Raw genomic sequence first — 55,918 nt, forward strand, 5'->3', positions numbered from 1 at the left:
CCCTCTCCCTGCTGCCCTCTCCCTGCTGCCCTCCCTGCTACTGTCACCCTGCTACTGTCACCCTGCTGCTGTCACCCTGCTACTGTCACCCTGCTGCCCTCTCCCTGCTGCCCTCTCCCTGCTGCCCTCTCCCTGCTGCCCTCCCTGCTACTGTCACCCTGCTACTGTCACCCTGCTGCTGTCACCCTGCTACTGTCACCCTGCTGCCCTCTCCCTGCTGCCCTCTCCCTGCTGCCCTCTCCCTGCTGCCCTCCCTGCTACTGTCACCCTGCTACTGTCACCCTGCTGCTGTCACCCTGCTACTGTCACCCTGCTGCCCTCTCCCTGCTGCTCCCCATGTCACTGGGTGCTTTGCTCTGTGGCCACTGGGCAACAGCACTAGGGGAAGCACTTTGTAGCCCACAATACAGCAAGAAGTGGCCAAGCCAAGTAAGGTCCTGCCTCCCAGCCCTTTGCCCACTGCCAAGTCTCCTCCTGCACATCTGAGTGCTCTCAAAATCAGAGGCTGCTGCAGCCCTGTTGGGGAGGAGGGCTGGGGGCAGCAGGGCTGGGGGCAGCAGGGCTGGCTGGGGCCTGCATCCTGGGGCAGATCAGCTGTATCACTCACGGGCCTTCCCGTGCCCACTCTGCCTACGAATGGTGCCCAGAAGAAACCCCTTATGTAACCCTCTCCTGTGTCCTGCTGCCGAGGGTGTGGAGCAGCCTAGGCCATGCTCTGGGGGCTCAACTCAGCTTGGCTCAGCTCAGTCCAGCTCAGCTCGGCTCAGCTCAGTCTAGCTCAGCTCAGCTCAGCTCAGCTCGACTCAGTCCAGCTCAGCTCAGTTCAGTCCAGCTCAGCTCAGTCTAGCTCAGCTCAGCAAAGCTCAACTCAACTCAGGTTGACTCAGTCCAGCTCAGCTTGGATCAGCTCAGCTCAGTTCAGTCCAGCTCAGCTCAGTTCAGCTCAACTTGGCTTGGCTCAGTTCAGTCCAGCTCAGCTCAGCTCAGTCCAGCTCAGCTTGGCTCAGCTCAGCTCAGCTCGACTCAGTCCAGCTCAGCTCAGTTCAGTCCAGCTCAGCTCAGTCTAGCTCAGCTCAACTCAACTCAGGTTGACTCAGTCCAGCTCAGCTTGGCTCAGCTCAGCTCAGCTCAGTCCAGCTCAGCTCAGTCCAGCTCAGCTCAGTTCAGCTCAACTTGGCTTGGCTCAGTTCAGTCCAGCTCAGCTCAGTTCAGCTCAGCTCAACTCAACTCAGGTTGACTCAGTCCAGCTCAGATTGGCTCAGCTCAGCTCAGTTCAGTCCAGCTCAGCTCAGTTCAGCTCAACTTGGCTTGGCTCAGTTCAGTCCAGCTCAGCTCAGCTCAGTCCAGCTCAGCTTGGCTCAGCTCAGCTCAGCTCGACTCAGTCCAGCTCAGCTCAGCTCAGCTCAGCTCAGTCCAGCTCAACTTGGCTTGACTCAGTTCAGTCCAGCTCAGCTCAGCTCAGCTCAGCTCGACTCAGCTCCCCACGCTGACACTGTTGCTCCATCCTGGTTTTCGGCAGCGTACGAACCGTTTCCTTCCCCTTTCTCCTTTCAGTGCCAGGCTGAGGCATCGTCTGTCACGCTGTGCCCAGCTGGCACGGGACACGAAGTAGAATTATTATCACACTTTATATCAAGAGTATGTTTATAAAGGATTAATAAATTATTACTGTTTTCATGAGGAGGCTGGTGCAGAGTCCTGGCGTCCTGCAGGAGCTCGTGACACAGCGCCCGTGGGCTCCAGTCCCACCCCCTCCCTGCTCTCTGCCCCTTTCTCCTGTGTGACTGTCTGCTGTCCCCCCTGAGCCCCCCGTGAAGCCCCCAGCCCCGGGTGATGCTTTGTGCAGACTGCAGAGCCCTGACTGCCCAGAGCCCAACGTGCTGCTGGGGCCAGACCCCCCGGCTGTGAGGCCATGGCTGCTTAGGCCACAGAACACAGGAAAGGTGCTGAAACACTGAGAACTGAAGCCCTCACAGCACGGTGCAGGGACTTGTTTTGGGGAGTGGGGTTTAGTGTTTGAGGGGTTTGTTGGGGTCTTCTCTTGGCACCCATCTGTTTTCCATCCATGCCGGGGGCTGGCTGCAGCCTGTGCTGTCCTGAGCCAGAGCCTGGGATGGGGCTTCGTTTTCTTCCTCTGCCTGAGGGGAAGCTGCAGCACGGGCTCGGGGCCTGGCAAACGTGCTGGGGATGTAAGAATGTGGTGGTTTTCCCCCGTTTGGATGTGGGGTTTGTGCCTGCCTGTGAGGCCTTTGCTGTGCAGTGGTGGGTGGCCATGGGCAGTGTCCGTGGGGCTGGACACACCGACATCCTTCCCAAGAGGTGCTGGGGCCACTTGTGGTGGAACCAGCCCTGAGGAGCAGCCCAGCTCCTGAAGATTCACCTGACAGCAGCTGGAATGTGGCTACTCCCTCCCTGGGCTTCCTTGGGAACAGCCAGGTCGGGGTTTTAAGCAATGAGCCACGGAGGATTTCAGAGGTGAAGCAGAGCTGAGCAGCCCATGCCAGTGCTGGGCTCGGGGAGGCTGTCAGAGCAGCCACCAGGAGAGGTGCTGGTGCAGGGGACAGGCAGATGTGTGGGAGGAAAGTTTTGTGTTTCTTGCAATGAAAGTATAGAAAAAAACCCAAAGGGCAAATGCCCCTGTGAGAGGCTGAGGCAGAGCTGTGCTCAGTGACTGTGCTCAGTGACTGTGCCGGGCAGCGTGGCCTGGGCAGTGGGTCACAGCAGCTTCCCAGCCCAGCACAGCCCTGCAGCAAGGAGTGGGCACCGAGGGCGGCATTGCCTGGGGGAGCAGACCTGCTGTGGAAGCCTTGCCAGCACTCAGAGGCACCGTGGTGCCAGGCAAGGCGGGAGCTGCATCTCAGCTGCCTCCTTCAGGCACTGGCAGGGATGCCACGGGTGAGCCCCCTGAGGCGAGTGCCCAATCCCCCGGCACCAGCACAAGGCCTCTGGGTGAAGGGCCACCTCCTGAGGTGAAAACCACATCCCAGCTGTGCACATAAAGCTGTGCAGTCCCCCCCAGGGCAGCTTCCCCTGCTCTGCTCCCCACATGGAGGGGGGCAAAAGTCCTGAAACTCGTGCTCCCAAACAGCTCTGCTGCAAAAGCTCCATCTGGAAGGAAAAGGCTTCTTCCCATGGGAATCAGCCTTTGTCACCACGGGCACCATCAGTATCCAGCCCAAAGACACCACTGAGGCACCTCTTCCTTTAGGCACTTTTCTAAAACAACAGATAATTTCACATGTACATCTGACTGGTACCTTTTCCTTTGCCATCCAGCCCCACTGGGGACAAACAACCCCACTAGATACCTCGTTATACCAGTCAGAACAGAAAAAGAGGTGAAACAAATCCCCCAGTGAGGGTCAGGACTGGAATCACTCGGCTTTGCCATCCTGCTGTGGAGGACAAATATCAGTCCCATGCCCTGTGTGAAGTGGAATTGGTTGGAATTTCAGGTGAATTGGTTGAAAACGAGCCTGAGCCCAGAGATTAAACCACATGATCATTAGAAAATAGACAGCAAGGAGTGACAGAACACATAATGAAGAGTGGTCCCCAGCATCTGCCTGTTGCTGGCTGTGGAGAGCAGCGCTGGGGCTGGGGCGATGGCACAAGGTGATGGCAGCGCCCACAGCTCCGTGAACGGCCACATTCAGAGCAAGAGGCTCCTCGTGTGCAGCTGCTGCCAACAGCCACCGCTGTTTGCACTCAGAAGCATCTGCTGGTGGCAGGAGGGATGTCCCAGTCCTCAGAGCTTCTCCCAAGTCCTTCCCCACCATGGGACTGGGCCTGGTGACCCCTCAGCATGGCACCCGTGGACAGACAGACAGACACCACGCCAGCAGCCTTCCTATCCTGGGCATTGCCCAGGGGGTTGATTGCCCCAGGGCTCCTCTGCTTCAAGGTGGAGTTCTGCACCTCCCACATCTGTTCAGTGCAGTGGCAGAGTCCTGAACAATCCCTCCAGGGTTCAGTCCTGTTCTGGGAGCCAGCGTCTGCCTCGGGCCGTGCTGTGGCTGTGGCTTGGGAGCAGGGGAAGGACCCACCTCCTCCTGACAGCCCCAGCTTGGGCTGGAGCCTCCCCACAACCTCCCCTTCCACCATTCCCATCGCCACCAAACAGCTTCTTTTCACCTCTGAAGAGAGAGCTGGGTTATTAACCAAGCCCCAGCTCTTTCCTGGGTGAGGGTGACAAAGATGAGCAGCTCCATCTACGAAGGCTCTTGCATGAGGGCTTGTTTTACACCTTTCTGACAGCGCTGACACACAGGTGCCTCCTCCCCTGCACTCCTGCTGAGCTGAGCTGGCGGGAGTGGGCTCCTCCTGCCCCATCCCCAGAGCTTTGTCAGAAAGACACTGCCCTGTGGCCACAGCACAAAAACACCCCCAGAGCTTTGGCTCCGCTACAGCTGCTGATGAAAATCCCTCTGCCCTTCACTCTGATGGTATCTCATCACCTGTGCAGGGGGAAGGTTTTTACTCCTTGCAAATGGAGGGGGAACCAACACAGTGAATTGTCAGTGAGGCTTATTTTTAAGCTCATGGAGAGGCCAAAAGCTGCATCCTCACGTGTCCAGGCCAGGGGAGCTGGGAGCAGAATCCTCCTCAGCTTTGTATCTCCAGCATTATGCTTTGGGAAACCCAGGGATGAGGGACCAGCACATGGTGCCACGGGAATGTTTTCTCTGCTGTCATTGTACTGTGCAGGGCACTGCAAGGGTTTATTCATGTATCAGCCCCAGGCATCCTGCTTGGAACACTCATCCATCTCCCTGCTGGACTCACTCACGTGCCTTTCACCTTGTCTCACGGTGTGTCATCTTTCTGGGGGTTTCTTTTTAAGACAACTGCAGAACTTGAACCATTGTGTGACCCAACAGCCAACAGCCCTATGCAAGAGACGAGCAGGGAGGTGTTTGGGGTATTTCTGTGTTGCTTTGGAAGCCGACCCTGGGGTTCTCAGAGGAGCCTCACAGAGTGAACGCCCCAGAGAGCATTCAGCTTTTCTCTTTCAGCTAAAGAGTATTCAGCATTTCGGATGCCGGATCAGGCAGCTGTGCAAAGCTCAGCCCGAGCCCCAGCTCCTTGAGGGACGGCCGGTGCGGGCAGCGGCTGCTGCTGCTGCCGAGAGAGAGGTGAAGGAAATGCTGTTTGGGTTGGTTTGGGTTGGTTGCCTTAAGCCTCTCCTGCAACACTCCAGAGAACATGCCCAGCCCCGCCAGCTCTGCCCTGCTCCCCAGCACTTGCACACCGGCACCTGGAGGACAGGGGGAAAGGCCCCAGGGGTTTGCCCGTCACCTATCCTGTAGGACTGAAGCCTCACCCGCAGCTCAGCGCCAGCAAACCCCGTCCTGCGTGTGTTGTGTGCTCAGTGGGGCTGAGGAAGGGGGCAGAGGGAGGCTGCTCCCCGCAGGACGCTGACTGGACGCTTGGTGCCTCAGCAGCCCGAAGCACTGGCTGCCTGGGATCCGTGGCAGTGCCTGTGTGACCTGGTTGTGGTTGGTAGGTTGCAATGCTGCCTGTTGACTGAAAAAATAATCTAATAGAAATAAACAAAACCCCACAAGAAATAATAATAAACCCCCTGTTTAAAACTCAGTTTTCTGTGTGTTCCTGCAAGTGAAGCTCCTGGCAAAAGCGCTGGCGTCGAGGGAAGCTCTTCCTTTACTACGAGACACAAGCTGACAGGAAAAAGTGCCCTTTGAAGCCAAGAATGCAGAGGGGATGGGGCTGAGCTGTTGATTTCTCTTCCCTTTCTGTTACCAAGCCCAGAGTCTCAGCTGATGATTGCAGGGACTGAGGCAGATGCCGATGGCCCCAGACAGACCGGCCCTGTGCCAGATGAGCCCTATGGCATCAGCTCCTTCTCTGAGCACACAGATGGGCTCCCACCACCCTGGTGACTGAGGTGGAGAGAAGCCTCAGCTGGTGACAGAGCCTGACAGGAGGAGAGGCTGAGCTGGGAGCACCCAGCCCAGGGGAGAAGGCTCAGGGGATCCCATCCCCGTGTGAGCATGGCACAGAGCTGGACTCAGCCCAGGGGGAGGATGAGAGGCACAAAGTGAAGTAAAAAAGAAGAGAAACTCCCCTTAAATGTGAGAAAACACTTTTTTCCCTGCAGGAGTAGCTGAGCACAGGAGCAGGTTGCCCAGTGAGGTTCAGGAGTCTCCATGCTTGGAGACACTCCAAATGAGAGTGGACACGGCCATAAGCAACCCTCTGTCTCCCCTCCTGGGCCAGGTGTTCTCAGCCCTTGGCCAGCTTGGTTATCAACATCCTTTTTGGTTGGGGGGGTGGTGGGTAGAGACCAAGTAATAATATCCCAGATGTGGCCTCGTGAGTGCCAGGGGAACAATCCCTTCCCTCACCCACCACCTGGCACAGAGGCCCTTTGGGGCACCCACAGGGATCGTCTCAAGGGCTCCAACCCCAGAGCTGCTCCCCAGCCAGTCACTCCAAGCACACCAGTGGCCCCAGGGCGAGGGGCCCAGGCTCTGTAGGACACAGCAGTTCCAGCTCTGTGTCCCTGCAGACACTGACCCTGCCCTCAAGCCTCTCAGGATGGGTTGAGGCCCCCTCAGGAACTCCACGAGCCCTCTCCATGGCCCTTCCCTGCAGAGGTGGATTTGGAAGAGGTTGCACCCGGGAGCTCCCGCTGTGCCCCCCGTGCCCAGGGGCTGTTTTGCCTCCCAGGAACAGCTGCATCAGTTAATTTGCTTGTGGTTAAACAAATTCCTCTCTAAAGCTCCATATAAGGAGCCTGCAGGCCTGGAGCTCTAAATAATCCATCTTCCTGTTTGGGATGCTGCTGCTGCTAATAATAATACAACCCAAACTCTAGGACAATAACATTTATTCAGAGCAGGAGGGATTCCACATTGTACAAACCCTTCTGTGTATTTCGTTTCACTGGTCCATTTCTACAACAAATACATCAGATCTACTATATAATAAAACTATTTACATTTCCCAACAAGACCCTCTCACTGCTATTCACATACAGTACTTCAACAACAGCACAAGACCTCATTTAATACCTAAAAATGACAACCCTGTACTCTAGTTGGTTTGTGAAAAGTGGAAACAGACATTTACAATGGTCTCCCCCTCCCGTGTCATACAAACAAACAAACACACACATCAACCTCCTGTGTTCACCCTGGAAAGCCAGAGAGTTTTACAAGAAACCCAGTTTTTTTACACCCACTTCTCTGGTTCTCAGCCCCCCCATGTCCTGGGGACAGCAGGAGATTCAGCGACTTACTGTACAGAGCTTTGTTTAAAAAAGAGGAAAAGGTCACAGCTCAAACTGGCTACAGGGGAATTCACACTCATTTACAAGTTTCATGTTTCCATGCAGTAATTTACTTGGACTTTCTTCGTTTTGACTGCATTGCACTGGCACTGGTCTCTGAAATCAAGAGAAGAAAAGAAGCGTGGATAGGAGGTCGGTCAGGCGCTCCCCAGAGGCACCGAGGGCCCCTGCACCGAGCCCGGCTCCCCCGAGCAGGGGCTGGGGGAGGCACACGGCCCCTGCCCAGCGCGGCGTGCCCCGAGAGCTGCGGGTGCAGCAGTGCCAGGGGCTGCCCCAGGCTCGCTCGGAGCCGCGTGGGGCTGCGCTGCCCTGCCCGGCCGTGCCACGGGAAGGAGCCGGAGCCAGAGCAGCCTGCGCCGCGGGGCCGGCAGGAAAACCACGGGGGAAGGTGTTTTGGGACCCGACCAGGGGTCCTTGGCAAGGGGCGGCGTTAGGAAACCAGCGGCTGCAGGGGACGTGGTGGGTGAGCGGCTGCAGCCGGGGCAGGGGCACCTCCAGCCTCTGCCCAAGGCACTGCCATTCCAAGGCAAAGGAAGGAAGGACTAAGGACCAGGGGCATTTGCATCTTTAGAGCTTTTAGAAGTGGGATTTTGAACGTTGGTGCTGTATCTTTGGCTCTTCACAGTACATTCCACAGGCCTGAGCAGCTGGGGGTGCTTCAAGAGTCTGAGACACTGGCAAAGCAGCAGCACCAAGCCCACGGCTCTGAAACGCATCAACCCAGCAGCCCTGCAAACAACCCAGCAGCCCCTCAACCCAGCAGCACTGCAAACAACCCAGCAGCACTGCAAACAACCCAGCAGCCCCTCAACCCAGCAGCACTGCAGCCACCCCAGCAGCCCTGCAAACAACCCAGCAGCCCCTCAACCCAGCAGCACTGCAAACAACCCAGCAGCACTGCAAACAACCCAGCAGCCCCTCAACCCAGCAGCACTGCAGCCACCCCAGCAGCCCTGCAAACAACCCAGCAGCCCCTCAACCCAGCAGCACTGCAGCCACCCCAGTAGCACTGCAACCCAGCAGCCCTGCAAACAACCCAGCAGCCCCTCAACCCAGCAGCACTGCAGCCACCCCAGCAGCACTGCAACCCAGCAGCCCTGCAAACAACCCAGCAGCCCCTCAACCCAGCAGCACTGCAGCCACCCCAGCAGCACCACAGCCACCCCAGCAGCACAACCCAGCAGCACTGCAAACAACTCAGCAGCCCCTCAACCCAGTAGCACTGCAGCCACCCCAGCAGCACAACCCAGCAGCCCCTCAACCCAGCAGCCCCGCAAAGAACCCAGCAGCCCCGCAAAGAACCCAGCAGCCCCTCAACCCAGCAGCACCGCAGCCAACCCAGCAGCACTGCAAACAACCCAGCAGCGCCGCAGTCAACCCAACACAACCCAGCAGCACTGCAACCACCCAGCAGCATCGCAGCCACCCAGCAGCGCTGCAGCCAACCCAGCAGCACCGCAACCCAGCAGCACCGCAGCCACCCCAGCAGCACCGCAACCCAGCAGCACCGCAGCCACCCCAGCAGCACCGCAACCCAGCAGCACTGCAGCCACCCCAGCAGCAACTCAAAGCTACAGCAAATGCTGCAACAGCCCTTGTGTGACACCAACACAGCACGGGCTTTTAGAAGCGAACCAAAGGGTGAAGGGCGGCTGCTGAAGCCCCTCAGAGCAGCCATCCCTGGGCTGTCCCTTCCCCTCTGCCGCCTCCTTCCCATTCCTCAGCACAGGAACCTCGGCACCAACCCAGAAGTTCCATTTCTCTCTCGCTCCTGTGTCTGTGCTTGGCCCGAGGCCTCAGCCAGGCTGTGTCCCAGGGGTAACCCCTCTGGGGGCCGAGGGCCCGGGAGCACATGGGGAGCACCACGGTAGCTTTCCTAGGCTAGGAATCACTAACGAAAAAGCAGAGCAAGAGCAGGCACAAGTGGCAAACCTCAGCACACCTCTGCAGCCGCCTCAGCACCCCTCCAGCCTGTCCTCTTCCCCACCAGCCCCGTTTCCCTGAGCTCCCTGTACCCCAGGAGCAGGCGGCTGGGGAAGGCAGCCAGAACCCAGACAGCCCTGCACGACCCCCACAGACACTGTGGCACTTCCAGGTGTGTGTTTTATAAACACTGATGTCACTTACAGAGGTAACAGCGAGTACAAAACCCCCAGGGAGCTGTGGGGTGCTTCCCACTCACATCCCCATGATTTCAGGTTTGAGATGCCCCCCGTTGTCATCTTTAAGGTTCAGTGGTTACACCATGTGGCAAAGGGCACATGTCCCACATGCCCCAGCCTCAGGCAGGGAGCAGTAGCACCATTTCACAGCGGCTTCACACGTTTCAAACCCTTTTTCACAATCAGGAGAGACAGTTTGTTTTTACAGCACAGACTTCTGCACAATCCTGCCACAGGCAGGAAAGGGAATTAAGCTCAGCAGCCACACAAGTGCAGAACACACAGGTCCCTCCATGGAGCCCTGCAGGGTGGTCTGTGCAGCTGGAAGCCTTCTCTGAAACTCTTAAAATGCAAAGATTCTGGCCAGCAAACTTGAGTAGCTTCAGCAGAGGAAAGGGTTGCTGAATTCAGCTTGACTTTCACAGTCACTGTCCGTTAACATCTCTTTGCTCTGTACATGATCTTTGAAATCTTGGTCAAATGTTGCTTTTTGTCAGTCTCTCTCTACCCTCTGGCACAACTTTTGCCATCAGGTTTCTGACCCTTAGACATGAGGAACTGGTGAGTTACCTCTGGGAATGCAGAGCAGCCGTGTGCCAGCCCCGTGTGCCGCGCTGGCACTGCCTGCTCTGTCACAGGGCACAGCCTGTGTGGGGATGTGGCACGTCAGCCACTGCTACAGCCACGGGCCAAGGGCTGGGACTGTGGGTTTGAGGAGGAGCTGAGGCTCTGTGTGGTGCCACCCGGGGCTCTCCTGCCGCAGGTGCCCCGAGTACCCCTCAGCATCTGCCTCTGTGCACCTGGGGAGGCTCAGGCACCCGCCTCGGCTCTTTCAGGCTCAGCAAAAGACCAGAAAGTATTGTTTTGGTACTTGAGAGCAGTCCTCTGAACAGCCCCAGCTTTCTGCCCCGAGAATCCGGCTCCAGCCGGGCAGGTTCGCCGCACGCGGCCCCGACGAGCGCTGCAGGACGCGCGGTGCCGGGTGACCGCGGGCGGGCGACTGCCGAGGCCAGGCTGGCGACGCTCCCGGCGGGAGCCCGGCTCGTGGCGGCTGCAGAGCAGCGCGTGGAGCCGGCTGCCGGCAGGGGCAGAGGGGGCAGCGGGCACAGCCCGGCCCCGCCGCCCGGGCACTTTACCTTTTGCGGTGCTGGAGGCGGACGCTGGCCGCGACGATCTCTTGCGCTGTCCGTTCTCTACAGTTTCCTGTGGAGTGGCACAATCCTCTGTTCTTGAATTTCTTCTATTTGGAGTTTTAGACTTTTCACAACTCTCTTTTGTCTCATTACTAATAAAGTGGGACAAAACATTTCTGATGAAGTGTAAGAAGGATTACGCTTTTCTATGCAAGTCAGATAAGCTGGAGGATGGCCCCACACAGGTCCCGGTTCCGGGCTATTAGCACTGGAGACATGACATGCTAGAGATACCAGGAGCTTTATCGGATGAAGAATGACCTGAGCAAGGCAGAGGATAGTCCGTTTCTATCAAGTATTACCAGAGGATACAGAATCGAGAAGTCCTCAAAGAGAACACTTGCAACATGAGAAGACCAAGAAATGAGATGCATTAGAAATTGTCTGCTCTGTTTTCCACAGGTGTCATTACTGAAGTCTAGGAAAAGCAAAAGGTTCCATTAGAGAGCGCCAGGGTGGGGGAGCCCAGCTGGAACTGCAGGTGAACACACACAGGAGCGGCGGCCTCTTCAGCTCGGGTCACTCCTGCACACACTCACCCCACTCATCCCAGGGATTCGTCACGTATTGAGAAGCTTAAGGGTTACTTAAAACTTTCTCCAAGCTTTATAAAGCTTGAAGGTGGAATCCTTTGATTTTTACTTTCTTTGTTCTCTTCTCACCAGGAGGGTTTTGTGCACAGACCTGTCCTTTCAGCCATGACGCTTGTCACTGAGACAGCAAACGGAGTGTACACCTTGTAAGTAAACTCCTCCTTTGATTGTGTCACCCCTGTAAGCTCATGCTGAGGTCTGGGTGCTTTCTCCTCAGTGCATCAACGCCAGACAATTGCTGATGGCTTAGTGGTTTCTGAAGATTAAGCTAAACTTATCTCCTGGGAATTATTCAAAGGTGAGCAATTAGCCAAAGAAAATACTCAGCTGACAATGGAAAAGGAGAAAAAACCCTCACTTTGCACCCTTCCAGTGATACTGGCAAGATGTCAAGAAAAGCTGCCTGAAGCAGAGCCCTGACTGGAAGGACACAGAGCAGACCTGTGTGTGGCAGAGGTTCCACTACAGTGACACCGTGCCAGAGGAGCCCTGCCCTGAGAGGAGAAGCAGCTACAGACACGTGGAGGTTTAAGTAGCAGGTCTCTGAATTAAAACACAGTCTGTCAATGAAAGGAGAGACAAACATTCTCAAGCAAGGGAGGACACAGTAGAGGCAAACAGGAAGCACGTGGGTTGTCTCAGATACACAGTGGATGTTGAAATGCCCCGAAGTCCATGTTATGGGTGATCTATAAACCAGACCCCCCAGCAGGCCACAAACTGGTCCCAGACAGCTGAACCAACAGCCCCCTGCTTCAGGTGAGCACACAGGCAGCGCCAGCTGCAGTTCAGTTAGCACTGCTCACTCCTACAGGTTCTGCTGACTGACCCATAGCTTGGATTGTCTCACAGGAACCAACACATCTCTTCTCTCCTTTTATAGAAGGCAATCAAAGTGGTCCAAGTCAGAACATTTCTAGTGTTCTGGAGGCTGCAGTGTCCCTCTCTGGCTTGTACCACACGGCTGCAGGAGCTGTGGGCGTCAGCCAGCACCACACTCGATCTGCCTGGAAGCTTTCCTTCTTTTCTGGTCTTGCTCTGAAAAGCATCAGCCCAGAAAAACCCAAACAGAACTGTCCTTGTGGGGATCTGATGTGCTGAGTGAGTCTGGAAAGGGCCACACAGGGCAGCTCCCCTGGAGAAACTGCCAAGTGCTGCATCTCCAGCTCTTTTACAAACACTCTACCCTAAAGAAAGCTCATTGTGAAGTCTCTGTTACAACTAGAACAATGCCAGTCCATGTGCAGGTAAATCTAGTCAAGTATCCCACTCAGAGTCATTCCTGCTGTGAGAAAGGGCCTGGCCTCCTCTCCCTTACAAAGGAAGGTGCTGCCTGATGACCCAAGGGACTGAACTGCACCCCTTGTCCCAGGGCAGCCTCCAACACCCGCCAGTCAGCCAAAACCCTTACCACGGGTTGCCATCACAGCTGCCTAGACTGAGCTGAAGAGCCAAGCGGGTTTAGAGTCTAACAGAAATGGGTCTTGGACGCCACATTTTGTTCTGACAGAACACAACCATCTGAAATTTCACCTTTTAATTACAGAATGTCTCAACTGGGGCAGGATGAAGCTGCTCCCTGGCCTTCCTGCCAGCACAGTGTCAGCAAACACATACAGAGGAGATCTGGAGAACACAGTCATGGAGCAGAAGAGGAACAAATTTGAGAAAGGTTTACTCTCAGAAGACAGGACTCCACCTGACAGCTAAGCTGCAGGCTTTGGGGGTGCCAGTCTGCATTTGTTTGCAGACAACACCGAATCCTTCCAGGATGTGAAACGCTCAGGTCTGAAGGGGTAAGAGGAAACACGGCCCAAAGCACAAAGACGGGCTTGGGAAGAGGTTACCTCACGTTCTGCACCTCATCAATGTTTGGAAACATTCACCTACACCCACTTCTCAGCAGGACAGAAAGGGTATGGAGAGGCAAATGAAAAGCAGTAGCAAAGGTTGTGCGATTGAAGCAAAGAGAGAGGGACTTGCTCCCAGGAATGAAAGCTAGATCTGCTCTGAATCCACACAAACGAGCTCCTTACCTTTGACCAGCAACTACCGGAGCATTTGTTTCAAGTTCTACAAGAGAAAAAGATACTTTTTCAGTCTGCTGTAGAAGCTCACACCAGCTCACACTGCACAACTGCCTCACGACTTCCTCACTGGGCACCAGGGCTGAGGAGGCAACTTCTCTCATCTATCGCTCCTCTCAAAGCGAAGCCAGCCACTGTATCAAGCTGCATCTGCCAGGTGCTACTGCTCACTGTGCTCTGCACCAGCCAAGGCAGGGACATCAAAAGGAACCCTACAACAGGAGAAACCTGTAGGGAAATTTCCTGACAAGGGCTGTAGTCCCTTCCTTTTTCTATTTTAGACAGATTCTCACTTGTAACACTTTTCGGGGTTATTGGTTTTAAGCCTTAAAAATACAAGATTATGCATGTAAAATTTGGCCTAAACCCAACCACTTCTCACAGCAATATTTTCTAATGCAAAGGAGGACAATCCTCTGAAGCCCAATTACACACTTGAATTAGTAAAACCTCTCAGGGGACAATGTAAAGAGAAGCCTGCCCTGCCTTCCTTCCCCCTCTCACAGAGATTTTACACATACGGATCAGGTTTCCTTTGAGTCTTCACCACATGGCAGCTCTCCTTTCCATCACAGAAGCTTTCTAATCTTTTCACTGTCCATCTGTAATTCTTCCCACAGCCACCAGATCCTTAGTTTGAGAGGGAGTGTCTCTAGCTAAGCACAGCACCTCTCCTGAGCAGCTGCCACTGGTGCAGAGATCACCAGGAGCAGGCAGCGTGTCACCTCCCTTCTCGCTCCCCACGCTGCCCTCACCACACTCCACACCACGTCATCTTCGGGCCCCACAACTGTGGCTTTGACTTTGAGACTGGTTTAGTGCACAGAGGTTGCTAGAGTGTGCACAAGGAACAAAGGTGTAACAAAAGCAGTGAAGCATCATAAATATCCCTCGTGATCAGTATTGCTGGAGCAGCAGAGGCTCTAGTGTGAGTGTGCAGAGCATCATCTTGGTGTCTTGGCGGCAGGAGAAATACATTAAGCAATGTAAGGGAAGAGTTACTCTTCCTCCTACTCAAAATTTGAACGGGGAAAATATCCCAGAGTAAAAGTGACCCCAGCCATGAGCTGGGTCTCTGCACTGCAGCATCTTTGCCACGTGGAGTTTCAAACCAACCCATTTAGTACAATTTTGACTTTCTGAACCACATCAGAGCTGGGAGACTGATGGAGAGTGGCATTTCCCCTGTGCAGCTCCACGTCTGTCCCTTTCCCTATTGGAAATTCCTTTTTTAAACCAGCACAGAAGCGCCAGTGAAACAACCCCGGGGACGGACCGAGCAGCAGAGCCGTCTGCCCGGCCCGTGCAGCAGCCCGCAGCACACTGCAGCAGGAGGCGCTGCTGAGGCTGCAGAAACTGTGCAGAAAGGGGATTACAACCCTAAGGTTTGTATTCTCAGCGTGGTTTAGGAAGATGTTTTTAGAACTACATAAAACCCTCCTGTTTGCTTTTGAGATCCAAACACAAGCTGCTGTTGCAAATGCAGTCCCTCCAGTTTGTGACTGAGTATCTAAACATGCCTTGGTGACGTTCTCGCTTCTTGATGCCGTATTGAATCTCCAACGAGCCTTTGGAGGCTTCTAAAGCACAATGTATCTAACAAAGAGATCCCCCACATCATAAATAATAAAAGCCCCAACCCCCAAAGTGCCAAGCACAAAGTGCCATCAAACAAGCATTAAAACAGGTGCATTTTGTGTCTCAGACAAAGAGCTTCGTTCACCTATATTCTGCTTTTCCAAAACGAGATTTACCTGTTCTTTGAACAGTACTTTCTGATGCTGCAACTGAGCTTTTTTTCTGTGTTAAATGTTGAGAGGATGCTAGAATAAAAACGGAGGGACAAAGCATTACTTTCCAATCATGAGACTTTACTGCTGTGCCATTGAGCTGGTTTCACAAAACGCTGACCCTTCCAGCTGACTGCCTTGGTTGTTTCACAGATGCCATTTTTGTAGCCTACCCTCTACATCCCCTCCCTCCCCCCTGGCCAGTTTTAACCCCCCCCACCCAGTTTGGCAAAACCACTTCAAGCTTTCTCAAATTAGAACAAGTGATGAAATTATCATAAACCACATTTATAAAGGTATCAGTTTCCCATCAGGCTGAGAAATTAAAGACAGTGCTAGAAATGGAGCCGTTTAGGCTCCCTCAATTTAATGCTCATTTCAGCAGTCCTGGGGGGAAAAAAAAAACCATAGCATCTTTGTTAATGAATCAATGTCCTCCTTCAGTCAAATTGCAAGAGTGCAAAATATGCTCCAGAGGCTCCCTTGGAGTCTGCTGGCAATCAGATGATGTGAATTAACATTTCTTGGGTTGCCAAGCCAAAAGAGAAGGTGAAAACACAAATCCTGTAGGGCTAACGCTTTCTAGTCTTCTCTTCCAGGTAATAATGAACTTTAGAAGAACATGGAGACAGAAAGTTAAACATTCCCTTCAAATGCAGACTATCCACTTCCATTTTTCTCCTAACAAACCCCCTGTGAAGCTGAAGGGAAACATTTCCACTTTATGGTGGCCTGCAGCCATCTTGTATGTCTGACACTCGCAGGGAAAGACACCTTCAAGCTCAAGTTCTCGGTTCCACTGACTCCTGCGAATTCTGTGTGCCATGGCTTTACCTTCTGTGTGCAATTTCATGAAGTAAAGCACAAAGGATACTCGGGCAGCTGACCTCAGGGCTGATGGTTTATTTATTTCCACACCATTTTCAACAGATTAAAAAGTGGCATCAAGAGATAGCAGCAAGGTCATTAAAAAGTGTGTCTGATGCATGAATGCAGTGATGGAGAAAACAGGTATTTGACGAGTTGGAACTGCAGTTCACCTGTAATCACCTTTTCAGGTGTTCCTCTGAAATGAGCATTTGAGTTTTGGGTTTTGCCTTCTGGATGTTACTGCCCCAGAGGGTTCAGGATATTCAAAGAGACAAGGAGTGTTATCAGGATTAACTCAAAATACCATCCTTGAGCTAGTAAATGGAAATAAGTTACAAAAATAAAAGCCTCTGTCGAGTCTGAAGCAGAATACCAGAGTATGCACCAGTACCAAAGCTGTCTGAAGTGTTACTTTTGACTTCTCCTTCCCACTGCCAACCCTGGGGTTACTGTTCCTCTGTTACTGTACCACATCGGTGACCTCCGGGCCCAACATCCAGATGTGAGACACAACAAAGAAGCTGTCGGCCTGGGCCACAACCCCCGGATTGGATCACGCTCACGGGAAAACACCCCTCGGGACTTTGCAGGAGCCCCCTGACGCCCTCCCCCCAGACACAGCAGCGCTGCACTCACCTGCGCTCTGGAGGGGCTCCTGTTGTGGCGCCGCATCCTCGCCGGCAGCCGCCGTGGGCTCGGGGGGCTGGCTGCTGCCGTTAGTGCTGGGCGCCGGGGGCTCGGGGGCCGGCGCCGCGCTGGCTGCTGGGGACGCAGGGGCAGGAGTGGCCGTGCTGCTGGAGCTGCCAGGCCCACAAGTGCTCTGTTTTGTCAGACTGGGTGCTGCAGGTGTCACAGCTTTACTGTCGAGCTCTGCTGGTGATTGCTCTGTTCCCAAACTATTTGAGACCAGCGTTTCCAGTCCCTGGCCTTCCGCTTCTCCATCCAAAGGGTACTGCTCCTCCCCTTTCTCGAGGGAGCCGGTGACTTTCTTGCATGCTTTAGTCAGCAAGAGTTGGCCAATCTTGTCTACTTTTCCCTTTCCCTTACTTGACGAAACAGGACTGCGCCTGTTCCCAGACCCTGGACTACTCGTGAGAAGGGGCGACACCACAGGTCCAGACTGCGCTGCCGTCACGGAGCACTGGTCGCTCGACCCACCGCTGTGAGAAGTCTCCTCTGGGCTGAAGTCTTTGACTGGCTGAGCAGGAAGATGGGAAGGGACACTGGAAGAAGTTGTAGCGGGAGAAGGCAGCTGAGCAGGAGGCGCCAAGGGGTTAAGAACCAGCGGCCTGCTGGTGGGAACGCTGGAGGAGGAACTGCCGGATGATGTGCTGGGAGGAGCGGGCCCGGAGGAGAACTTGATGTTCTGGGGTAAATGCAAAGGACCAACAACTGCCACAGACTGAGGCATGAGGCTGGAGCTGGACGTCATGGGGGCTGCTGGAATGGTACTGGACTGAGAGCCCTTCATGACCTGAATGATGGACGAGGAGTTTATGAAGACGGGGGTGATGAACTGCGGGCGGGTGCCGGACTGCGCCGCGGGCTGCCCCTCAGACACCATCACTTTGCTGCCCACGTTGGGCATCGTGACCACGGTGGACACCAGGGTGGGCTGTAAGCTGGACGGCAGCGGCGCCGACGTGCTGGCAGAGGATGTGATGGGGTTCGAGGTGACAAAAACTGTTATCTGGTTGGGGGGTAAAGAACCTGACATGGAAGAGCTGATGGGCCTCTGCATCACTGGAGGAACGCTCTGTGCAACACTTGAGTTTGTTTCTCCCAGTTCCTGGTGCCCTGCACTTGAACAGGGCTCGTTACTCTGGGGCAAGCTAAGGGAGCTGGAAGGCTCTTTGCTCGAAGACGGATCTTGGAGCGGGGGAATGACAGCTATCTTCTTTAGCTCCTCACCACTGGTGACCATCGGTGCCATTTCAAGACCAGTCAGCCCAGGGGGCTTAATGGTTACGTTAGGAGCTCCAGAGTTGTCAAGAAGCTGACTTAAAGAAGTTGGTGCCTCCCTCATAGCTGGAGACACCGTGGGTTTACTCTCCTCCAAGACTGGAAGCTTAGCGGTGTCTAGGGCTTGCCCGTCCTTTTTTGACTGTTCTTCTGGAACCAACATTTTCATTTCTGGAGCAGGGATACTTTTTAGCTCAATACTGGGCTGGTCTTTGTTACCCTGGACGCCTTGTGCACTTGGACACTCGGTATCTTGAGGCACACTAAGGCTCTCCTTGTTGTCCTCGGGAATGCCAGTCACAGCAGGGGCAGGAACTGCAGGGCCCTGACCACTGAGCAGGTTGCTGTTTTGAAAACTCGTACTCACAGGTGTTGGCAAAGAAGAGGGACTAGCCAGCATATTCCTTTGTAACTCCATGTTCTGCAAGAGAGGTGGATTCTGCTGAGCTGTCAGTGATAATTTAGCTGCCTTTGAATTCTGCCTGCCAGGGCTGGGAGTCGTTTTCCTGCTGGACCCGGGACTGGACCTTCGGCTGTTGCTTGGACTCGCTCTCTTTGTCCCTCCAGTGCTGGTTTGTTTTCCTGAATTAATGACCACACCTTCCAATTTGTGTGACTGGGGAGCAGCAAAATTAGACTGGTTGTTAATTGTGAGATTTGAGGGAGCTTGTCCAATGGCCTTCAAAGTAGTGGGATTAAGACCCTGCTGATCAAATCCTCTGTTGAGATTAGGCCTGGGAGGTAAAGGAATATTGATCTGGGGAGGGAACAGGCCGGCTATAGAAGCATTGAGCCTCTCTGGAGACAGGCTAATCTCGGAGGGTTCTGTGCTAGGTGGACGGTTGTTGGGAGTCTGAGGGTAGTAGGGCCTCGGGCTCGCTCTGTTGGGCGTTTTGGGCCTCGATGTTTGTGACGGGGTGGCCACATTTGGAAAGTGGTGTGTCAGAGCACTAGGCAGAGAATTAGACTGCTGCTGGGGACTGGCACCTGGGGCAGCTGACAGTGGGGATGGTCCAGGTTTGGGTCCTGTCATCATTAACTGGTTCTGTGAAACTACTAAGTGAGATGTCAGACTATTCTGAGCTCCTGCTGCTGGGGGGCCTTCGGCTCCACCTCCTTCTGCAAGGGAGGACACTGCCGAAACCTCTCCGAGGGGTGAGCTGGAAGGATTCTGTACATTGTCTGGATAAACCATTTTTCTTGCATTATTTCCCAGAGGAGGATTGCCTGGCAAGGAAATTCTTTGCTTGTCAGGAGATGGAGGCACCGACCCAGGACCTTGGAGGTTGACCATTACTGGCATGTTCCCACCCTGCTGCAGCGGCATTCGTTGGGCATCTGGATTCAGAGGCCCTCTCGGCGCATGAACTCCTTGTGGGACAGGCAGCCTGACTGATTTGGGATCCTGCTGCATCATAAGCATCATCATCATCTGCTGCTGCTGCTGCGGGGTCTGTGGTGGGGCCTGGGCTTGCTGTGGTGGTGGCTGCAGCTGCTGCTGCGGCTGCTGCGTGTGTGGCATAAGCTGAGGTGGCATCTGCTGGAGTGGCCTTTGTTCCACCGGCTGAGATGGATAACCTGAGACGACAAAGTGATACCTTCATTAAAACCAAAGATCAGAGAGAGCAGACCTTCAAGCCAGGATCAGAGAGCATAGCCATGAGCCCATTTATCCTACATGAGAGCCACAATGATGAAATAGGCTTTGCAAATACGGGCAAAGGCTTCACTTCAGGCTTTGACATAGCTTTACTTGATGTATGAATGACTTGCATGACATTTAATTGGAGACCCCTTAGTGTATCCTATCAGCTATCACTCACATCACCTGAGGAGTCTGCAACTGTCCATGGGGTTTTGCTTTCACTGACAAAGGCATTAGACTAATGAATACCCCTCAAAACGAGAGTTGGACAGGCGCTGTGGGACATGGACCAGCCAGCCTCCTACAGACCCGGCATTTCCCAGGGTACAAGTACAATCTGCCATGTATTATTTGGACAGACACAGTGTGAAGAACCACTCATGTGTCTTGTGATACAAATTTCTTTGTTGACTTTGGATTTAAGGATAATTCCAGCTGCAATCCCTAATCTGAAAAATCAGCCATTGGTTAACAGCAAATTTTTAAGGCATCAGTCTGGGCTACAGCTAGAAACACAGCTCTGTTATTGCAGAGTAACTATAGCATTGAATGTGATACCTGCAGGATGTGGTCACCTCTTCATTTTGAGCTGATTCAAAGAAAACAGACATTGGTACCAACTAGTTACCAGAAGTAAAAAAGCATTGGACTTGACAGTGTGGTTACAAATATAACTGTCACAGATATCAGTTAAAAGCTTTCCTACAGTTATTTCGTTCAGATAATCCACAGAAGAACTCTCCTACCTGGTGGCCTGCTTGCAAAATCCGAAAGTTTAGGGCCTGAGTTATCTAAACTCATTCCTTGTTCTCCAGACATCGATGACTGATCACTCTCCTCCAGGCCAGCTGGACGTGGTTCAGAAGAACTGAAAGACAGATGATTGCAATTAAGATCCAGCCCTCACCTCACTGTCTGACTTCTACTTCCACAATGAAGCACTCGGGTCATTAACTCCTGCACTCTTCAGACCTGGAGGCACATGGAGCCTCTCTCCTGCTGTGACATCTGTACAGGTAAGTGAGTATCAAGGGTAGATGCACAGAAATTTATCTGAATGACAGCACCATTTCTTCCAGTATCATCCCCAGAAGTGACCAGTTCAGGGTATCAGAATGTGTATGTGTTAGCATCACAGCAAGAACATGCTGATGTGCAACACGTTACGTCACCCCCTAGAACACACGTCTTTTTGGGACACTAAGTGAATACAGACTCATTGAATGGGTTGGGTTGGAAGAGCCCTTAAAGTTCATCTTGTTCTAGTCCCTTTGCCATGGGCAGGGTCACCTCCCACCAGCCCAGGCTGCTCAGAGCCTCGTCCAACCTGGCCTGGAACACTCCCAGGGATGGGGCAGCCACGGCCTCTCTGGGCAGCCTGTGCCAGGGCCTCACCACTCACAGGGAAGAACTTGCTTATATCTAATCTAAATCTCCCCTCCTTCAGTTCAAAGCTGCTTTTCCTTGTCTTGCCACTCCAGGCTCTTGTACAAAGTCCCTCCCCAGCTTTCTCGGTGGCCCCTTTAGGGACTGGAGGCTGCTCTAAGGCCTCCCTGGAGCCTTCTCCAGGCTGAGCATCCCCGACTCTCAGCCTGTCTCCGTGGCAGAGGGGCTCCAGCCCTTGGGTCATCTCTGTGGCCTCCTCTGGACTGTCTCCAACAGCTCTGTGTCCTTCTGCTGTTGGTGCCCAGAGCTGGAGGCAGCATTGCAGGGGGATCTCACCAGAGCAGAGCAGAGGGGCAGAGCCGCCCCCCTCGCCCTGCTGCCCACGCTGCCTGTGGTGCAGCCCAGGGTGCTGTTGGCTTTGTGTCACACATTGCTGGCTCACAGGCAGCGTTTCATCCACCAGCACCCCAGGAGATGCTCCCCAGGAGACTCTCTAGGACAATTTAAACTTGTTCAGATCCAATGCCCAATACTTCCACTGAACCAAGACAGCTTTTGCAGGCTTTGAAAACACCAATTTCTATAGCTATCAAAATACATGGTCAGAGGATGTAAGATAAAGGGGGAAGAAGTGCAGGAGACCTGCTTATTGGCTTCATGAATGTATTAAGGCTGTAAGGAGATCTATGTAACTAAAGAGTCAAAATCAATGACATGAAAATAAGCCCCCTGCCCACACAGAGGCAGAAGCATGTAGAAATGCCCAGGACAAGAGGCATTTTCAGCAAAATAAGAGTTTGAAGTATCTAAAGGTAGAGAGACCTATCTCATTTAGTTTTGCTTAACAGATTCTGGCATGTGTACAGCTCACATGGAGAGAACCAGGCCTGTCCTAGGAGCTAACCAACGTTCAAAAACCAGAGGGTGACCTGAAAGTCCCTGAACTTGCACGGGTCCAAACTGGGGAGAATATACACCAAGAGAGAAGAGCAAGAAACGGGGCAAACACAGAACTGTTCCAGGCATTGTTGCTGAGTTTTGCCAAGGAAAGCATCTGGAGCGAAAGTTTTTGTATAACCCAGCACATGACTGATTTCTGTGATGCAGCTGTTGCAGGTTTACACATCTCCTGCAGGAAATCTGATGGAAACAGCCAAACGCACACAGAATGCACCTGATGCCCCTGAAGCATTTTATGGGCAAAGTCACCCAGAGGAGCTGCACCCTTTGCTGTAGGTGCCAGCAACACCAACTGGAACCACTGCCCAAAATTCTGAATCCACTCTCACACTTGTGGTTGTGAGTTCTTTGCAATGGTGGGAGATTAACAACGCTACAGGTAAAGATTAGACAAAAGCCAAGGCAGAGCCTCACTGCACAAACACATTTAACCCAGAAAACAGCTGTAGTGAAAAATCCATCCTCTGAACACGTCTACTGCCAGATGGGCCCAGGCAGGTGAGCTGCACAGACCTCACAAGGACACATGGGCTGTGTCTGCCAGCAGAGGAGCAGCTATTGTAGGAGAAACTGCTGCTGTGACTGCTGAAAAATTCAAATGTAACTCGACTTCTGAATGCAGCTGGAACTCACTGGGGGATATTTAACAATCACCACTCAAACCCCTCCAAAATTCTGAACAGAAATAATGAGCAGGGTGAGAAGTGTTTGTGAGGGGGCCAAAAATATTCCTTATTTGTTATTCTTTCCTATTGCTTTGGACGTAAAAGAATCCATCTGCAGGAGGTGCAACGGCAGGGACAGCTGTACATGAATCCTCTGCTCCACCAGCTGCATTCTCAAGCACAACCTCCAGATGCAAAATCCCCCTCAGCACGGAGAGACAACTCCAGAAGAAAAAAAGAACACACAGAAGCCCCACAAGGGCTGCAGATGCTGAAATAAGCTGTGCAAAATAAAGCAACAGTACAGACACAAGCGCAGCCAGTCCTGCTGACACAGCACTGCAACAGGGTTTGCTTCTGCAGAAAGGCACCTGTCCTCTGATGCTAAAGGAGTCTCCTTTCCCATGTGTCCAGGGGGACCAGCATCTCCAGACCTATGGTTAAAAGCTCTCTGGATCTGACTGAAAAGCCTCTTTGTCCTGCAGCACATCTGCACACCACACTGGACACTGCAACGCTGCAACTTACACAGCTGCTTGTGCGTGTGTTTAACCGAGTTAACTGACGTGGTTAATCTCCAATCACATCTCATCTATCACCTTCTTCCTCAGTTTACAGGTTCAGAAAACAGACACAACCACTTTTAAACGACCTGCTTTTCCAAGATGGCTCCAGTGCTGAGTTGCTCAGCTAAGCTAACCCTTTAAATCAGTTGAGGCTCGGCTGACTAAGCTCTTCCAACAGCTCACTCATCCTCTTTACATTCCAGCTCGGCTCAGCCTACAAGCTGTATTACTAATGGCTCTTTTGTTACTACATTAATACATCTCAGAGGACTTTTAAGTGTGTTTATCAAATTAGCTGCATTTCCACAACAGGTTTGCTGCTCTGAGAGCTAAAAGTTCTGAGGAAGAATGACAGGGAAGAAGCTGAGACAACAAGCATCTTATTTGCTTCTGATGCAACAGAAAGTGATCCAAACCACAGCAATTCTAAGAAAAGGAAATGTTGAGCTTTCCTAGCAATGCTGGGGGAGCTGAGAGAGGAGGGTATTGCAGTCAGCTTGCATTGTAGCCACCATCCTGTTCCTGGAGAATCACCTAAAAACATTTATAAGGACAGCTCCCTCCTTAATGGTCCTGCAAGGATAAAGTGATTAATATACAGCCCATTAAGAAACAAACTGCTAATCTGTATCAGATACCAAGGCAGCATTCTGCAGATAGCAACAGAATGTCCACTAAAATTTTAAGTGACAGAGTAAGTAGGAAGTGGCATTTCTTTGTTAAGTACACCAAAACCTGATGAAACGCCTTCTTTGACAGACAGGAATTCTATTGCGCTATGAGAGCGCCAAAGAAGACCCGTAAATGAGGCTTCTCTTGTTGTGAGGCTTTGCACATCTGTTAGTTGATATTCCTGGGCCACAGGGAAGCTGGGTGATCATCAGTAGGACCAATGAGAACAAAATCCTAAAGGGCTTTTCTTTAATGATTAATGGATTTTCTCTTCATCACAGGGTGCCAGATCACCTCCTCCCTCGGAATCCTTTGTCACTTCCAGGCTAAGGCAGCTCCCACAGCAGTGGTTACTGCTGTCTTATTGGAATAGATGTAGAATCCTCCCCCCCACACACACACCCCACCAGATCTTTCCCACCTGGAAATATAAGGCCATCTTTATCTTTGATTCAGGTGAAAATACCCCCCCCCCACCTTTCCATGAAAGCAGCAGGTGACTAACAGTGAGGAAAGCTTTGCCTGTCTACTGCTTGCCATCAGCAGTGCCCCCCAGCACTACACCACTCACTGCTGGGCAGTGCCTGTGCAACACAAATGCTTCTGATACAAAGACAAGGGTCTGTATACAAAGCCCACTGCTGGAAAGGCACCTGCACAGCTTTGAATGTCACATAACCAACGACCAGGATAGTGTCTGCTGGCTATTTATTTGCGTGTGTCTGCAGGATCTAACGGACGATGCATGTTCTACCCTTACACTGCTGCTGGGCTTGTGCAACAAGGCACTTGTGGCACAACTCCTCTAGCCAAATCTGCACTTAAAACTCCTGCAACAGCAAAATGAAGACACCTGCATGCCCTCAGATATCTTCCTTCCATGTAGCCAAAGCCTACTGAAGCCAGCAGGCTGGTCACGTTGTCACTTACAATGCCCTGCTCCAGGACACACCACGGCTGGCACCTGGGCACAAAGGAGCCCTGTTCCCTTGCTCTCCTGTCACACACTGACGGGGAGTAACGACTGAGGCACTGCAAGAGGCAAGCCAGTTTCTCAGTTACAGTTTCCAAGTCACCTGGAAGTTGCAGCCTGTCCACTCTGTGGTAGCTGAGTTACTTTAACCAGGTTTTCACAACTGGCCACAGGCTGTGGGCTCCTCCTGAGTTCACCTGAAGTCACGTGCCCCGTTTTGCAGCAGTGTGGAGCAGACAGGCCACACCTTGACCATAGAGAAATATCTATCAGGTACTTGGAAGACTTTTCAGGGCCTATTAAATTAGCATGCTTTGCTTTGCCTTTGCTACACAGCATTTCTATGCCTGTAAAATGCAGGTAACAGCTCCTGCATTCGAGCTTAGTACTGGTTAAGCCAATTTATGGTTGTCCCCAAAGATCACTTGCTACTTGCAAGTCATCTCAGTCCCAAACTAAAATGTTCGTAAGAAAATTAATTCCATACTCAGGACAGACTCTTGACATTGTGTAGAAAATGGGAAAACACAGAAGTATTGAGCAGTCAGTACTGGAATGTCACCCACTCTTTGCACCCACCTGGGCATCTGTCTCTGGAAAACGTGGCACAAACCTCAGGTAAAAGGCTTGTAATAACTCTTGAAAGGAGTGGGACTGGTGGAACCTGAGTCACATCAGTGGCTTAACATGCCCTTCCTATCTTTTGGTTGAAGAGTTTAACTTTGAATTTTGGATATTCCTCCTACAATCTTCTGTGCAGTTTCCTCATTTTTTCTCTGAAGCCAACTGGAGACAATCTCCAGAAGCTCCATCAGGTGCATCCCTGTCAGTGCCCCCACGCCTCATCTGCAGCATTAGAATGATCAGATAGAGCACATCTGCCTTTACCATTTTAGCTGAACAATGGCACAGCAGCAGCAGTGTCCCATCCTGTGCTGCTGTCAGTCGACTGTCAGCAGCAAAAGGTAACAGGACAATGAAGAACATGCTGGCCAAGGAGGAATGAAGAGATTCAGTAATCCTCCTGTTTCTGTTGAACAGGTGCCTTCATTCACTTTCTCTCCATACTACCTATCTGCCTCTTCCCTCTCAAGAGCTGTGGGGTTTTTTTCCCTTCCTAACCTCTCCTAGGCCAGGATGACCAGCACTGCTTGGTTTTGTCATCCTCATATCCAGAAAGTATCACATCACCCCCTCTAAACTCTAGCTAAGAGAGCAGCCCAGCTCAGCTCCAGGCAGAAACATGTCAGGACAATACACATAATCCAGTAAAAAAGGCCCCAAAATTCTCTACTGTACGTGTTATACAGAGACTTCTAATTCTTCTGAAAGTACTTCCCAGCCTCTGATGAGAGGTGTCAGACTGCTTAGAAAAGGCAGCCTCCTCTTCCAAGGGCTGCAGCACCATCTGCCACCTTCTACACTTCCTTTACCCAGTAAATGTAAGGAACTGTGCTGCTGTAATTGGGATTATAACTGAGCTGGGATGTTTGCACGGGGCTTTTTAATCTTGAACCAACTTTCCAGTGGCAGGCTTGCCAGGGGGTTCATTTAACTCTTGAGGTAAATTGCCAGAATTAAACAACACAGGTCCTTTGTCACCCGTGCGTGCAGAAAAAGCACTGACAAGTTGCCAGTGGAGCTTCCCACGCTCCTCACAAAAACACTGCAACATTAAACCTACGTTGTTTGTTCTAGTTGCTGATTATTTTTCTTCTTCCTTGGAGGTTTCTTCTTCTTCGGCTTGTTGGCATTCTGGTTATTTTGTTTGTTGTTCACACCAAAGTGTCCTGCTGATATATCACTTTGTAGAAGGTTGACCAAGAGTGGACTTGTGAGTGTGACATCTTTATTGACAGGAAAAACAGGATTCTGCCCACAGGAAATCTGATTCCCATTCGGTGTTCCACTAAACCCTGTATTGAAAGGCAGCCCATGGCCAGAGAAATGACTCCCTGAAGCACTGCTGTTTCCTTGCATTGCTTGCATATGAGAAGGCACCATGTTTGGCTGCTGCACAGGAACATCAGGTAACATCTGTGTCAAGTTCACGTCATTATTTGCTGTAGTAGTAGTATCCCCAACTTGCTGAGACATGTGAGGACCAGGTGCAGTGGGTCTTAAAACTTGCCCTTGAATTCCCATAACCTGAGGAGGATTACCATTCCCAGGGCCTTGCTGTGGCATCATCTGCCCAGAGAACTGCACCATGTTTCCTTGCATGTTTGGGGTTGGTCCTCTCATCAGTTGAGCTGGCCCCGTCATAACATTGGACTGGTTTTGAGTACTAAAAGGCTGTTTATTTCCTTGCATCTGAGTGGTCATCATCTGTTCCATCATAGAGTTCTGCTGTAACAAGACCTGGCCCTGAGGTCCCATCATCTGATTGTGTGTAGACATCATCTGTTGTCCCTGCTGGGGAATCATCTGTTTGGGTGGGGTCATCCTTTGGGGAGAAGGACCGAGGTTTTGGTTTTGTGGCGTCACCATCATTTGGCCTTGCGGCATGAGCTGAGTCCGAGAAAGTATCATCTGGTTTTGAGGGTTCAGCGATCCCTGAGCCTGAATGTTTACCACCTGTCCTTGAGAAGACACAATTTGCTGATGCATTCCCATGAGCTGAGACTGTGGTCCTTGCTGAGGCTGTCCCTGTATGCTGCCGATGTTAACCTGTGGCACCCCACTAGCACCCGCCTGCTGGTTGTTCATATTTCCATGAAGTCCCATTAGATTGGTCTGCATCATATTTGGTGGGCCATGTGGTGTTTGCATCTGATTTTGAGGAGGTCCAGATCCTTGGGCACCTAAAAAACAAAAATTCCCAGTAAGAAACTGACTGGAGGAGGGGGAAGAGTTTTCACAGCTTCTGACGTTGGGTAAGTAACTCCAAAATGTTTTTTTCTCCCTTTTCCAACGAGAAAATTCCAATGAACTGGAATATTTGATGTATTTGTAGTCCTGTGACACAATGTTTGAGGCTATTTGTCAAAAAAGAACACCATGCTTCTCAAAACAAACACTGTGACTGGTTCTGCTGCTGTACACCACCGCAGAAGACACAACAGGAAGTTAATTTCAGTTGCTATTTGTCTGTAAGGCTGAACATCACCTAACTCCAGGGAGTAATTCCTCACCAAAATAAGCTTCAAACCTTGAGGTTCTTTTCTAATGAGTTAAACAAAATATAGATGGAGTACTGATGAAATGTCACTGTCAGGGTATCCATAAATCAGACAGAAGACTGAGAATAAAACCGTTAAATGGAGACATTAGTGAACTAAAGATTTGCTTTTTACAACACTGACTGCAAGGAGGCTTCTAAACCTTGCCAAGGGATTTAATAAATCATCCTTCAAAGTAGAACAAGATGAGTTTGTTGTTCTTCTAAGATAATAACACTTTTTTTTCTTTCCTGGACAACAAGTTCCTTTTGTGTTGCATGTTTATTACTCGTAGCCAAATTCCAGTGCTATTCCCACTCAGTTTCTTAACAGATACTTCTGGACCACAGTCCTAATCAGCAACCACAGAAGCACGGAGTGGTAGGGTTGGAAGGGACCTTTAGAGATCATCAAGTCCAACCCAACCTGTTAAAGCAGGTCCCACCTATATCTATAATAGTTGCGTTGTCTGAAGAACATCAGCAGCCTCCTGCTTCTCCTTCTCCTCATTTAGCAACACACAGAGAATGCCCCTGCAGCCCCAGCTGACTAACTCCCTCTAATGACAAGAGTTTAATGTTTTGGTATCTGTGTTACACAGCTAAAGGTGTGTTTTTCCAAAACTGGCTGGAAAAGGGCAGGCTGAGGAAGCCACCCCTGCCCACAGACCTGTGTGCTGCACGCTCTGGCTGCCGGGCAGCTGCGGCGCTCCGCTGGTCCCCGCTGGCGCTGGGGCTGTGGAAGGCACCTGCCCCTGCAGGAAGCTCTGGCTGGCCTGGCCTGCAGGGAAGCCCGGTGGGAGACGCTTGGCCATTCCTGAACACAACAATATTCTGATTAGTACGTGTGGATAACAGAAGGGGGAAGAAAAGAGAATGTCTCCAAGCGCAGCATGTCAGGGAGAACACCTTGGAGCCTGTACTGTCACATCACAGCTTCAGGCAGAAAGTGGTTTTGCCAATATACAGAACCCACTGGAAATGTTTATAGCTCTTATCTGTGCAATAACTCTGCCTAACAACTTCCTATGACTCAGTTCAAACTGTAATTTGAGTACAAAACTTACCCCACAGAGAAGACATAAAGTCCACGTTTGACTTTCTAGAAACTAGAGGTTCAAGTAACACAACTTGCTGTTTCTTCCCTGCCGCAGCTCGGCTCTGATGGGCCTTTGCCTTACTCCGTGCACACCAACACAAGTTACTTGCTTTTGTTTTTAGTGACGTGCTCCTCTCAACAGTTTTTACCACAACACACCAGGCACATGCTCCTTTGCATGGCTGCCTCGTATATACACACTCAAAGTAACCTCTCAACCCAGTACAGGCTGAATAACCTCAGGAGACAGCACATGCAACGTCCATAGTGGTTGCTCCTTCAAGTAAGCCTGTTGCTCCTACTGCAACGGCAAGTAATTCAATCTGGCACAGTGCCTGTGCTTTGACACATCCAAACATCTCACTGTTCTGGGACAGAGAGTAAAACCTTCCCCCTACCTACTAACCCGAGCGGCACATTTAACACCGATCACCCCACCTCTTTAACTCCTCGTCAAACAGACGGTGCCCCAGACCTAGAAGCAACCTTGTCCTTATTTTTCTGACCCATGAAACGTAGACAGAACCCAGCTTTGGTTCCTTCCACAGTTACAGCTTTCTTGCACACTTAATTGCATTGCCTGTGTTAATTAATCTGGTCTTCGGTTCATTAATTAATATTTCAGGATAATCAAGCTTGCAGGTCAAACAATAAGACACATCTGCAATGTGGAGCACACACTTCTTGAAACACCAAGCCACCTCCCTCTAGTTTTATTTCTGCTAATGTTCAAGGAAAGTTTTGCATGTAGCAATGCTTGACCTTAGCAATAAGAGGTGTTAACTTGGCCTCTTCAAACTCCAATACCAATTCTGGTTTGCTGAATTCAAGGTGAACTGGAAAGCACTTGAGTTTACACCATGCCTTTGAATGCAAGATGGCTTAAAAGTGGAAAAGCCCATAAATATAACTTAGTTAACACAATGCAAGATGGCTTAAAGACTGCAATATCTGTAACACAAACCTAAACACAGAATGCAGAAAGGACTGAGCATGCAAACAGGAGTCATGCAGTCAAAAATCTCAGCAAGTGGAAGCAACAGAGCTTTGCTGAAACCAACAGAGCCCTGTCTTTTTACATCAGCTGAGGACACAGCTCATAGCAGGACTCCCGATTTCAGCAGTAAGGTCTACAGCAAGTCCCAATCAATGGGTTATTTGGAGTGTCATTTTCACTCAAAAAAGTAAGGTTTTATGTGTAGTAGGTTGACTGAGAAAGGATGGAGAACACAGAAGTTCTAGGTCATGGCTATACTACTGAGAGGAAACGATTTGTGATGGGGACATGTGGCTGATGAGGCCAAACTGCATCGAAATGGGACTGTAGGAAATGAGAAATGATCACTCACAGATGGAGACAAAGATAAGACATATCAAGTATAAGGTAATGGAGATCCTAAGGACAGTCTGGAAGAGGAGAACTTTGAAACTGAGATAAATCATCTGCATTCAAATGAGATCCATGGTACAAACAGCGAAAACAAGAAACTTGCCCAGATCAGCAGACCAAGAAACAGGCATTCCCTACAGCCTTTCGGACAGACTTCAGACATATAATGTGAGAACTGAAGAAGCGAGGACATATACACATATATGTGTGTGTAGGTGGACAAAGAATATGGTTCATTTCTTTATCAGTACAGAAAAGCAAGAACTTGTGTATGGGTACCTGAGAGCAGCCATTCAAGAGAAACATGAACAAATGAGGGAGCAGAGGCAGGTTCTACAAGTTTGGCACAGAACTACGAAAAAGCTCAAAGGGAAAAAACCACCAAGGACACAGAAGAGATCTTGGGACTGACAAATGAAATTCCTTCACTGCTGGAGAAGATGTGAGTGAGGAGGTTTGGGAAGAAAACTGAAGACAACACACACAAAGGGAAAGTGAAAACATTCCTTGACCTCTTAATTTTAGAAGAGGGAGTGGAACAGCACGGCAGTAACAGCTCTTCCTTTCTATGGGAAGAAACTGATGACAAAGGCAGGGTCAAGAAGAGACATCCACAGCTCAGTAAAAAGATGCAAAATAATGTCTCACTTCTGAAGCAGAAAACAGAAATGGTGACAGAGGAAGCTGGAGAAAGAAGATGGTCATTTGTTCTTATTACACTCTCTTTCTTAAAGAAATTCACCCCCCCCACACACACCCCACAAAAAGAAAAGAACAAGCTCAAAGCACACCAAACAAGCCACACCATCTCTGAATATCTGGAACTTGCTCAAAGGCGAGAGAACCACCGTGAAGAGGATGACTGGCAGTCATAACCAGCAACTGCTCGCAGCAATTTCTTTCTGCAGTGGCCCAGAATCTACCCTGAGGTTGTCACTGTGACACAGCAAAGTAGTAGAAATGAAGTGATGCTGATGCCAGTTCAGCGTACCCACTCCACACTCCATCTGAGCCTTTATTCTGGCATTTAAAGGATCTTTTCAAAATTAACAGCAACACTACTACCAGCCATTCTATGCTTCTTTTCTTTTTAAAATAAAAGAAGGTCTCAGCACTTCTTACCTCCTAAACCAGGGTGTAAACCTTGTGGACCTTGGTTCTGCTGTTGCATCACCATGAAGTTGGGGGGTACATTCCCCTGTTGCACCATAGGATTACGACTAGGAGAACTGACAGGCTGCTGAAATCCCTGGGGAAGCGTGCTACTCTGGGGAGGCCTTGGTCCCATCTGCTGCTGTGGCTGGTTAACTGTTGGAGATGATGCAGGAGAGCCCTGCTGGAAGGAGGAGGGAGAGGAAGCGGGAGACTTGTTGGTCAGGTGGGGTTGTTGCAGTGGAGTAGGAACCCGCGAGGGCCCTCCCTGAAGGCTTTTTATTTGAGGAGCAGTAAACTGGCCAGGATTGCTCATCTGGGGAAAGTTTGAGTGAGCCTGGGAAGCTTGCTGGCTTCCAAAAGGATATGGAGGTGGAGGATGAGGAGGAGTTTGCACTGTTGCTAGAGATGGTCTTGCTTGAAGTTGCTGCTGCATTTGTCCAGGCAACGGAGCCTTTTTCCAACCCTGGTTTACTGTCAATGTACTCAACGCTCCCTGGGTTGGAGGAGGCTGAAGTGCTCCAGAAGGAAGCTGGTTCCAGCCAGGGGGAACTGGAACCTGTGCTGGTGAAGTAAACGAAGGTCGAATACCCTGCTGTGGCTGCTGATGTGGCTGAGGAGGACGAGTCTGCAACTGCGTCTGCTGCTGTAGCTGCTGAAAGTTGGCTGAGTTCATCTGCCTGTTTACAGGAACTGTCTGCATTGAGTGGAGCTGAGGAGCTAAAGGTCCAGATGGATGATTTTGCTGCTGGATATTTAGCCCAGATAAGAGTGGGTCCATTGCATCTATTAAAATAGCAAAGAAAAGTAAAAAAAAAAATAGCCTACTGTAGCCAAACCCCACCCCAAGACAAGAAAGGGTCGTTTGCCTGCTTGCATTTGCTTACTCTGCATAAAAATTCACACTCCAGTGTTGCAATTTCTCCAACAGACACAACAGGTGATGCTCTGAAAGTTTTCAAACCGTTTGGGAACCCTAAGAAGCCAAGTCTGATGGATTTATAACCTCTACAAAAAAAGCACAACAGCCCCATGGTGCTCATTGCTACAGACTAATGTAAACCTCCTACTTAATTAAGATCTTCAAACCACAGAGGATCTCAAGTTGGAAAGGATCTGTGAGGGTCATTGAGTCCAACCCCTGCTCCTCGCAGCGCTGCCTAAAACTAACTCCTGTGAGTGAGAGCAGTGCAGACACTCCTCGAGCTCTGTCAGGTTCGGTGCCGTGGGCAGCTCCCTGGGGAGCCTGTTCCAGGGACTGGCCACCCTCGCAGTGAAGAACCTTTTCCTAACATCCAACCTGAACTTCCCCTGGTGCAGCTTCATTCCATTTCCTCATCCCCTCCTACAGGAGATCAGCACCTCCCCCTTGCTGTCCCCAGGAGGAAGGTGCAGAGCACAGGCTGTAAGGGCACGCTGCTGACTCCTGGTTGACTTTGCCATCAACACAAACTCCCAGCTCTTTCCATGGGGCTGTTCTCCAGCCTCTTGTCCTCTGGATGGTGTATATAACCCTCTTGTTGGGGCTATTATCGCCATCAGTTAAAAACCAGTGGCATACAGAGTAATTAAGATACTTCATAAACTGAGATTCCCAGAACATTTCAAACATTTGTGATGTCTGTGATATCCTTACAGACATTTGTCAAATGTTTGCAAGGATAAGCACTGCAGAGAGCCTCACAAGCTGGTAAGTCCTGTCACCATTCTATGGAGGGACAACTAATAATCCCTTCTCCTTTTCTGTAGTCCCAAAATGCACGTAACTTGTACTAGCAAAATGGTGAAGAATGAACTCTAAACATTCACACCCTCCAGATCCCCACATCCTTAAACTTCCAGTCTACCTGCCCCAAAACCACTTATGCTCAGTCTGGTGCATTTGCCTCCTACCAGAGACATCTACCTCATTCAACACATCCTTCTTACCTTTATTGAAACATAAAGCTCAGTTCTACAGCAACAGTATCACTGCTGCTGCTCAGTGCATTCAAACAAAGTACCAGGCAAGCTGGTCACTTCTTATCTGAAAAGATCAATGGGGGCAGGGAGGGTTGCACAGAAAGAGCAGGAGCAATACTCCAGGACAATTCTGCAGTACTCTGACGAGTACTCACGCCTGTGTGCTGAAGAACAAAAATTCAAGAACATTTTCAGGTCAGTACTGTGACTAAATGTTACCACCTGGCTGGGAGGAGGGCCGAGGTGTTCTTGGCTGCAGCTCCGCACTAGCACCACTCGTCACCATAGAGGAGGGCACATTTCCACTCTGGGACATCATGACAGGTGCAGCATTGCTCACTCTTATCAAACCTTAAAAAGTAAAAATAACAGATATCCAGTTGTGCAGGTTTTAGATAGAGGAGAATTGTGTAATGTTTTTTACAAGAAAAAGTGGTATTTGTTAACAAAAGACTTCTTTAGGCTTAGAACCTGAGGAGATGTACCTCCCTCTGAAAGATGAGATTCACTGGTACAAAATGAACAAGCAAGGGTCACACTGAAGCTTGTCTTTTAGCATCAAGCCTTTAAAAAGGTGATGGAAGCAAACAGCACTGACACTTTAACTACTTGAGCCTGTCTTGCCTCTAAAGGTACTGGCAAGATGGTATCAAAGTTCTACATACATGAAGGCTTTGGCCAAATCTCATGCAAGAAGGTAAGAGAGGAAAGTGTCAATGGTTCCCTTCCACAGGCTGCTGTTTTATAAAATGGTTTATTGTTGTTGTATTGACACTGTTTACACTTCTACTGCTGACCTGTAGGCAGGAAATGAAGCTCACATTCACACACTGAAGGCTGCAGGCAGCTGCTTTCAAAGTCAGGGTTTTCTTTAAAGGCTTTCTGTTCCTCACTAAGCATGACAATTTAGATCCTGCTTCTGCACATTCCATTCCTCCTCATCAACAGCCACACAAGCACCTTCCTCTGACAGAAAACGCTCCCACCTTTAATTGTTTTAAATCGTCTTTACTAAGATACTAATTACTTTCTTTTGCCTTATGATTTAACTACTAAAACACATTACATAGTAGCTTTCTTTCAACGCTTGGTAAAATCTGCCTTTGCAGTTACAGATCACTAATCCTGTCTGTACAATGCTCTGAGTTTAATACAACTATAACGAATCAAATTCATTCTCTGTGATCAGATCTCCAAAGTTGACCAGCAAATGAACAGACGATGACAGCAACCTGTCCTTCCCATAGTTATAACGGATTTAATCTGCAGTAGTTTATTATTCTACACTGAATAAAGGCTTGTGCTCACTTTCATAAAGGTAGCCAGAGTGTAAACCGGGGCAATCTGTGCACATTTCCAAGGGAATTCACTCGACTACACTCATCTGCTTTAACAGTCTTCACGGTAAAAACAACAACAAACCCAAACTACCACAAATAAAAAACCCAACCAACCAACCCCTCAAAACACCCTCAAACCAACCCATCTGCCCCATCCAATGCCCTCCAAAGTCTGTGGGACAGAATGCAGCCAGCTCTTCAGCTCACATCATGCAAGATGCTTCCGTAGAATAGAAACGAGAGCACGTGTTAATTAAAGCAGTGATTACAACTCTGCAGACAACAGTTACTATCAAGTTTTAGGATTAGCTTGGTAACAAATTTCAAAAGTGTGCAAAACTAAACAAACCCCAAAGGAATTTACCTTGTCCCCCTTGCATGGGAAAACCTGGCTCCATTCGTACTGCGTTGCCTGGTGCCAGGGGCCCGTTGATTCGGACATCCTGGCCTCTGTTTTGGGCTAAAGCTAAATTGATAGCACCTTCCCCTGAAAGTAAGGCACAATTTGCATGAACTGAATGATACACAGACACTTTCAAAAGGACATTTAAAAGACATCAAGGAAGGAAGAACAAACTTTACCTACGATGTACACTTTAGAAGGACAGTTACATCACACTACCCTTCCCTTCTGGATCTGAGTTCTAAGGAGAGCAAGCACCACGAACAAGCATCACATGCCCTTAGTTTCACCCTGAGTGTACTCTTGGACAAATGCATATCTTCACTGTGAAATCTCCTGAACAGCAGCTTTTAAGAAAGCCTCATTTGAAACAATCAGGGGGCCAAAACAAACCTGGGCACGTTCTCACTAACACTCAAAAACATTGCTCAGGAGGTTTCCTGATGCACAGAGGATTTTCAGCTGTCATTTTTACCATTCCACCTATTCTTGAAAGAAGAGAAAACTTCAGCTACTGTTTCACTAAAGTCACTCTCCAAACTACTAAATTAGGAGTTTTGCAACACTAACCAAGTATGGAAAATCTGAGTATACCTGAATGAGGTGTACTGAATGAGGTGTGAAATACCTTCAATCTGCACGGAGAGGATTCCCAGGTCACGAAGCTGTTGGTTATTGTTCTGAGCCAGGATCCGCAGGCGCTCGGCAGCTTCCCGCGGGATGTTGAAGGTAACGCGGACGCTGTTCCAGGGCTCGATCTTCTGCAGCTTTAACTTGTTGGATTCTTCAGAAGAAAAACAGTGCAAAGGCAGTTTTCAAACACAGATGATGAAATAAACTGGTACAAAAAGCACAGCTGATAAAGAAATGACGACTTGGCTTTGGAAAGGATCAGCGGGTGGTCTCAGGTAGAGGAGATTTCTGCAGCAGCACGACTGCCGCTGCCAAACCATGGCAGCTATTTTCCCCAAACTGACAGAAGAACCACCCAATCGATAACCAGCCCAATGGGCAACACAATCACTTCACAATATTACTGAAAATGTGAAGAATTATGTGGATAAACGAGCTCAGAAAGTTATGAAGACACATAGTAAAACTGTTCCAGTCAGTCTTTCAGCGAACAAGATGGATGTGTGAAAAAACAACTACAAGAATGAAACCTTCACTCTGAAGGTGTTTGTTCTACAAATGCCTGTGAAAATGTCTTCATAAGGAGGCGAGTGTCAGGGTGCTAGCAGTATTTCATTCATTTTTACCATATTATTTAGTTGCTGTGAATAGGGACAATCCATCCACTGCAAAAAAGGCGCAGCCAAGCTGTGCAAGGTGCAGGTGTTTCTATGTAGACCAGTTGTTTTAGAAGTGAATCTCTTAGCAAGGAGCAGCTTCTGCTTGGTAACAGGGGAAGCAGCTTGCAGTGAAGACCCCATAAAGAGTTTGTAGACTCTCCCTCAGCTCCTGGGTTCAGACCCACCCCTGGCTGGGCCAATCTGGCACCTCTGCCAGCACTATTTAGGGACGGGAATTGGAAGTGCTGGCAGGAGGTGTGAGAGTGATACAAGATGGAGGCGACCACACAAACCCCACAGCCAGAGAAGGAGGAAGGAAGGAGGGGCACCAGGCCAGAGACCCCTCTGCAAGCCGTGGTGAGAAGGCAGCTGTGCCCCTGCAAGCCCTGCAGGGCCATGGCAGGGCTGAGAGCCACCAGCAGCTCCCTGTGAGGGTGTCCGGCCGGGCAGAGACTGTGTGAGGAGGGGCCATGGCACAGGCCGTGCTGGAGCCTGCGGGCCCAGAGCAGCCCCACAGAGAGGCAGAGAGGAGCTGCAGCCTGTGGGATCAATGTGTGTAGCAGCCTGGGCAGGGCTGTGTGTGTGTGAGGGACCCCACGGCCCTCACCCGGCAGGGAGGACTGGTGTGGAGCCACCTGCCCTGAGGAGGGACAAAGGGCAGAAGCCATGGGGAACAGACTGACTGAAACCCCCACTCCTGGCCCCCTGGGCCGTTCAGGGGGGAAGGAGGTAAAAACCCCGGGGTCAGGGCTCTGAGCCTGGGCAGAGGGGAGCGGTGGGGAGAAGGTGACATAAAAGGGCTGGTCGGACTCTTCATTGCTGTACCACTCTGTGTTGTTTGTGTTGGTTATGCTTTGGGCTTTAAGGTTATGTTTTACTTGGTATCGCATTAAATTATTTTCCCCAAGCCCAGTCCCCTGCTCTGTTTTATCCTGGACCTTAAGCAGCAATTAAGCTCTTCCCGCCCTTCGGCAATTCTCAGCCTCTTCAGTACTTGAGGCTAATTGTGGTCTTTTGTTCCCTCATGGGCCTAAACCATGACAGTTACAGGTGGGAATTAGAATAAACATATGACAGTGAAGTTGGATACATGTATCCTAAGAGGAACTTAACTAAATTATTGCTACAGAATGCATTTAAGGACATATATTCCTAGTAAGGTAAATACATTCCTAGTAAAGTTTATAAACTTCCAGCTCCTGGCTTTCCAAAGAGGAAGTTCCTTTGAAAACAGTAAATATTGGCCCAAATTTTAATCAATCAGTTCTGCCACTGTAACATCAGATGTACAAGTCTGCTAACTTTATGATTCAGATGAACTTGCCATTTAAGAAAGCCAGCGACTCGCTCCTGTTTAGGCATCTCTTGTCGTTAACTAACTCACCAAGTTCCTTCTGCTTTACAGCAATGGCATTAAATTCATCGTCTTTCTACCTACAAATGTGTTCTTAGCTGGAAACTTGACAGGACTAGTTTTAAAACTTCCTTTTGTGTCTGTTTGAACAGTCCTATATTTACTGTTAATAATGTTCCAGTATGTTACACACAAAACCAGTTTCGGTGTTTCTAGGTATCAGCATCTGAGTCTCCCACTTTCCCAGTCTTGCACCTGCTCAGTCCAAAGCACTGTTACTTGCTAACTCAACATTCTGAGTAGTCTATTTTGCTCTGAATCCATTTAAATAACTTGTCACGTGGCTCATTTTCAAATTAACTTGGCACTGATGTTAAAAATTAGCTTTCTGCTCCCTCAGCTGAGGTCAGATTCGTGTTTATTAACGCTGCCATTAACATTTATGACAAACCCAGCACACAGATGCCTCCGTGTAACAAAGGCAACTCTGTACAGCTACAGATTGAATCTGTTCCCATTCAAAAATGGGATAATTCATCCCTGCTCTTATCACATACTCTTTTACATCAGTTTAATTTTGTGTCTTCTTCCAACTGGTTTATGTCTAATACCAATTGTTTATAGGATACTGCTCAAACCTGTTGTATTTCTTCATAGTAGTTTTGTCTTGTCCCAGCTTTTTCATCTCCCTGAGAGATAACAGCAAAGACCTCAACAACTAACACCAGACCCAACTGATTACAGCTGGACAAAATGGAACGAAAAGCAGCGAGTGCCAAAGCGCCTCAGCTGCTCACTCAAGAGTCAGGGGTTATTTTTCTGAAAAGGTGGTTTACATTGCTGAAAAAAAAGAGATGCAATGAATGTTTTAAAACTCAACCTAGAACGTTAGTTTTGTTGAAACACAAACACTGCCTGACTGTATTCTTTACTGCAGGGTGTGATTCCAAAAGACCATGCAAAAGGAGGCAGGATGATGACCTACAGCTATCAGGAAAAAGCTTGGTTCACAAACAGCAGAAAGGAGGAGAATGTCAGCAATCACCCTGCAGCTATACAGCATCAGGCCAAGTCAGACCAGCACTGCTGTGATGATCCCTGTCTCCAAAGCAATTCTGGTGAGCACACAGGAGTATGTGAGAGGACTCCATGCCCCCATCAGAAAAAAAAGCTCAGATCAGGTAGTGGAGGTCAATGTAGCAGCAAAGGGGCAGGAATGTCTTGAACTGACACAGACACTCATGTCAGAGGAACTGCAATGGTTTAAGTAGTAAAAAACCAGCTCCTGTGTGGACAAGCCTGGTTTCACCTTCATCTAACACAGCAACGTGTAATGGAGGGAAAGGGAAGAGAATAAGAACACCAGTAAAACAATTAGGAATAAATGATCTCACCAACTACAGCAGTTCTAAACAATAAAACAACTGCAGAAACTTGCACTCTGTCTCTGAGAAGAACAGCTCCTGAATTTACCAATAACCCAAACGACTCTTACTACAAACTAACTCCAACTCGTTCTAACCTATTTCTCTGTACAAGCACTCTATGTAAATAAAACCTTTAATGACAGTTGAAAAATCACAAGAAGGTACATTACCCATGTGTAAAAGGCCAGGCACATTCTCCAATATGGTATCTAGCTTCTGCTCAAAGTCTCTGTCACCTATATTTCCTTTAAAAGCTACAAAGATCGTGGAATCCTCAGGAGCAGACTCCTGTTTCAGTTCATCTTCCTCCAGTCCTGAATCAAAATCCACCTCTAAGTCTTCCATAGTTGAGGCACATGTATCTTGTAAGTTAGGCAGACCATCCAAAACCATTTTTTCCAACAACAGGAGCCTGTCAGACATTAAGATGATGCTTGTAAGGGGAAAAAAAGATACAGTAAGTATAACAAGGAACGTGTAAAGACATGAAGAATTGTTTTCAATGGCACGGGAGATCATGGACAGAAAAACCTACCAGGTGACCCAATGCAAAGCTCTGCAAGACAAACTGTGCGACTCGGGAAATGGAGGCCATTGCAGTACCCAAGCTGTTTGTCCACTGGAACAAACAGAAGTGGTTTCCTGACAGAATCCTGCTGCACGTGTCTTGAGAAGTATTCCAGTTGACCTAGATAGCTAGGTGGAGGGGAAGAAAAGAAAATCAATGATGTTCCATATTGTACAGAGGCCAAGCAAACACCCAGCACCAACTCTGCAGTGCTGGCTGCCAGGAAACTTTGAGACTCAGAGTGATACTTTAATTACAGAAAGTCAGGAAAACCCACCAAATTTCCTTCTGGGGACTGAAGATGCCATAGGCATTCCTTTGTCCAGGACAACAGCAGGAAAGCCACAGCACGCATTTACCAGGATAAATCCTGCATTTGACAAATACCTTACTCCCATCTGGGGAAATCTCAGGTATATTATCCCTTCTTTCTGAAAGTTTGTAAAGATTTAGGTGTTTCCAGCTGCTTATGCACATTACAACCCGAAATGTGCTCCCTTTGTGGTGCCCACAACTCGCCCATGCCTCTACTGAGCTTGAAGAGGAATTAATTCAGTAAATGAACTCACACTCCCAATGTTTTCTACTTCATAAAACGTTTAGACTTTGTAAGGTGTTTTACTTGATATTATGACAGTAACCTACATTGCTACATGCACAAAAGTATGAGCTACAGTAACAGTTATCCCGGCATCTGTGGTAAATAATGCCAAGGTTCAGCTGAGATACACATTCCTCTACTCCAACACAAGTCATTACAAGGGCTACAGTAACAATTCCTCCAGGCAAGACCTCTATTCTCACACCAAACGCTTTGCAAGCACTGCTAAAAGATTGAAACCTTCTACACCAACAGCCAAAGTTGATGTCAAAATCAAAAGAAAGACCTGTTTCTGACCACTGCTGTCAAAAACAAATCAATTCAACAGCCAGGACTGTCAAGAGCTCATAACTCCAGAGCTGTCGGTATTCAGCACAAGCCACCCAGAACGTTCAGCTCGTGATGACATACCCTTGAATGGGATACAGATTGGGTTTCTGGCAGAGGTTCAAGTTCCCAACACAAATTAAAACCACAGCTCTGAGATTAAAGGTGAGCTGCAGATACTGGTCAGAAAATAGCTTTTTTTGATTAAAAAAATGTAACTATATGGGACAAACTTCGATTGATTCAGCTCTCATTGTTTGCACACTCACGTAACACTGCTGCAGGAACAATATTACAACTGAAAAAACATGAAATGCTCTCAAGCATTTGGTCAGGGACATTTGTTTTTCTCCCTTGCAACCCTAAGGACACCAGGCAGGCTAAATGGCACTAGTGACTGTTTTACACACAGTCACTCTCTTCACTGCAGCACCAGGCCTTCATTCTCACACATGACTCAAATCTTGAGTTAAAAACCAAGTTAATTTTGTCTCACAAGCTCCTCTGCAGTCCTGCAACAGACAGCAAGTGATGTTTTGCAGCCACAGATACGTTTCCACAGTGCTTCTCTAAGTCATATATTATTACAATGGCAGTTTTGAAGATGAGGAATAGAGACAAAATACTTTGAAATTCTACCAGGTGACCAAGGACACAATTAATTCTTCTATTTAGTAACCTAGACTCCTTGCTGCTCAGCTCTGTATCTAAATTCTGGTGTGTGTTTGGCACCTCCATTAATTCAAACTGCCGAGTTTCACGTCAAGTGCACAGAAAACAGAAACAACAATTAATGAGCACCTGTGGAAAAAATGGTTTAACGGATTTTTACACATAATTTCTTGGATAGTGACCATCATTACCAGCGAGGGAATTCCTTCTGCTTCTACACTCCTCCATCATTCATTCCAGATACACTGACTGCAGGGAGGAAGGAGCTGGGAGTCCTACACAAGTAATCTTTCTAACTCTTGAGCACAGTCATTCTGTGCACAGAAGAGGTAAGCATCTGGGGACATACAAGCACTACAGTTTGAAGAAAATTACAGAGAAAATTATTTATCTAAACTCTTCAGTATTTTTTTCAAGGAGAGAAATCTCAGCTCAATGCACGGGCTCTTCTGTGTTGAACAAGCAGATTACCTGCAGGGGATGAGGTGCTACACCTGCAGCAAGAAACGTGTTTCTGACAATCCCCAACACCAAAGAAACAGGAAATCTCCATAAAAACACACACATTTCAAATCCCTTTTTTTTTTTGTTTTTGAAGGTAAATGTCTGAATCACCCATCTTGTCTGTGAAAGAGCAGCAGACCCACAGACTGCTGGGGTGACTTTCAAGCCTTCATGAAAATGCCGCAGCTCAGACCAGGCTCCACCAACCTCACGTCGAAGTGTCAAAGCCTGACAGCACTTGTTGAACTTATGGCCCTTCCTGAACACTATTAAGATATAGTTTGCTAAATCACAAAGCACCACAGGTCTTGTTTCCCTTGACTCAGAAAATCATAAGGCTGCAGGGAAAGCTTAATAAAAAGCCCACAAGACTGAACTTTAAACTTTACTTTCTCCATAAGAACACGAAGATACAGCTCGCTTTGCTTTCTCTTTTTCCACATTACACTCTTCAAAGACCTCTGCTGCATCCATCTTCCCTCTCAAACACACAGTTGAGTTTGTTCCCATATTCAGGTATAATTTATCCAGTATGACAGGAGGAAGTAATGATGTGGGAAATCTTCCTCTTCAGGCAGAGCACAGCACGCTGTCCATCTCAAACCAAATAAATCCCAGCTGCATCCCTCAGCCTAACAAATGCTGTAATCTCCTGGCTATAGGGATGATCTCCATAAATTACAAGCTGCACGTGACCATAATTAGCATGTACCTTTGCTCAACACTCTTCCACACCAACACAAAAAGCCTTCAGCATAAACACACTGGTAAAACTCTGGTCATTCAACAATTCCTGTAAACTAGATCAGGATTACAGAGTATTTCCAATGAGTAAGAACTGTATCTGAATTGATCTGCATAACCACAGCACATTCTCTTTGGCACCTCTTCTGTTCCAGCTTGTCCCCGTTGCCCCTTGTTCTGTCACTGAGCACAGCCTGGCTCCAGCCTCCTGACATCCACCCTTTATGGATTTGTGAACATGAATGAGATCACCCCTCAGTCTCCTCCAAGCTGAAGTGCCCCAGCTCCCTCAGCCTTTCATCAGGAAGGATATCTTTGTGGCCCTGTGTTGAACTCTCTCCAGCAGCTCCCTGTGCTACCTGAATTCACGCTCACGTGGCAGCACAGAGAGGTCGCTGAATAGCATCCTCCATGCAAAGAACATGCATGGGCTCCTTTCTCCCCCTGCAACCTGTTGGTTTAGAATTTCCTATTTAATATTTCCCCTCACACAATTGTTTCTGGAAATTCAGAGCAAATCCAGGTGCAGTCATCTACCTGTGATCCCGGCATGGGACAGTCTGGAGCATCACGAGACGAGTTATGCCTGTCAGTTACTGAGATGGTCTGATTCAGTGTAGTCTAATTATTAAAAAGATGTAACTGAAGAGACAGGGAAAAGTAGCCAGATAACAGACTAATAACCAAAATGCACCTACAGTATCATATGGGAGTAAAGGGTGGCAACAGACAGCCCACAAAGGCTGGAGTGTCCAAACCAAAGGACACAGGGTGCACCCTGGGCCACTGGAGCCTTGGAGCTCTCAGGTACACTTGGTGTGTGGACAAAACATCTGAGCAACCAAAATGTGCAAGACAGAGACCCCAGAGGAAGAATTGAGGTAGGATACAGCAATGCCACAGTCCAGCTCTGGGCTGAAGGACAGCTGGGTCCCACCACACACATCCAGAAGGCAGCTTGTTGTGCCATGTGTTGTCTCCCACCATCAGACCTGATGGTGAAAGAAAGGCTGCATGACAAACCCAGTGCCACATGCCCGGGCAGTGCCTGGGAGAGATGGGATTACAGTAAAATCTGGAACAGCCAGTTGTTGCTAACTGGGGAGAGGCAGAGGTGGAAGTGCTGGTCCTTGAGGTCAAAAAACACCCCAAACCAAAGAAAGTAGCAAAAAAAATGGTATTTTGGTATCCTCATCTCAAGATCCACTCAGCCAATTCAAACCTACCTAAAGTTATGTCAACTTGTTTCTCAAACAGAACTTGAAACCTCTTGTGTTGCTTTCTTCAAATCACTGCCCTACACAAAGCAAGGAAACCAAAACAAGGCTTTGTCCAGCAACTCGCCCCAGGTTTTCTGCAACACAGCCTATGGATTTACAAGCTGGTTACACATTTAGGGCAACTCAGAATAAACACTTTCACAACTGATGTCACACCAGAACATGCATCCTCTCAAAACAAATATGCAGGGAACCCAACTAAATAAAAAGTACTAAAATCCTGCTCTACATCTGAAAAAGTACTCTTCCAAACGGTATAAAAGATTGGAAAAGGTGAGAGCTGCAGCAAGGATGATGAACTGATGGCCTTCACTAACTGATGGCTGAGCTGAGCAGCTCATCCTCACCATAAGTTAAAGCTGTAACAGGGAAGTGGAAGAAGAATCAGTCCAGAAACAAGATTACAATCAGGTCCCTTGAGGAATCCAGAACTGAGAGTAAGGAGAAAGAGTGTCTGACAGCAGTAGCAACATAATTTCCAAAGGATACAGAATGCTCCTTGCTTCTGCTTTCATGGGAAAATGGTTTTCAAGCAACTTAACAGGAGAAAAACAAAAAATGAAAACAAGAAAAAACCCTCCATGTCTTGTCTAACACACTGGAAAGTTTTCTTCTTTCCTTTGCTCTAGGTGCAGGTGTTTATTCATTTTTTCAGGACAGGGATGGATGTGGTTCAGTTTCACCAGAGCACAGGTGAGAATCTGTCTTCCAGCACACCACATGCACTGACATGTGCTGAGACAGCCATACTTTTAAAGCATTCCCCCTATAAAACCCCCAAACACTCTGATTCTAACACTGTTTCCATTACAAGGTTCTCACCAGCGTATCATCCTCCTACAACAGTTTGAAGCCTTTTGTTGTCAGCATAGTGACCTTGGAGCTCGCTAATACAAATCTACATTGACAGAACCATCCTATGATACAAAGACTAAAATAACATCATTGGTTTTGGCAAAAACACACAAAAAAAGACTTTGAAACAAATTCTAGACAAGTGTCATACTGTTCCACAAGCAGATTAAATAAGGTTAAGAATCACTGTTAAAAATCTAAAGAATACCTAAAACTAAACTTCACCCAGGGCAACATGCAGTAAAATTTCCCCTGCAACAACTTAGCTAGGGGTGGTTCCAGTAATTTGGAACTACAAGCTTTTGCATTGAAGAAGAGTAACACCACAAAAGCCTCTCAACTGTCCACTTGGGGAGGAAAGTCTGAGAACAACTACAAACCTGATGGCAAATGCCCATAACCCTGAAAAGTCAGCCCTGGAGCCAGCCCAGCCATTCAAACACGTGTGCACAAACACCAGAAGCATCGATTCATGGGACAGTTAGGAGGAGGATATAAAATAAGAACAAGGGATATCCCAGTGCATCACATGCTTGCTTTACCTACCAAAACAAATTGCACAACTTCAGTACTTTGTAGCATGCAACAGGTCTTCAGGTGATTCCAGCCTGGCAAACATGGTTAAACAGCAACTTCCACAAAGGGAATCCTGAAAGAAAACCACCACGTTTCATCAGACAAAGGTGCAAATCCCAAACGCACTGAAAGGAAGTGAGTGACTCTGGATAGGCAGTTCTGCCCCAAATTCAACTCCCTCCTTAGCAATGTAAAAAGCAAGAGTTGCTATGTTGAAACAGTCACAGCAGAAGCTGAGCACCTGCAGAAATTGGCTTTTTATTATAGGCAAAACAATGGAATGCTCCTGTTGGCTGGAAATAACATTTCAGTCCTGCAAACAGGGCAAGTTTTATCTAGAATAATGTGTTTATATAAGACTTTAGGTCAATTCTTCTAGGTTAAATTCATCCTCAGAAAGGCGAAACCAGCACAGTGAGGATGCACCTCAGCTCACCCTAAGCAGACACCTAAACCGGCTCAGGTTAAGCTCATTCCAGAAACACGTCACAAACCCACACGACAACCTCGGACAGACATTTTTACTGCAGGTGGCCAACGAAGCAAGGTGAAGCCATCCCCAGAACCCACTCGCTCAGAGTCTCATCAAGCTGCACTCAGACCTCTCAGGGTAATGAAAACACAGCAGTAAAGATAATGGCTTCAGCAAAAACAAAACACCGCTTCTCAAATCAAGACCATTTATATTAACGTCCAAGTGCTGGTTTTCAAGCAAATTTTCTCCTTCCAGGCCAGACTGCTCATCAGTGGGGAAGGTGAGGCAGAAGAGGGAAGAAAATTCAGAAAGACAAGGCAGAAATTTGCTGTCTTCCAGCCATATGACAAAGTAAAACTTCTTTAAAAGCCTTGGTGTTGTGCCATCCCCTTTGCACCGGTGCCAGCCCAGCAGCTCTGAGGGAAGGAAAGAGTACTCATGTTAAATCACAACATACATGCTTTGTAGCATTCTCAGTAGCCACTCAACGCTTTTCTGTCCCTGGTGTCTTGTTTTTAAATAAGAACTGCAATTCAAGCAGCAGTGCAGTACCAAGGGAACACCTTAGTGGCCAAACCATAGGCAGCAACTTGTCTGTTTCCAGCTGTATGCAAACCTGCCTGAACACCGTGACCAGACACTGAGCTGACAGGCAAAGCCAAAATCTGAGACAGGAAATGTTAATATTCTTTATTTTAATAGCGTACCCAAAACTAACAAAGCTTTCCCCACTCTACAGCAGATACTGCATTAGTTCTGTGTTTTCACCTTTTTTATAAAATGATGTGCCACAGCCTATTTTCAACAGCCTAAAGCTGAGTCGTGTAACCAACTGTCTGGTTATCTAAGAGTCCCTGTGAAAGGACAGTCCTGACCTGCCCAGCAAAAGCTGTTTCTGCGTAGGCTTCAGAGCTGACAGAAGCCAGCCCCCATTCTAACCATCCATGCCTGAGCAAGGCAGGGGCAAGAGCTGACATTTGGCTGAAGGGTGGTGAACTGGAGGGAAAAATCATCAGAACTCTCTGGTACAAGGAACCCAGGGGCTTTTTGTCCCTCTAATTCTCCCTCCCAGGGGGAAGGGTGAGTGTCCCCATGAGTGGAAGGTATTGAGATGGTCTGCAGACACCCAACTGCTCCAGAAAAGAAAGGACTGGGAAGGACAAGCTGCCCAAGCAAGCTCCAGTAAGAAACTGAGCATAGTAAGCTCAAGCTATGGGAAGAAGAACAATTAACTGCTGCTGCCTCCTGTTCCTGGTTAGGGAAAATAACACCAACATTGGTTCATTAACTCCAACTTTTATTACAACAAGGTATCTGATAGAGACCTTGGACACACAGCTTAGCAGACACCACGGAACACACAAAACCAGCCCTGTAGAGCAGTCTCATCTCCTGTTTTGTATGGAGCTTATACTTTCCCAAATGCCAAGAAAACAAACCAAGTAAGGCTACAGGAAGACAGGTTCCACGCACTCATTGTGACACAGAACTACCCACCACTCTTCATTCTGTTCTCCTGCACTCCCACAGCCCTGGAGCACAAAACACCTAAACCCAAGGGCTTCCAACACAGAGGAAACAGCAGCTCGTTGTGACATATACGCCCTTTTGCAGGGGTATCTTGATGTGTTTCCACAGCAGGTTTAGTCAAATGTTGGCTTGTTAAAGTTTCATCAGGTTTGTTGAAAGTCCCCAACTCATGCCAAGCTGCAATGGACACGTCTCAACTGAGTCGTTAATTTTTATCTCAACGCAATCTGACTGGTGACACCATCAGAGCTGCTTGAAAAAGCCAGATGGTAACTCCAGAACCAGTTACAACTGACCTTAAGTTATCCACCTAGAAAGTCCCACTTTTGCAGCTGAGCCACCAACACAAGAACATTGCCAGTCCCAAGGGCACCTGGAGCTAACAATGCTCTTGGAAGCTGTTGCACCGTGCAGTATTTGATCAATTGATCCCCACTAGCTGAGCTGTATTCATTTCAGACCTTCAGGGTATTTCCATTTTGATGAAATACACCACAGCTTGTAACAAATTAATACTGTGACTGAGCTTTGCATTATGTAACTCCTCACAAAGATCCGCCCATGTAATCAGCAAACACAGAAAATGAGAGGCTACTTAAAATCAGATACATCTAGACAAACTGTATCTCATCTTGCCTTCCAAAGGCCCTGAGAACCTGTCCAAGTAGCAATCTGTTCCTTGCTTGTGGTGTGGTTGCCGGTCCTGAACTAAGGTTTGACTGCAAACCAGTTTGAAAGTAATTCCTTTCCTGTGCAGTACTTGGTAATGAGACTCTTTCTCCTGATCAAAAAACCAAATCTTCATGTAACAGAAGTAGGTGCAGCTTTTGCTAAAATCCAACAGTGTCCTGAGAGCTTCCCCACTGCACAAGACCTTGCTCCTTGTTTTGTGTTGTTCTTGGGTTTGGAAACCCAATTTCCAAAGTGTAATTTATTGTCGTTATTGCTGTTAAGACCCACTTAATCACTGATCAACTTTGCACCTTCTGGTATAACTAGGATGCACCAGAAGTACACAGCAACGTGTTCTCGCAGCACCCCCACAAGACCCTTCAAAGGACCTTCCCATGCTGTAACCAAAAGACAAGGCACTGCTTCTTGTTCATTATTCATAACAGAGCCTCACTAAAAAAACAAAAAAGGTCAATGTTTTTGCCGTGGGAGGTTCAGCTCCTGTGGCCATAGTCCCAGCACCACAACTGACAACTGTTCAGCTTCTCTGGGGAAGAGACTCATCAGAACTGCCAACAAGAGCCTTGTACCTCATCTCTCAGGCTTTCCAGTCACTGCTGAGAAAAACAGTGTTACTCCAGACACCAAAACATCCAATTTATCAGGAAACAATTCCTCACGTTTCCCTTGTACCACTCAGCACAGGGGAGGCTCGTGAGTGCCTGTGCTGAGGTTCACATCCAGTTCAGCCTGTGCAAGCACTGTCCAGAAACCACGATGAGAAACACCGTCTCACCCCAGCTGCAGCCCTGGTAGCTCATGTGGCTTTTAAGATAATAAAAGTGAGACAATTAAAATGACACACACAAGACTTGGAGAACGTAACAGTCTGTGTCTTTTGCTGGGAATAACTAGACCATTCCCTTTCACACAGCAGACAATGCTCAGGCTCCCACGTCTGCAACTCAGCAGAAGCGACTTCCTGTCCCAAATTACTGCTTTACATGAAGACAAATGGCATCATTCATCTCCTGCACTCTTCCATTTCCACACCAGTCCGATCCAAACTCCTGCACACTACTCACTCAAGCTGGAAAAGCAGCCACCATCTTCTCAGTTCCAAAGAGACGCTGGCTCTGAGGAGCCAGGGGGTGCCCCGTGCCATCGCCCCAGCCCCAAAGCAGCCCCCAGCCAGCTCCACAGTGACACATGCTGCTTCCCTTTCTTTTTCCCCAATACATGAAGGAGGGTTTTTTACTGTGTTACAACCTCAAGGCTGCAACACATATGTGACAGAATCCACTTCTTGTTTCTGTTTTTGATTGCAACAATAGCCATTTTTATGCACTCTTCGAAATGAAGGCAGGATGCTGCTAACAGCATCAGCTAATGATGGAGGATGCACTGGATGGAAAACGACCCCTGATGCCCAATGGACTGAGAAAAATCCCAGGCTCCCAGAACTTTGGAAATCTTCCTCTATTATCCTGTGTCAAAGCTTCGATGGATTTTCAACTCCAGCCTTTTTCTCCTTCCTGCTAATTAGCCAGGACACCAGACAATTTGAGTCTCAAACATCATCTTGAGCCAAACCTTCAGCTATGACCGTGTACAAACTAAGGATTGCAGGTGCCTGAGTGACTGAAATGCTCAGTTAACTGCAGCAGGAAGCTCCTGTTGAGGAAAGCCAGTGATGCACTCTGGGGGAACAGTCGGGTTCAGAGCAGGCAAACCACAGAACATCTACAGCTTCAGAGAAGCGAAGGTGAGTTGGTCATCTAGTGACCTGGCTACCAGATAGAAAAGATCTTGCCTGGGGTGACATGCATCTTCCCTGACTCGGGTCTGTGTCCTCTAGGATTATTTCTTCTTCCAGTTCTGCCTCTGAACTCCTCCCAGCTCTACACACTCTCTCCCATTGCTTCTGCTCCAGCTCAGCGTTACAGAACAAGCTGATCACAGAACCACAGCATGGGGGGGGCGGGGGTTGGAAGGGACCTTTAGAGATCAATCCCCCTGCAGAAACAGCTCCCACCTAGATCAGGTCACACAGGAACATGTCCACGTGGGCCTTGAAGCCCTCCAAGGAAGAAGCCTCCACACCCTCCCTGGGCAGCCTGGGCCAGGGCTCTATCCCCCTCACAGACACAGTTTTGTCTGAATGCAGTCTCTGCAATGCACAGGGCTGAGTCCTGTCGTTGGACAGGCCACACGTTGCCAGGCCTCCTCCTCAGCCCTGCTCCCTCCACGCCACAGCATCTGCATTTCCCAACAGAGACCACCTGATTTACAAACGGGCCCCACCATCATGCCTCCTGCCCTTCGGAGCTGCGCTAGTGACCTACAAAACCTCATATTGCCAGCACAACCAAACTCCTGCAGCCATGTTAGCTCTTTGGTACCTTCAGCAGCAAACCCTTCCCCACTGAAAACACATTAGACTCAGTATGTCTGTGCAGCTCAGCTGTAACTCCAGCTTCCATAAAGCAAGCAATATGGCTTTAGAAAACAAAAATGTACTGCAAAACTGTTTGAGAGTTTAGTTATCAGTTTGAAGTATTTAACATGTAGCACAAAGGCACAGAGTCTTTGGCAGGATCACACTCAGGCAGGATGAGCAGCAGTGTTATGATTTTTCAGCAGGGTTTACCGCTGCACCCCTGTATTTTCAGGTATTTAAGGCACCTTTAAATGAAACCACCAATAGTTCACAGCAGGGCCTGGGCTGCTCAGCTTTCCCCACATGCTGGTTTTTGTTTTCAGGAAGCATTGTTTTCTTAAAATAGTGTAAAGTCAGCACATCAGTTGGAAAATGGAAACATGTCCTCCCTCCACGTCCTACAGAACAACAGGCTTTTGGAGAGAGCAGCTGAAGAGCAGCGCTGGAGCTTTTCCAGCCAAAACTCTAATAGAGGTCTTTCTGTGGGTTTAAAATATGAAGAACTGTCACACCTCTCAGTAGAAGATCATGCCTGTATGCAGCCTCTTGCTTTGAGTTCATTTTTCCCTCACAAGAGAGTCAGGATATCGTACCAAGTGTTAAAAACTCCCCCATGAAGTTGCACGTACCTTGCACGGGTGGCCGAGCAGCTCAGGGAGCGTCTGACGAGCGCATGAGCGGCCAGCAAACCCCACGAGGCCCGGCTGCAAGGCAGTGCCTTTGGTCCAGAGCCCCATGGGCCAGACCCTTTGGGACACATGCCTCAAGACCTTTATTTCTCGCTCCACAAGATGCACAGAAAAGCTGGGAACTCTTGCTGCAACTGGAAAAGGGCTGCTAGGTCCCAGGACATATGTCCTGGCTATGTCCCACAGCCGTCCCTCCCTCACTCGGTGACTCTCACTGGAAATGTTAGATTTGTTCCCTGTGTTTGTTTTTTCATGTGAGAAACACTGAAAGTTGCTTTGGCTAAAGAGAGACTACCATGCATTGTAATGATAACACTAACAAAAAGAGGCACTACCTTTCCTCTAATAAAACTCAGGTGAGAAGAGTTTGACTGTAAGAGCCAGGACAATGAGCACAAAGGTGTGTGTCCAGCAGCTGAGGGGTTGTGAAGAGGCAAAGCTCCCAAAGCTGCAGTTGGCTGTCAGCTTTCAGAACCACGGCAGAGCTCTCTGCCTCCCACTCCCCACAGACTCCTGTGGGAACCAGAACCCCGAGTTTTCTGAGATGTTCTAAAAGTAGCTCAAATTCAGAGAAAGGCAGAAATCAAGTTAAGGATTTCTGGGGAACAAGCTTCCAGGGAACAAGTTAAGAAGCTTTTCTCTGACTATCTTAAACGGTTACTGGGGAATTCAAACAAAAGCCTGGGCTCACAGAAACGTCAATGCGCCCTCGCTGACATCTCACAAAGACATCAACGCCCGCATGAGGTCAGGGCTGAGAAATCAAAACGAGAAACGCGGTCCTGAGTAGAAGAGCAGCTCCCGGGGCTGACAGCACCCTGGCCGCTTCCACGCCGAGCTCAGAAACACTCCTCCCCGGGACGAGACGGGCCGCCCTCAGCACGGCACTGCAGAGCCCCGCGACCACCCCTTGGCCTCGGGCCGCGACCGGGGCCGCAGGGCTGACCTCAGGGTTTAACAGGTTGCTGCGAAAGGCTGAGATTTGAGCGTCAGGAGAAGCGCGGCCGCTTCAGCAGCCACCGCGGCCGGGAACAGCTCCAGCCCGCCGGGACAAGGGCAGGGTGCAGGCCGCGACCAAGCGGGCTCGCCCGGCGCCGGAGCCCCCCCCAGGCCGCGGCTCCCCCCACGCATCACGCTGACAGGCCCGGCGACCCCCGGCACCCCGCGGCCCGAGCGGCCCGGCGCGGCCCCCGCCGGCGGCGGCCCGGGCCCACGCCCCGCTCCGCCAGGCCCCGCCGCGCCGCGGGCCCGGCCTGCTCCCCCGCCCGGGCCGCCGCCGCCGCGCCGCTTCCGCCCCGCCGCCTCTGTCACGCCGCCGCCGGCTCCCCGCGTCCCCCTCAGCGCTTCGGCCTCGCCGAGGGCCCGCCCCGCACTCACCTGGCGCCGGCGCTGCCGCCGCTCCCGGAGCCGCCGCCGCCGCCACCCCGCGAGCGCGCGCAGAGGGGGGCGCGGGGCCGCCTGGGCGGGCGGGGGGGCGGGGGGAAGGGCGAGGGGAGGGGACGGGGGTCGCCCTCGGCCCGGGGCCGCCCGGGACTCGCCGCGCAGGCCGGCGCCGCTCCGCCGCCGCCGCCTCCCTCCGCCGCCGCGGCACGTGACCCGGCCCGCCCCGTGCGCCTGCGTCCGAGCGCACGGAGCCGGGCGGGGGGGCGGCGGGGCCGGTGCGGGGGCGCGCGGGAGCAGCGGCGCGTGGCAGCCGCCGAGGCGGGGGCGCCGGGCCTGGGCACCGCGGACGATCGAGGGGACCGTGTGTCCCCCGGGGCTGGGCTCGCGGGAGCCTGGCTGGGGGTGCGCGGGGGGTCCATGCGGTCGGGACCCCCGCTCTGTTGCGCCCGCCGCCCGGCTGCGCGGCCGCGGCGCCGCGTTTCACAGCAGCCGCAGCCTACGCGGCTAAAGCCAAGCCCACAGCCGCGGGGCCCCGCGCCCCTCCCCGCACACACCCTCAGCGCGCAGGGGGCCGAGCGGCAGAGAGCAGCCCCACAGAGCAGCCGGCGGCACACGGAGCCCCCCGGGCTGTCTGTCCCTACTAACGTTAACACGAGATACGATGAAGTCAGTGGCAGCCCCCGAAAGGTCCGTTTTGGTTCCCCCCAGTCGCCGCTTTGAGCAGAAAACTGTTACCTGGCAGTGGTGAAGACACAAAACACGTGGCAACTGCTGCTTCAGCCCAGTGAAATGAGCAAAAGCCCTTCATGGGAAAAACAACGACTTTGGTCGTGCAGAAGGACATTTGGTTAATGTTAGAAGGGGGTCGGGTTCTGCCGGCTTCGGGGGGCAGCCCCGCAGCGCCCCGGCATCGGCCTCCTTCACCTTACTGCAGGGTGAGTGAGTGGCAAACAGAGAGAAACAGCTTTTATTTACTTTGCAAAACCTTTCCAATACGATAACCCCACGTCTCAGTGGTCAGCACAGCACCAACACAGCAAAAAATACCTTGTTTCTCAAATGGACACAGAAATGCAGCCCATTAACTGTTTATAATAACAGATCTACATGCACTGTCGTATGACTGGTGTCAACGGGAAGGTGTCAAACACAAACAGTGGGGAGCCTCAGGACCAGCTTTGGATATTCCCAAGCTTAAATGTTACACAATGACTTGAACAAAACAATTTCTCCTCTCAGAGCAGCTCTCAGAGCTGCTGCACTGCCGCCACCATCAGAGCAGCACAGTGCTCACAGAGCTGCTGCACTGCAGCCACCATCAGAGCAGCACAGTGCTCACAGAGCTGCTGCACTGCAGCCACCATCAGAGCAGCACAGTGCTCACAGAGCTGCTGCACTGCCGCCACCATCAGAGCAGCACAGTGCTCACAGAGCTGCTGCACTGCAGCCACCATCAGAGCAGCACAGTGCTGACGGAGCTGCTGCACTGCAGCCACCATCAGAGCAGCACAGTGCTGACGGAGCTGCTGCACTGCAGCCACCATCAGAGCAGCACAGTGCTGATGGAGCTGCTGCACTGCAGCCACCATCAGAGCAGCACAGTGCTCACAGAGCTGCTGCACTGCAGCCACCATCAGAGCAGCACAGTGCTGACGGAGCTGCTGCACTGCAGCCACCATCAGAGCAGCACAGTGCTCACAGAGCTGTTGCACTGCAGCCACCATCAGAGCAGCACAGTGCTCACAGAGCTGCTGCACTGCAGCCACCATCAGAGCAGCACAGTGCTCACAGAGCTGTTGCACTGCAGCCACCATCAGAGCAGCACAGTGCTCACAGAGCTGTTGCACTGCAGCCACCATCAGAGCAGCACAGTGCTGACGGAGCTGTTGCACTGCAGCCACCATCAGAGCAGCACAGTGCTCACAGAGCTGCTGCACTGCAGCCACCATCAGAGCAGCACAGTGCTCACAGAGCTGCTGCACTGCAGCCACCATCAGAGCAGCACAGTGATGATGGAGCTGTTGCACTGCAGCCACCATCAGAGCAGCACAGTGCTCACAGAGCTGCTGCACTGCAGCCACCATCAGAGCAGCACAGTGCTCACAGAGCTGCTGCACTGCAGCCACCATCAGAGCAGCACAGTGATGATGGAGCTGTTGCACTGCAGCCACCATCAGAGCAGCACAGTGCTCACAGAGCTGCTGCACTGCAGCCACCATCAGAGCAGCACAGTGCTGACGGAGCTGCTGCACTGCAGCCACCATCAGAGCAGCACAGTGCTCACAGAGCTGTTGCACTGCAGCCACCATCAGAGCAGCACAGTGCTGATGGAGCTGTTGCACTGCAGCCACCATCAGAGCAGCACAGTGCTCACAGAGCTGCTGCACTGCAGCCACCATCAGAGCAGCACAGTGATGATGGAGCTGTTGCACTGCAGCCACCATCAGAGCAGCACAGTGCTCACAGAGCTGCTGCACTGCAGCCACCATCAGAGCAGCACAGTGCTCACAGAGCTGCTGCACTGCAGCCACCATCAGAGCAGCACAGTGCTCACAGAGCTGCTGCACTGCAGCCACCATCAGAGCAGCACAGTGATGATGGAGCTGTTGCACTGCAGCCACCATCAGAGCAGCACAGTGCTCACAGAGCTGCTGCACTGCAGCCACCATCAGAGCAGCACAGTGCTCACAGAGCTGCTGCACTGCAGCCACCATCAGAGCAGCACAGTGCTCACAGAGCTGCTGCACTGCAGCCACCATCAGAGCAGCACAGTGATGATGGAGCTGTTGCACTGCAGCCACCATCAGAGCAGCACAGTGTTGATGGAGCTGTTGCACTGCAGCCACCATCACTTCTGATGGGGGATTTCATCCAACTGTGAGTGTGGTGAGAAAAGAGAGAGAGGTGGAGATCCACAGCAGCCGTCCTGTCCTTCTGGGACCCAAGTGGATGGAGGGTGAGAGCCCCTCACTGCCCTATCAGGACAGTGCTGCTCCCCGGAGGGCTGCGAGTGCTGAGGAGCTGCTGCCCGAGGGATTGTTCCGTGGCAGCGGGTCAGCTTTGCCAGTACAGCCAGCCTGCAGCCCAGGGTGCCGTGGCACAGCCATCTGCAGCTCAGGGAGCCGTGGCACAGCCATCTGCAGCTCAGGGAGCCGTGGCACAGCCATCTGCAGCCCAGGGGGCC

General features: G+C 50.0%; 1 protein-coding gene across 9 annotated transcripts; it reads right to left on the minus strand.

Moving 5' to 3' along the window:
- Positions 1-6,836: 6,836 nt before the first annotated feature.
- On the minus strand, positions 6,837-52,916 carry NCOA6 (nuclear receptor coactivator 6). Of its 9 annotated transcripts, none has more exons than XM_062009468.1 (16): positions 52,729-52,916; positions 45,516-45,618; positions 39,954-40,114; positions 39,589-39,830; positions 35,974-36,129; positions 35,307-35,429; positions 33,822-33,953; positions 31,611-32,426; positions 28,670-28,816; positions 26,524-27,643; positions 20,364-20,485; positions 16,647-19,550; positions 15,105-15,173; positions 13,300-13,336; positions 10,614-10,762; positions 6,837-7,411 (listed from the first exon to the last, which is right to left on the minus strand). In XM_062009468.1, exons 2-16 carry the CDS (start codon positions 45,549-45,551, stop codon positions 7,365-7,367), a joined length of 6,261 nt encoding a protein of 2,086 aa, XP_061865452.1. In that variant the 5' UTR covers positions 45,552-45,618; positions 52,729-52,916; the 3' UTR covers positions 6,837-7,364. The 9 variants fall into 9 exon arrangements, with proteins under 9 accessions (XP_061865452.1, XP_061865451.1, XP_061865450.1 ...); XM_062009467.1 differs by having other exon boundaries at positions 33,825-33,953; positions 39,589-39,851; XM_062009466.1 differs by having other exon boundaries at positions 39,589-39,851.
- Positions 52,917-55,918: the final 3,002 nt, after the last annotated feature.

The sequence above is a fragment of the Colius striatus genome, chromosome 16 (assembly GCF_028858725.1).
Source record: "Colius striatus isolate bColStr4 chromosome 16, bColStr4.1.hap1, whole genome shotgun sequence".
Lineage (NCBI taxonomy): Eukaryota > Metazoa > Chordata > Aves > Coliiformes > Coliidae > Colius > Colius striatus.

Bases quoted from the DNA above. Each gene is read 5' to 3' on its own strand.
- NCOA6 (XM_062009466.1), bottom strand. From the start codon at position 45,551: ATGCTACAAAGTACTGAAGTTGTGCAATTTGTTTTG. The intron at 33,954-35,306 runs GTAAATTCCTTT...TTACTTTTTAAG, and splicing joins TCCCATGCAAGGGGGACAAG to GTTTGATAAGAGTGAGCAAT. The intron at 32,427-33,821 runs GTAACATTTAGT...CTATTTTAATAG, and splicing joins GCCCTCCTCCCAGCCAGGTG to ATGCAATGGACCCACTCTTA.